This window comes from Glycine max, chromosome 11, assembly GCF_000004515.6.
Source record: "Glycine max cultivar Williams 82 chromosome 11, Glycine_max_v4.0, whole genome shotgun sequence".
NCBI classification, from domain to species: Eukaryota; Viridiplantae; Streptophyta; class Magnoliopsida; order Fabales; family Fabaceae; genus Glycine; species Glycine max.
In genome coordinates, this window is record NC_038247.2 from 33077446 (window position 1) to 33149534 (window position 72089).

Sequence of the window (72089 nt, forward strand, 5' to 3'; positions counted from 1 at the left end):
TTACCTGGGAAAGGATAGGTTGAAAGGATTGTACATCAATGAGAAATTTATAGTTCTCAAGCAACTTGTCCACATTTCGATGCTTCCTTATGACATGAGTTTATAACTGAACCACTAAATACATTTATATATAGTTGAAAAAAAATAATGTTTGACACAAGCAATCTAAATAATATGTAAATATAATTTAATAGTTGAATTAATAAAAATTATATGTTATATTAAATTATAAAAATAATATAATTATTAAAGTTACACCGATATTATATATATATATATAACAAATTAATGAGTAACCTATATAGTATTTAATTTGTACAAATTATGGTCAAACTTGCAAGCTTATAACTTATTATAATTCAACAAACTATATGTTTATTTGGTTCAGCCTTTTTTTTTTTACTTAAAAGTTATTTTTAAGTAAAAATGAAAAATTATATCTTAAAAAACAAGAATAATTTATTTGTTAAATTTATTTATTTTAGTTTAAAAGTTTCTTTTAAGCTAAAATTGTTTGAGAGAAAAATAAGTATAAGTCTCTCAGGGCTACACCAATTGAGACTTTTGTTTAGAAAATATGAGCAATATGAAATTGCACAGAATCGAAGGGTGCATGTGCGCGGAAAAAGCTCCGCATAAGCCAACCAAAAGTAGTTCTAAGGGCTTTTTTTTTTTCTCTAAAAGTTACTCTCCTTTTTTTTATATAAAATTTACATTATAAAATAAAGTCACTTAAACTTTAAGAACTTCGGTGTAAATATTGTTTGGCCCAGCTTCTTCTTATAAGAAGGAGAAAAACTGAAATTAAGTCGAGCTAAACACATTCTAAAAAGATATTTCAACTAATTTTTAATTTTTTTATTAATTAAAATTTTTGTTTGATTGTTTTGTAAGAAATTTTTTTTTAGTAGTTTTTAGTATTTTTTATATGTTATTTAGGATATGTTCGTCAAGATATTTTAGCAGATTTTTAAATAATTTTTACTCGTTGGAAAACTTATTTGATTGTTCTGTAAACAAATTTATTTAATAGTTTTTAATGTTTTTTTAAACGTCATTTGAAGTAGCTAGAAGCTAACTTTTATATTTTTCTTTTTTTAAAATTCTTAATATATTTATCAAATTTTCTTATTATACTTTTTAAATAAATCATGTCTTATTATTTTCTGTCTTTTTATATTTTTTTAACTACTTCAACAACTAGTTTTATCAAATACTTATAATTTAATAAGTTAATTTTTCACCTTTCAGCTAACTTTTCAGTTAGTTTCGTCGAACATAACCTTGGAATATCATTTATTTAAATGTTAACTTCTATCTTTTTTATGTTTATTCTCTTTTTATCCTTGGACATTTATTAGATTTCCTTTTAATATTTTTTTTATTTAAGATAAAATTTTGTGTTCAATTATGTAATTTTATATTTTCCAGCTACTTCAATAGATAATTTTGATTATGTTTGACAAGATATTTCAACTAGTTTCTAACTTTTTTAACTAGCGGAAAAGTTTATTTGACTGTTCGGTAAACTCATTTTTTTTAAGTAACTTCTAGCGTTTTTGGAAATGCTACTTGAAGTATTATTTTTTTGTAAACACTAGCTTCTAACTTATTGTATTTATTCCTTTTTTATCCTTAAAATATTTATTCAATTTTCTTATTATCCTTTTTAAATATGTTATTTATGTTATTTTACATTTCTTATCTTTTTCAACGGTTAGTTTTACCAAACACCTACTATTTAATAATCTAGCTTTCTAACTTTCCGCTAGTTTTTCAATTAGTTTTTTTAACATACTTTTTACCAACCACTTGTAATTCAATAAGATAGTTTTTGAGCTTTTAAGTTCCAACAATTTGAAGAAAAAACTACACATGCAATTATATACTAAAAATCACAACTAAATAAAATTTTGAACAATTTGCATCTTTTGAGATTGCACTGGATGCCCTTACTTTTTTAATCCCTATGGTAACCCTTAAATTTGTTTGAAATACATTATAGTGACATCCATGTTATCCTAAAACCACGTTTACACTGGGTATCTCTATAAAAAGGAAATTGTTGTAAACATTAAAAGGTAAGAGTATCCTATACAATCTTTTTTTTAGGATCAAATCATACACAATCCCAATAAAGCAAAGAGAAAATGGAAATATTATTTGCTCCAGAATTGTCCCCAAAGTAGTAACAACATAGAATTTAAACTATAAAAATGTTTTCTTGTACAATCTTAAATTATATATAACTTGACAAAGAAATAAATAGATAAAAAATAAATGATTGATTTGATTGATTATGTAGTGTGATAGAAAGAGAAATATAAAGAGAAAAATAAATTATTGACCGAATGTTTAAAATCTTTTATTATCAAAATATAATTATTCTTTTAACTACCACTACTAAAAAAAAGGTTTTCTACAATGGTAAAAAATAGTATACAAAGACAGTTGTCAACCGTCGTAAAAGCTAACGTTGTTGAAAGTAACTTTCAACGACGGGTAAGAACACACCGTCTTAGAAAACAACCACCTTTCGAAGATGGTGTTTACGTAGGCACCGTCTTAGAAAGCAACTTTTTAAGACGATGCTTACGTAGGCAATGTTGCGAGCTTTCGACTGTCTTAGTAAGCGAGTTTTTTAAGACGGTGCTTACATAGGCACCGTCCTAAAAAACTGTCTTTCTAAGACGGTGCGTACGTAAGCACCGTCGTCGTAGCTCCTTATCTGAAAGCCAACAAACATTAGTTACAACTACAATACAACTAATTTAAAAACCAATTTGAAAGACAACCGAAACATATAAAATTCTATTATCATTACCTGCACTGCAAGCAACCTTAAAAAGCATGGCTTGCCAAAAAGGTGAGCCAACACTAGGTGATTAGAATCTCCCTGCATAGAATCTTGGAATTAATTTATAGGAAAATAAAACCAACTACAACGATGAGAAATAAGTTGCTATAGGTGAATTGATATATACCTTTCCTTGATTGTAGTGGATTAAAATTGGGTGATTTCTCACATCTTAAACCACAAAAAATGAAGCAAGTTAAAAATAATATATGACAAACAAGAGATAACAGTTGAATAAGAATGTTATAATGATCAATTTTTTATATTATAATTGAAATTCATAAGAAATAAGTATTTTTAAATATATAAATCATATTTTAGATATATGATAATCAATTTATATTATAATATAAGATTATTTTTAATTATTGGTATTTTTATTACCTGCACTGCAAGCAACCCTAAAAAGCATGGCTTGTCAAAAAGGTGAGCCAACACTAGGTGATTAGAATCTCCCTGCATAGAAAAACATGACAACTTCAATTTCAAAGTGAAGTGTGCTATAATAATGAAAAGTATTACTGGTAAGCCAATTCTTGTAAAACCAATCAAAAATCTAGTGTAACTATTTGGTATACAATAGTTACTGGTAAGCCAATTCCAAAGTGAAGTGCACTCACAATCGCTGTTTAGAAATTATCAGGTGATTTGAAATTAGAACCAAATAAGGCTCATGAGATTATTAATCAAGCCTACTTCAGAAATCAAGTAATAAGGTTCATATATTGGTGTCCTTTGAATTTCAATGTTTAAACTTTATGATGATGTTGGGTGGCAGTTGTCAAATTTTAGGAAACAGTTTTAAAAGGAATTTTTGAAAGCTTGTTATGGGAGCAATATCTGATAAGTACTATAATAGGACATCATTCATTCCTCCAGTTTCTTCATTTAATGAACATCATACAGAGAAACAAACCAGTTAACTTACCATTATGTTTGTATAATCTATAAAGGACATCATTCATTCCTCCAGTTTCTTCATTCAGTGATTCATAGTGTCTATTTTGAGCTTGAGGGTTTCCAGCAAAAGTATGTTGATCCAAGAGGTCAGGCAAGATTTGCCAACAAAGCTGAATAGTTGAAATTCCACAACATAAGGTTGAAAGCACTTGCGTAATAAAAATCCACTTTTTGATTGTACCTTGTGAATGGTATAATAGGTAGCCCAACCCGGTTGAACAACTTGAAATCGATCAAAAAAATCATATGGAAATGCAGATAGATATCCGATTCCAATTTTGTCCTGACAGGCAGACAAACCAGCAACAAGAAATGACACTTTCTGCTTTAGGGTATGATTCTGTGTGCTGGTCCACATTACAGTTGATGCGCTCAAGTAATGCCCTTCACAGTGTCAAAAACAAACAATCATCAATTAACTTTGAAAAGTGAATTGCAGGGGCTTAAATTTGCAGGTAAGGATAGTGTGCTTGGTAAGATACAAGACCACCAAACATGCATTTGTGAGTCAAGTGCTAACATATCAATGTGTAAGGGGTATTTCTTAAAGTTAGGAACAAACCTCAAACCAAGTAAATAAAATCAATACTTGAAATACATGGAGTCCAAGGGATCCTTTAGAGTAAACATTACATATAGAGTAAACCAAGTACATAAAATCAGTACTTAACATGCCAAGATCATTTTTAATCCGGTGGAGATTAGAATGGAAAATTCCATAGTAGTGAACTTTAATGTAAACTTGCCCCTGGTGAAACGAGCTAGAGTTAGAATGGGTAAATCATCCACAGAGGCAAAACTCAATAGCATTTCTCAAGTTCAGGTTAAAAGTGGCGAGGAAGATATTACTGACTTACCACATCAGATAATCACATCCTCAAATTGTGAAAATGGCCTTGCTGAAGGAGGCCCATCAGTGTTCAACAATACTTTGGTTAATGTTTCTCCTTTTAACTTAATAGCCCCATGTTCTAAAAAAGGGTCTCATCAACTGTTTAATTAAAAAAGACCAAATGTTAGGCTGCTCTGTGGATGATGAAGTTGTTTTACCTCCATCTAAATGCATCCATCGTGATGGAAGCTTGCTTGTGGGGCTTCTATGGAGGCTAGATCTTTGAGCTTCAATGAGGTCCTTCAATGGTGATTTTCCACCATGGAGATGCAGTGGAAGGCAAAGGAGAAGAGGTGAGAGGAGGCATCATCCACTAGGGAATAAGCCATGGAAGAAGGAGTTTCACCACCAAGATGAACCTTGGATAAGAAGCTTGGAGAGGATGCTTCAATGGAGGAAAAGAAAGAGGGAGAGAAAGAGAGAGGGGGGAGCACGAAATTGAAGGAAGAAAAAAGGGAGAGAAGTTGAACTTTGAGTTGTGTCTCACAAGACTCTCATTCATCAAAGTTACAACAAGTGTTACACATGCTTCTATTTATAGACTAGGTAGCTTCCTTGAGAAGCTTTCTTGAGAAAACTTCCTTGAGAAGCTTCTTTGAGAAAACTTCCTTGAGAAGCTAGAGCTTAGCTACACACACCCCTCTCATAACTAAGCTCACCTCCTTGAGAAGTTTCCTTAAGAAGATTCCTAAAGAAGCTAGAGCTTAGCTTCACAAAATGAACGCACAATAAAATTAGGTATAATTGTTGATAAAAAAAACAAGTAATACTAATTATATGTAAAACACAAACAAACAATTAATCCAAAATTCAAATAATTGTAATAAAAATTGAACAACCAACTCACAATTTTATCAGATATTTCTTGTGCCGCCTGAAATGTCATCTGCTCATATCGCTTTGTGCGTGCCAACTTCCACTTAACATGTCTTTCAATGGGAGATAAAGGATCCTCAATGTGTGGTGTATTCTTAGTCATCATTGCGTCATGTTATCTTTTCTTCATTTTCTCGTCCAATAGCTTCTTTTCAAGCAAATCATATCCCCCACGAGAAAGTAAATGGGGGCAGTCATTGTATTTTTGGATTTCCTACATCTTTTTCTTGATTCCTTATCATGTAGCATATATTATTCGAATCAAACAAATCAAATTGCCTTTATAATGAGAAATACACACTAAAAATCAAACACATGAACATCTAACCTGCCAGTTAAGGGTTTTGCAGCTTGCGGCAAATTCCTCCCAAGTTTCTGCATCTAGGCCATGTTTTACCGAATGATCATGTTTATCTTGCCTCTCAGAGTCAGCATAGACAAATTTAGTGGTCATGGTTGATTTAAATTGCCTCCATCTAGTGGCCACGGTGGACATCACCTTTATCTTTGCATTCGCCGCTTCAGGGATATCAAATTTTGCCTACATAACAAATTGTTTTGTATTACTTGCATAATTTCAAAGCTTTCAATTTTTTTACCAGATAAAGAAAATACTACTCAATGTTAACGTCACTTACCAAAATGTTATCCCATACTAGGTCCTTTAGCGAGTCCGGTACATCTTTCCAACTATTATGTAGAATTGGAATTTTTTCTCTAACTACGACCCCTAGATAGTTGTGGAATTTCTCTGTATGGGCCCAATCCTCAGCCAGTTGCGACATCGATGTTTATAGTTGGTCTTGGCTGATCCAAGATTCGTAAAGTCAACCTCCTTGGCAGTGTGGATTGTCTAGTATTCCTAGACATAGCTTCTGACTGAACATCTGATTATGGAGGGGACGGTGGTGGTGTTCCCATGACCATGTGAAAATAAAACAAATAAGTTAAAAACAACGACGTACAAATTTTATGTACTTACGTAAATGGAAATATGAATTGTTGGATCAAGTGGCCTCAGAATAATTAAGAAGGGGGGTTGAATTAATTATTAGTGAACCTTTACTAATTAAAAATCTACCTTTCTTAGGCTTTTACTATGTTGTTAAGAAAGTAAAGAATAGAAAAAAAATTTAACCAAAAGTAAAAGCGATAAATAAAGTGCACAGTGGAAATTAAAAGAGTAGGGAAGAAGAAGACAAACACACAAGAGTTTTATACTGGTTCGGCAACAACCCGTGCCTACATCCAGTCCCCAAGCGACCTGCGGTCCTTGAAATTTCTTTTCAACCTTGTAAATTCCTTTACAAGCAAAGATCCACAAGGGATGTACCCTCCCTTGTTCTCTTTGAACAACCTAGTGGATGTACCTTCTACTAGAACTGATCCACAAGAGATGTACCCTCTCTTGTTCTCAGTCACAACAAGCTAAGTAGATGTACCCTCTACTTGTACCACAAAGGATGTACCCTCCAATGTGTTAAGACAAAGTTCTCAGGCAATTAGTCCTTTGAAACTTTGTGAAGGGGGAAACAAAAGAATTCTCAGGCGGTTAGTCCTTTGATAACTTTTGTTTATGGGAAAGAGAAGAATTAAAAGAACTCTCAAATTGTGTCGTTTTGAATTCTTTGACAAGGGAGAAAGGAGACACAAAAGAATTCAGGTAGTTAGTCCTTCGTTCTTTTGGAAAAGGGAGAAGAGAGACACAAAAAGAATTCAGGCGGTTAGTCCTTGGCGAATTCTTTTTGGCAAATGGAGAAGAGAATGAATAGATGAATATCACAAGTTTTTGAACAAAGAACTTTTCTTGGAAGAGAAAGTTTTGAACAAAAACTTTTAGAAAGATGAAGAGAAGATGAATCAGAAACAATCTGTTGAAAGACATGAAAGAAACTATTGAAAGAAAGATTGATTGAAAGAGATTATTAAGATCAATGATTTTGTTTCATGCCAAGGTCACATATTTATAATTTCTTGATGACTCAAGTCAAAACTTGTAACTCTTGACAATTCCTTTGAAACTAATTACTTAAAAAGTTATAACTTTTGAAAGAATCTTTAGAAACAAGCCACTTGAAGAATTGCGACTTTTGGAAATGAGTTTTTTGAAAACAGTCACTGGTAATCGATTACCATAAAGGTGTAATCGATTACGCATCAACAGATGTGACTCTTCATTTTGAATTTTGAAAATCTTAACGTTTTAAAACACTGGTAATCGATTACTAGAGAGTAAAACTCTTGGGTAATGATTTTGTGAAAACTTCTTGTGTTACTCAATGTTTTTGAAAAACTTTTTAATACTTATCTTGATTAAGTCTTCTCCTGATTCTTGAATCTTTGAGTCTTGAATCTTGATCTTGATTATTCTTGAAACTTGATTCTTGAAAACTTCATTCTTGAATCTTTGGAATTTGCTTGACTCTTGATTCTTTGGCATCATCAAAATAACCTTGGAAGACATTGCTTTCACAATCTCCCCCTTTTTTATGATGACAACCCTTAAATCAAGAAACACATACACATTCTTTTTCCTAGTCGATCACTCACTTAATTCTCCATATTCTCCCCCTTTGTTTTTGAATTTATGCTTAATTTGAAGTCTTGAAAAATATAATATCTTGATTTCTAAAATATTCATTTTTCTCTCCCCCTTTGGCATCAACAAAAAGCCAAAGTGCGTAAGAAATATAAAACCATACATAAATGACTAATCATACACGAAAATAGAAAACTTAGAACAATCGAACAAGATAATAACTTAACCATACAACAAGCTTAGAAAGACAATACTTCATTCATAACATCAAATAAACTGGAAAGTCATCCACAATATTCAAATAAAACATATATGAATAATTAAAAAAATATACATGAAACACAATACCAAATGTAAGTACATACCACTAGTCATATATCATTAAAGTAATTAAGTTTAAAACACATAATCATAAACTACCAAGAGCAAGTCAATATAATCATCATGTTTAGTCACACTAAGCAAGTATTAAAAGAAATACTAAGTATTCAGATGTCATAAAAACATAGCCAAATACAAGGCTTAAAAACAAAATATAATTATAATCTAAATCTATTATCAGAGAATCAAAACTTAATTCTAAGTAACAAAATTAGTTATGAACACATACATGGTAACTCATTACTTATCTCAATTATTTTAGCATATCAATATAATTTTGACAAAAATCCAATCATGTCAAATCATACATAAATGGATAAACATACAATAAATGTATTCATACAAGAGAGAAAAACTTATAAAAATCAAACAAGATAATAAATCATCCATAAATCATAATAAAAACATGTGTATCAAATAAGTCATAAGTCATCAAAAGTAACCAAGTAGAACCATAACACATAAAGCAACTAACAAGCTTTAAACTTTTAGAAAATAAAGTACTAATAAAGTTTTAAAACATAATTCACTAAGTACCAAATAAGTAAACAAGATAATCAAATTTAAACACATAACAGAAAGGCATTAAAACAAACTATTTTGCACTAAAAAAAAATACATATTCACTATCTTAATCAACATAACCTTTAAATATAATAAAAAAAATCATAATAACTCTCAAACACAATCAATCAACTAACTATGCACAATAATTTCTATTTCAAAAAATTTCAATTTTCAATTTTTTTTTAAATTTCAATTTCAAATTTCAACTTCCAACTTTCAATAACTTCCACTTTCAACTTCCATCTTCAACTTTCAACTTCTATTTTCAACTTTCAACTTCTAATAACTTCCAAATTTAAATTTTCAAACTTCCAATAACTTCCAAATTTTAATTTTCAAACTTTCAACTAGTTGGACACAATTACCAAAGACAAAAAATCAGTCATATATATTGAAATTATTTAAACTAAATATAGTTAATTAATTATAATAAATTTTAACATAATCAAATAATTTTGAACTTATCTTCAATTTAGAGAACTAAGTCTGTTCTACTGTAATCGATTACACATAGTGGTAATCGATTACCAGAGAATTAAACACTAAATTTTAAGTATCAAAAAACAATCATCAACACATATCATGGTAATTATTTACTTAATTGAATTATTCAATCATGTCAAAACAAACAAAACATAAGCAATTCAAGCATTAATCAATTAAAAAAAATTCAATTAATCATATATATTCAAAATTAAAACTAAATATAGTTAATTAAACATTGTAAACACAATCAAACAATTTCAACAATTATTTTCTATTAGCCACAAAAATAACTTAACTGAAAATACTAATCATACCTTAATTCATAGAGATGACTTAGATGTTACCTCTTTTGAGATTTTACTAATATTGTTGTCGCCGTATGTAACATGTCCACTTTTCTTGGGGGAAAAGGTTGTAAACTTGGATACATCTCCCGTCATATGCTTGGAACATCCACTGTCGATGTACCACTTATTCCTTACAGATTTTTCTTGGTTGTTTTCATGAGATTTTGTCATGAGACACAAGTTGGCTTGGTCTTCATCATAATCTTGAAATAATTTAAGATTTGACATGTTCCTGAAAATACTTTTGAGAAACAAATAATTTAAAGAGACCATAAATCTTGAAGTGGTTAAACTTTCTACAAGATACCTGCTCTGATACCACTTGTTGGATCAAGTGGCCTCGGAATAATTAAGAAGGATGGTTGAATTAATTATTAGTGAACCTTTACTAATTAAAAATCTACCCTTCTTAGGCTTTTATTATGTTGTTAAGTAAAGAATAAAAAAGAAAATTAACCAAAAGTAAAAACCATAAATAAAGTGCACAACGAAAATTAAAAGAGTAGGGAAGAAGAAGACAAACACATAAGAGTTTTATACTGGTTCGGCAACAACCCGTGCCTACATCCAGTCCCCAAGCGACCTGCGGTCCTTGAAATTTTCTTTTCAACCTTGTAAATTCCTTTACAAGAAAAGATCCACAAGGGATGTACCCTCCCTTGTTCTCTTTGAACAACCTAGTGGATGTACCCTCCACTAGAACTGATCCACAAGAGATGTACCCTCTCTTGTTCTCAGTCACAATAAACCAAGTAGATGTATCATCTACTTGTACCACAAAGGATATACCCTCCAATGTGTTAAGACAAAGTTCTCAGGCGATTAGTCCTTTGAAACTTTGTGAATGGGGAAACAAAAGAATTCTCAGGCGGTTAGTCCTTTGAAAACTTTTGTTTATGGGAAAGGGAAGAATCAAAAGAATTCTTAGATTGTCGTTTTGAATTCTTTGACAAGGGAGAAGGGAGACACAAAAGAATTTAGGCAGTTAATCCTTCGTTCTTTTGGAAAAGGTAGAAGAGAGATACAAAAAGAATTCAGGCGGTTAGTCCTTGACGAATTCTTTTTGGCAAAGGAAGAAGAGAATGAAAAGATGAATAGCACAAGTTTTTAAACAAAGAACTTTTCTTGGAAGAGAAAGCTTTGAACAAAAACTTTTAGAAAGATGAAGAGAAGATGAATCAGAAACAATCTGTTGAAAGAGATGAAAGAAACTATTGAAAGAAAGATTGATTGAAAGAGATGATTAAGATCAATGATTTTGTTTCATGCCAAGGTCACATATTTATAATTTCTTGATGACTCAAGTCAAAACTTGTAACTCTTGGCAATTCCTTTAAAACTAATTACTTAAAAAGTTATGACTTTTGAAAGAATCTTCAGAAACAAGCCACTTGAAGAATTGTGACTTTTGGAAATGAGTTTTTCGAAAATAGTCACTGGTAATCGATTACACATCAATAGATGTGACTCTTCATTTTGAATTTTGTAAATCTTAACGTTTTAAAGCACTGGTAATCGATTACTACATTCTGGTAATCGATTACTAGATAGTAAAACTCTTTGGTAATGATTTTGTGAAAACTTCTTGTGCTACTCAATGTTTTGAAAAACTTTTTAATACTTATCTTGATTAAGTCTTCTCCTGATTCTTGAATCTTTGAGTCTTGAATCTTGATCTTGATTATTCTTGAAACTTGATTCTTGAAAACTTCATTCTCGAATCTTTGGAATTTGCTTGACTCTTTATTCTTTGACATCATCAAAATAACCTTGGAAGACATTGCTTCCACATGAACATTAATAAATTACAAAACACAAAAGGAATAAGGTTTTTACATTACTTTCATAGGATTTAGTTACGTATCAATGTTCTCCCATAGTCCTTCATCATGATCATTACGATTTGCGTGTACATCATCAACGTAGTGTGACTCATTGATATTAGGCATTCTTGTTGAAAAAGGTGGGGTCTCACAAATGTCAAGCGTCGAACCATCATGTGTATCATTTAAACCACTTGGTCTTCCTTGTAGAACCACTGAATATCTTGAATCGCAAGGATCTTCGATGTAAAACACCTGTCTTGCTTGTTGGGCCATAATGAAAGGTTCATCCATGTAAGCCACCTTATTGAGGTTTACTAAGGTAAATCCCAATTCATCTTGGCGGACATCGGTATTGGCATTGGCTCACTTACACTTAAACACAAGCACTCTAAATTCAGTATAATCAAGCTCCCAGATTTGCTGAATCACTTCAAAGTAAGGCATGGATGCTCGAATCGAATTATTGTCTGATGCACTACAAAAGTGATCGGAATCGGCATCAACAACCACACCACTGTTCTGCATTGAGCTTTTGTCATCTTGGGACTTGGTGTAGAAGGAATAATTGTTTATATCATACCCTTTCCAAGTCGGTACATTCATATTTGGCCCAATAGCTAACAATCGTAATGTTTTGGAAGCACCGTCATCAACAAATATTGTTTCTCTAAACCAGTTAATGAAAGTTCTATTGTGCTCTTGCAAAACCCTCATCATGTTCATTTTGGGTTCATTGCTGTGATTTTTTTTTGTGAGCATCTATTTATGGAATGACATTTGTTGTATTGTTTAATATATATAGATGCGCTTGTGAGACCTTATGGCGAGTCATTGTGACATCATTGTATCCTTGTGTACCCTTATCCCCCGGTGTCCTACCATGATGAGTTTCAGGAAGTCCAACAGATTTACCACCTTCAATGTATTAGGAGCAAAACTCGATACATTCTTCAGCAACATACCTTTCAACAATCAAAGCTTCTGGTCGGTATTGATTCATGGTATACCCCTTTAACACCTTCATGTACCGCTCAATTGGATACATCCACCGTAAAAAAACAGGACCACACAACCGGATCTCCCTCACTAGATGAACAATTAACTGAACCATTATGTCAAAAAATGATCAAGGAAAGTACATCTCCATTTGACAAAGGACAATGGCAGCCTCATTCTCTAATTCATCCAATCTTCTAGGGTCAATGACTTTGCTACAGATAACATTAAAAAAAAGCATAGACGAGTTATGGAAACCCTAACTTTGTCAGGCAAGATTCCCCGAATCGCTACAGGCAATAATTGTTGCATTAATACATGACAATCATGAGATTTCAAGCCAACCAATTTCAGATCATTAATGGATACAAGGCTCTTGATATTTGAAGAGTATCCTTGTGGGACTTTGAGATTCCACAAACAATGACAAAAACTCCTATTCTTGTTTTTTTACATTGTGTGACATGCCGGGGGTAGATACGTTCGTGGACCTTGTGATATTGGATGCAACTACTCTTGTATACCCATCTCAACCAAGTCTTGATGACACTTCAAACCATCCTTTGTCTTGCCTTTAATGTTAAGAAGGGTTCCAATTGAACTATCACAAACATTTTTCTCCACATGCATCACGTCTATACAATGTCTAACATCAAGATCAGACCAGTAAGGAAGATCAAAGAATATGGACCTTTTCTTCCATATGTTTGTCTCAGTTGCAGATTTTTTTTGCGTCTTCCCAAAGATAGTTATGATGTCCTTCACACAATCATAAACTTCTTTTCCATGTAATGGTTTGGGCACAGTTTCATTTTCCTGAGATCCATTAAAAGCTTTCTTGAATTGTCGATATGGATGATAATGTTTGAGAAATCTTCGGTGCCTTGTGTATACTATTTTCTTTCCATGTTTTAGTTGGAAGAAACTCGATATTTCTCACATATAGGACATGCGTGATGGGCTTTGACACTATAACCACTTAAATTTCCATATGCTAGATAGTCATTAATGGTAGAAAAAACTATTGCATGCAACCTAAAGGTCTCCTGCAAATTCCCATCCCACACATCTACCCCGTGTTCCCACAATTTTGTTAGGTCTTTGATCAACAGAGTCAAATAGACATCAATATCATTCCCTGGCTGTCTTGGGCCCCCTATCATCATGCAAAGCATTATGTACTTTCGCTTCATGCATAACCAAGTAGGAAGGTTGTAAATCATTAGCAAAATAGACCATGAATTGTGATTGCTGCTTAAGTTACCAAATGGATTCATTCCATCCGAAGTAAGACCAAGCCTTAGATTTCTTGCCTTATTCCCAAAATCAGGATACAAAGAACCGAATGTCTTCCATTGCGGACTATCAGTCGGATGTCAGAGCAATCCATCAATTTTTTTGCCTTCAACATGCCACATCAACTGTTTTGCATCATGTCCATTAGTAAATAATCGCTTAAACCTTGGTATTATTGGAAGATACCAACAAACCGTTGTTGGACGAATATTCTCTATAGTTGCATCATCACTTGATTTGTGGTTGTTGACCTTGTAGCGTGATACACCACATGTTGGGCAACTGTGCATTTCTACAAATTGATTTCTATACAATATGTAATCATTTGGACATGCATGGATTTTCTAGTACTCCATTCCCACTAGACATAATATCTTCTTCGCCTCGTATTGATTCTTCGACAACATGTTATCTTTAGGAAGCAATTTCTTCAATAACCCAAGCAATTCAGTAAAGCTCTTGTCATTCCAGCCAAATCGTGCCTTCAAGTTGACCAAAGCTAACACTGCTGACAACCTTGTGAAAGCTGTGCACCCAGAATACAAAGGCTTCTTTGAATCATTCTCTATTTTCTCATACAAAGGTGCATGTGCTTGCTGAAAATCGTCCTACCCTAGGTCGCGAATCATGTCTTCTATACGACAACCCATGTCTACATCGACTGACTCAGTGTGAGAGACTGATGGCTTGTCTGGCAATTCCCATTGCCATATTCACTTTGTGTAATTTGGAATGATCTCGTGACATATTAGATGTGACCTTATGTCATTTATCGGCTGGTGTCTACCATTTCCACATTTCACACATGGACAGAAAAATTTCCCGCGCAAACATGGTGCATTCAGTTCAGTAAAATGGATGAATTCTTCAACCCCATTCCCATACTCATCACTAATGCTTGATGCTTTCATCCAAATTCGATCCATGTTTTCCCTTTGTTGTAAGACTTTATCAAGTTATCTAACATGCATGTAAACCTCATTTTTTTTCATTAAAGGTGTGACCCTATCCCATTCAGGAAGGCTTTTTTTATAGTAGATTCAATATTACAAATTAATTGTCTTTTCTAAATATTTTGAAATTTCGGAAGCATTTCGCCTAAGTCCCCAAGTACACGAGATGAAAGCGATGGCATATCATCATCCACCACATTCAAGTATGCGCTCGGAGAACAAAGTGAAATGAACTATACTGAAATGTTGACAAATTTAAGAAAAGGAGATTAACCTATACGTATTAATCTACTATAAAAAATGAGTCTTCCCAAACTGTCCAAACGGACAATTCAAGATTCAATACATCGATTAATGCAAACTTTTCGTATTAATCGTTGTATAGAATCTCAAACAGGAAACTAAGGTTCACTCATAATGTTCCTAATTCATTATATAATACATCACATCATATATAAAAAAACCATGTAATTATCATTGTTGTGAGTCAAAGAAATACATACCTCAAAAATACAGTCAATAACAACAGCTACGAGTGGGATTAGAGTAGTGGAAAACCAAACACAACAGTCTGGATTGAAGTCCTAAGTAGGTGGGACAAGAATTTACTTCAAAAGTTTTTGTGTCAAGGTAGTACCTACAACCAAAAAACACATTCTTAGAGATTCAAACACATTCTCAGTAATTCAACTTGGATTGAAGTTGTTTGAAAAAAAACATAAGAGTGGAAGCAACATAATTAATAACGGGCCTTAGGTTTCAAGAAATGAAGTATGCATAGTGCAATGCAATGAATGATACAGGCTGTGTCTATTCTTGGTACTTTTTTTGTGTTGTCTATTCACTAAAAAAACATCATTAGATTGCCAATAGTAAACCTTTGAATTAAATTTTAGAAGGGCATTAATATACACATAATGATTGAAAAACAACCATGGCATGTTCCTAGAAATAGGTGAGACAAAAGTAGAAGAAGTGTTATAGTACTCATGATCAAGGGTTTATAATTTCATCTTAAGCACTATCACACCGCCAAGTAACTATGTTAATGAGTGTTCTACCATACCAATAGGAATGCAGACAAAATAGTCACACTAAACAAGCAATAGATGAATTCAACGCTATAATGAAGCAGAAGTAAATAAAATAAATGTTTCTATAAGAGATTTAAAGCCCTCTTACATAGTTTTCAAAATCAAAACTTCACTAACCATTCCCTTTGAAATGTCACTTTTTCACCATCACCACTTAGACTCAAGACAAGAGGCATGGAAAAACACAAGGGATATAGCTAGGATTGACAGCTTCAAGTGTTTCCTTCTAGTCTTTGAGGACAAAACAAGTATATTGCAAGACAACAAATGCATCTATAATTGGTATAACTAAAAGCATATGTTTATTTAAACCTAAAATACTGACCAAAACCAATAGAATCATCTTTTCTCTTTTCCGGCCTTGGCTATATAACGTCCAATTCCGGCTAAGCACTTATAATTATCTTTTCTCGAGGCATATAGATGTTTTCTTATACACTCTTAGAACTCATTGCATTAGTAAATTATTTTTCATACTAGACTCTAAAGTGTGTACTAAATTTGGTTTGCTATAAGCCAATTTTAGTTGTCCTAATGACTTGAATTTTCTATAAAATTAGCATTACAACAATGAAAACAATGTCTGCAACTTGTTTCTTCCTTTCTAGTACCAAAGTTTATTAGTATTTGCAGGCATACAATTTCTATTCCCCTACCTTGTGTTGAATTATGATGTCTAGATAGTGGTTTTGGCCTTTGAACTGTTTTAAAAGTGAGGATTATCTATTAGCAAAATTGACTGAAGATTGCTTTCTTCCATCTTTATTCGTAGCATGCATTTTGAGATGGTCGCCTGGAGCAGGTAGTTTTGCGACATCTAGGGGCTACAAAGGGTGATACTGTAATTGCAAAAGACATTAGGTTGCCCTTTGCCTTCTCATTATCTCTGGCCTTAACCTTTCCTTCACTCTTTTTTCTTGTTCATTTCACTAACCTAAAAATTGATGCTTTTAGGTTGTCAGATTTCCTTTCTAACATGCATTTAAGATGAATGTTGTTGTGTGTATGTTCCAGTAAGTTTCAATCTTGTGTTTCCTTTGACCTAAATTGTGGGCAACTTTTGTATATGGATTAATCTATAATAATAATATTTCTTTTGTATCCTTTGCTTCATTATGGTGCTTTGGCTTGAAGAATCTTATGTTCATCTAAGGAACTCTCTGTTCTTAAACCAACAAAATTACTTAGGCCTTGTTTGAAGAAGTTTCTCCATAAACACTTATGAAATAGAAAATAAGAAGGAATAATGAAATAAGCTTCTCTCATTGACTAACATTAGCTTATGGTGGAAGCTTATTACATTATTCCTTCTTATATTCTTCTTCTATAAGTGCAATGGAGAAGCTTATCCAAACATGGCAATGTGATTTTGGATGTTCTGGATACATGATTTTACTTTCGTATTTGGTGCTTAATTTTTATTTTTTAATTAATTTCTATCTTTGAAGTCTCAGATATGATAGTTCTTTGGGAAGCATCACCATTTGTTCTATTGTTGATAAGCTGAGCCAAACTTTTATGGTATTTACCCAAGTTTGATGCTCCCGTGAATGGTGATTGGTTTTATAGGTATTTAGAAGCCACATCACATTATGTATTTTTAGTCTGCTCATATTATCATTGCATAAACATGTTCAATTTTAGATTTTATTTTGGGTTGGGGTTGAAGAAATGAATGTGTTTAGTGTGCTTCCATGTAGCCTTTTGATTTTGAATGTGAGAGTACATATGAGCCATATAACCAACTTTCTCCTTTTACATCTAGACATATGATATGGAATGGAACAGGTGAAGAAAGGAATCAACTAGAACTAGTATTTGGTTGATATTTAGTAAAGGATAATCACACTAGGTAGAAGGAAGCACCACTTCATTGGGGCCATTTTAAGCAATTTTAGGGCCTTCCAGAAAATGGGAGTGATGGACATTAAAAGCTTATGAACTTTGGCCTTAAATGATCAAAGAAAGAGAAGATCAAATGATTTTCTAAAATTGGTGAATGATTATGCAGGGTTTAGTTCTAATTATCTTTACTTTCCAACCATAGATACTGCCATCAAATGAATATTTCTTACAGAAGCGCAAAGAAAAATTTGTTTTCATCTTTCTTTAATTGGTCTTTCTTTGTTTTTTGGTTAAACTAACCATTTGGTCCCTATAGGTTACACTCATTTAGGAATTAGTTCATGTATGAAGAAGCTTATATATTAATCCCCATACACCTTTATTAGTAAACATTGGTCCCTGTTGTTATGTTTTAGTTCCAATATGCACCCTTATAGGGATTAAAGTTTAAGTTTTTTTGGGGGGATTGATTCCCTAACGAGTTTCACATATAAGTTTAACCTTGTTTTTCTACCTCATTTTTTATTCCCAAATATCTAGCCCTGACGCCTGCTTTATATATATATATATATAAGCATAATTGTTTGAATATAATTGTTGTTAAGCCTAGTGCCTTTATTTTTCTCTTATATCCCTAGTTGTTTTAATTGCTTCCTGCGTGTTATCTTTGCAGGATACTTGCTTAAAATGACAAGCTTCAATGTCAAAAGTTATTTTTATATTGCAAGTCTGCGATTGGTGCTTTTTAGTAAACCATATACACTTGATCACCCCAAAGTTTTCTGAAATTTAAGTTTTGTTGGTCTTGATTTTCAACTTGATTCTTTAAATTTGTCTACTATCTGAAGTTGATACTCAATATTATTTATTGCTTTCAATAATTTTCTATCATGTATGCATATATACACATTATTTTTGCATTATCATTGAGATTGTTTGTCTATAAGCAATACTTGATCCCATGGCCCACCACAGAAAGGAGTTACATTTCCCTGAAAAATCTCACAGCTTACATAATCCTTATTCGCCCAATATCATGTGGTTATACACATAGAAAAAGCTTGACAGAGAGATGCTCAATATCTGGTAAGCAACAATACTTATATTGTAACTATATTAGCAAATAGTATGTGAAAATGATACGTAAAGTAACATGTCTGTACGGTCCTTCTTATTAACAATGTTCTTGATTCCCTGATTGATATGATCAGCTTGTGTTTCCATTAATTGAACTTTTGAATAACACGAAAGAAGCAAGAGAACAAAATACAAAAGAAAATGAAAGGGAAAATAAAGAAAGAAAAATACGCATGAGTTATGACCATTGACCACAATGTTTGCATATATTCCAACATTTGAGCGGGTCATGGACGTAGCTTCTGCTTGACTTAGCCCTCAATTATTGTTACTACTTTTTTCTCTTATATACCCCCCTGACATATGCCGCACCTGGCTTGGCTATGACATATGTTTCTTTCTTTCTCAGATAAGGGTTATGCCCCGCAATGATTTTCATCTATCGTTTATCTTTTGACTTATTTTTCTTTTATGATTCCACTCTTTGGCTATGAGTTAAAAACAAAAACATTGTTCTAAATATATTCTTTTTTCTCCCATTTTGGTAAGATCTCTTACATGAACGTGGCTGGTAAAATCTCTAGAATGGGCAAGAAAAATCTATATGAACTTTGGACAGGTCCTAACTCTTAAGGAATGTACACAAACAAGATCTAATGAATTGGAGCTAGCTGTTACTTCCTAGTTGCTACTTTGCTAGACAAATCTATGTCTGTAGCATCCATGCAATAAAAAAAATGTTGAACACCACAAGTACTTCATGGTGCGAATATAGTCATGCAAAAAATCTTCAAATTTCAATGGCTAGATGCATGTAATGTGCTTTCCAGCACTAGTGTATTTGCATGTACGCATTATTCAATCTCACCCTCTCTCTAAAGTAGAAGAACAAACTTCCCTTGTTCTTAAAAGTTTAACTAAGGAAAGAGTTTCATGAATATTTTTGTGTGCTCTACATTGTAGTGTCCTAAATGGAATTGCAATATTGGAAACTATATGTGCTTGGCATGGTAGTTAAGGTCGCCAAGGTAATATATTTTACCAAAGATCATATAGTGAAATGTGAATAGAAAAATGGATACTTGGATCATAAGGTCCTATTTCTATCCCATGTTCGTTTTTATAAACATTTCAAAGTTCCCCAATTTTGAAGGTGTGTTTGGATGTTGGGAGGGGAAGATACCAAATCAAATAAGCTAAACATAGAGCTTCAAAACCCACGGCCATGCTATTTACCTTCATGGTTCTAATAGTGACAGCCTACTTATTTAGAATGATATCTATATTTTACCATGCTTTTTTGGGATATCAGACAAATGTATATAGGCTGAACCTCTCCTATTGTTGTATTCCTTGCATACTTGAAGTGTTGGAAATAGGAATATTAAATGAATGTGTGGCCATGCAAGAAAAGATAGGGCACAAAATGATTGTATATGAGAAGATATTAGTGTGACACTTATTGAGAAAAAGATAAAAAAAAATCAGTTAAAGTGATTTGGACATGAGCATAGAAAGCCATTGAAGGTACTGGTGAGGAGAGTATATAGCAGGGTTTTTAGCTTTGTGAAAACTAAAAGGGATAGTGAGAAGCTAAAATGAACATTGGAGGAAATTATTATAAGGAATCTTACAATGAATAATATCCATCAGAATTTGGTTCTTAATCAATGGTGCTATGTGATCCATGAGAATTCATATAGTATGCAACCTGTAATACTCTAGTTTAGAGAATTCATACAGTAGAAGCTAGAGAAAGGAGACACATTAGAAGAGACTAGACTAAGAAAATGGATTAGTCTTAGTAGACTTTATTTTGCACTAATATTGGAAGAGACAAGATTAACAAAATGAGCACTCACCAAACTAGTCACACATTGACACACAGCGTAACTAATACACAATCAAACCCTTCAGATTTTAAATGATAGCTTTTAGTCCAACAAATCCAAATCCTGAACACTAAGCTATAGACTTCGATTAGGCAACCAGATCAGTGATGAATTTGTTCTGAATTCCTAAACCTGGATAAAAACTCCTTCCATTTCATGTGATTTTCTTTTATGCGCTTCCCAGGCTCTTCATCATCCTCCACCATGATAGTTTTTACTGCCTTTAGTATATCCTCTTGCTTAAAGTCCCCATCTTCACTCATATTCACCTCAATCTCTGCCTCCAAATCCTTGCAGGCTATGAGCTTAGCATTAAAAGTTGGTCAGCCATGAAAAGCAACAACGCCAGTTCATAGTCACTAGGCAAAGCTTCAATCACAGAATTAAAGCCACCATGGCCTAAATGGCATCCTACACTAGAGTGTTTCAACATAATAAATGGCCTAAATGGCATCCTACACAGAATTAAATCTCCTAGTCTCAAACAAATTAAGTGTAGCAGAGGTGCCTTTTGTTCTGTTCTATTTACAATTCTTATTATCCCACAACAAACCATAAATCCTAATTCATCAAAAAACTCCTTTTCAGTTTAAATAACGCAATCACACACCCTCATCCTCTCTGTTTCTCTTTCTCTATGCCGCTACTTATTTTATTTTATCTATGTCTTGGTGCGAAAATCCACTCAAATCCATATATGAAACCATTCATGTCCACCGTGAACAACAAGAACAACAACCTCAAACATTCAGAAAAATTCCACCACTCTTCATGTACCATAGCAAAACTAATGACATTCTTCTTCCTCTTAATCTCCATCTCCTACCTCTTCTACACCCTCGGATTCATCTCCTTCTTCCTCTTTGAGTTTAGAGCTATACTTTAGTTAACTGTAACCGTTGCCCTAAACACGGAACTAGGTTTTCTTCAGACCATTTTAAAGACCCACCATACCTAAACTAGGTTTGCTCGTCAAACTATTTTCAATTTTACTAAACTGCTAACTACGTTCTACAAGGAAAACACAAAGCCACACAAATAGGCGGACATGGGTAGCAAATGCATTACTAAACGCTGCGTTAAGCATTGTTCAATCATGGAAGGAAAACAAAATTTGACGGACAAGGGTTACTTACCTTTGACGGAGACTTCACATATCAACTTCTCAGGCGTTGCTTCGTAGAGATTGAAGAGATGCAGGGCCCAGTCAAAGCTTGACTTCAAGGGTCATTGTAAACACAAAATAAGCACAAAATCCATGAGAATGAGAGAATTAAACTCCAAGACAAACAGAAAAGTAACGGGGTATTGAGGGAGCACACAAATACCTTGGACAACGATGAAGGGAAGAATCACAGAACAACCTAGGTTACGCGTGCGCGTTCGAGACGAAAGTAGCTACGAAATTAGTAGCCAGTCCGCGAAATTTTTTAAAAGATCATTCAAAGACGGTCAATATGAAAAAACCGTATTTGTATAACCACAATAACTTTGACAGTCTTTGTCAACCCGTCATTATACTCCTTAAACTCACTATTGAAGGCGGTTATTAAATAACCATCATTGTATGCTTTTGCGAAAGTTACCATAATGCCACCACATATCCTTCAACGATGTTTTCTTTTTAACCGTCGTAGTTAATATGTTATAAAAAAAAAAATTTAGTAGTGTACACGTGTTGGATATATGGAAATCCATTACCATTCTCTTTTTTTAGTAATGAAGTTAGATTAGATTAGACATGCAATTCTCTGGCCATGATAAGATAAACGGAAAAGCAAACTCATTATCACTAATGGTATGTTTGGTACGTAGTGCGTTTTGTGCCACTAATCGTGGATATGTGAAGCGACTATTAGTTGCTTTCACGTTATTTTGGACGTGAATCCTAAACAATAAAGTAAACAAGCATTCATAAACACAGGCTTGGTGTTAAAATACTTTGATCACATAACGATTGAAGTTTAGTCAAACATTGCAATTTTAATTAAGAAAAAATATACTTGAACACTCTAAATGCTAAATTGGTGATGTGATATGATAGAAAGAAGAAAAGTAGGAATTAGGAAGAGATGAGAGCTGTTTATAAAGTGTTCATCAGAATAAAAGAATGTCTAAATATCATTATTTTAATTAGAAAAAAAATGTTAGATGGACATCCATTATGCCATTTAACACCTAGAGAGATAGAGGAAAAAAAGAAAAATAAATAAGAGATGTTAGAGAGGTGTTTAAAATAATTAAAAGTTTGTAGATCATTACTCATTTAATTAAGTTGAAAGCATTTGTGTATATTATCACAAGAAAAATATTTTGTGGACACCCAATTTCATTTACACCTAGCTAGAAAGAGATAGAAATAGAAAAAATAGTGATATAATATGCGGTGCTGACCTTGGACGTCGTCCAGGGCTGCGACGACGACCCATGCCCATTGCCTAGAAGGACCTAAAATTTTAACAAATAAATAAATGTATAATTATGTAGAAATATTTTGTATTATTTTATGTTATTTTTATAAAGAGATTGAAATTATTACCTAATTTTGTGTCTTCTTAATCAAATTAAATATGATATATGCGATTAAAAAATATAAGAGATTTAGTTTTTTTTCCATGTGTTATATTAATAAATTCATCTTAAATGAATTTTCAAGTAGAAAAGTGTTAGGAGCTAAGATACTTTCTAGTTTCTAACACACTTTTTAAACACACTCTTTGACTATAACATCATATAATTAACCTATTATAATAATTCAAAGTATTTTTTTTTATAAAATTAGAAACACAAACAACAACTTAAATTATAAAGAAATTTAAACTAAAATTTAATATATTAAATTGTGTCATTTTTAATAAAATTACGTGTTTATTTTTTATGTAAAATATATTTGTAATTCTAAATACTTGCGTATTAGATCTCCTTATTTATTATTTTGCCTACCGCTCATAAAATGCCAAGACGGCCTAGTAATATGACAATAAGAAATTTAACAAAATAAAAATGACAATAAAAGAGATAAAAAAAATAAAAAAAATGAAAGATTTCTAATAAATGTTTACAATTTAAGTTATTATTCATATATAGGGGTGGAAATGAGTCGAACTCGAAGGCCTTTGGCTCGGTCTATGTAAGGCTCGACTCGGCTCGTTTACTATAAAGACCAAACTCAAACTTTTTAAAAAGTCTTTTTAAATAAAAACACCAAGCTCAAACTATAAAAAAAGCTTGTTAAGCTTGACAAACCGGCTTGTTTAACTAACAATATTAATAATAATAATAATAATAATAATAATAATAATAATAATAATTTTATTATATCAAATCTTATCTTATCCAGATTTTATTCTATCTAGATTTTATTTTATCCAGATTTTATTTCATCTAAATTTTATTTCATCCAGATTTTATTTCATCCAATCTTATCTTATCTTGTCCAGATTTTATTTTATTTTGTTTATGGGTTTGAACTTAAAATAGATTTGTGAGCTTTGAGGCTGAGGACTTATATAACAACACCAAGGTTTTAGTTTAGGGAGTTTTTTTTCGGAGAGGAGAATAATTCTACAATTTTAGAATTTCAGTTTTTATTACTGTTCATGTACACTTTTCACGTAGAATAAAATTCATTTTCTGCCATTTCGTTTCGGCTTCAATCTACATTTTCGTTTCTACTGATTAATGGAAGACTAAGTCTCCAGCATTGTTTTTTCTTGAGGATCAAACACAGTTCTCTTTGAGGTTTTGTTATTACTATTGAATACTGATAAGTTTTTTCTCTTCACCAATTACTTTGTATTTGTTGCTATTAATCCATGCATGCTTAGTGCTTGATTAATTGTCTCTGCGCTTAATTTACGTTCATGTTTAATGATCAGTTTCGTTCATGATTAATCGGTGTATGTGTTGTTTAATCACATAATGACAGTCTTATCTTAATTTTCGCTTAGTAATTTAATTTAGGGTTGGATTAAGTGGCTGAACTGATTAAGGATAAATTTTTGTAACCTAAGATAAGAGAGACTTGCTTGTGAATTAAGGGGAAACATATCTTAATTCTGTTATTTTCTAATTCAAATTTGTTTGTTGTTTAATTTACAAAAACAAACAACCCCCCAATTCGTTACTATTTTATTATTATCTAGTATGAACGTTTGGTTGACCATTGTTCGTCGGGAGACGACCTAGGATCACTTCCTAGATACTGTATTTTTAATGTTTATTTGATTCAGATACGGCCTCGATCAATAGTATATAAGATATGGCTTGAGTAGACTAAGATGAAATTATTGTAGATATATATTTTTTAAAAATATTTAATATACTTATATATTCAAAAATTGGATTAAAAATTGTTAATTTAACTAATAATAATTTTTGTTTGGCTATATTAGTGTAAATCATCTCTAATCCATACATTTTTTAATATTATGTTCTTTTTATTTTCTTTTGATATACTTTGTGCTTTAATGACTTGAATTCAATATGATTTTGTTTATCAATTATTTTTGGATTTGTACATTACTTATACGAAATTTTATAAGTTTATTTTTTTAGTTAGTATTTCACTAAGTTTTAAAATAATTAATTAATCAAACACGTCTTTAAACAAGCTTTTAAATAGGCTCGTGGGCCAAGTCAAACTTTTATGTATTCAACTCAAGCCGAGCTTGGCTCGGCTCATTTCCACCCTATCCATATATGAACATTATCATTCCAAGTATCATTCGACATTTTTAAAGGAAAATATTGAAACTCAATGACATTTTATTATAAGGATATCTTTTTAAAAAAAAATAATATATTGTAATTTTTTTTGTACATGATATAATATATATATTTTGAATTGAATATTAGTGATTTAGCATTTTTTTATTTATTCATTAATCTCTTTCTTTCATTCCTCATACTACAAGTATAATAAAAAGTGTATAAAGTGGCTGCAAAAGTTTTTTTCCTTAATAACATATACACAGTGTATTAAACAATTAATTTACACACTATGATGAGAAGTTCGCAAGAATCAGAACAGAACCCAGTATCATGAACATTGGCATGATTCATGATCACTAACAAACGCACGTAGCCTGAAAACTATAAGAATTCTGCACATACACGACACAAATTGCAAACACAAAAAAAATAAAAAAGAAGAAGAAAGAAACCGTGATGAACCTCGCATAATTAATATGCTCATAATTTAATTCAATTCAAATTTCGTCTAAGACACAGAGAACCTTCTCCTTCGGGGCTTGGTCAAATCCACGTTCCCATCTTCCAAATGGGTCGTATCCTTCGACCCGTTTCTAAACGGGTTCAACTTCCCCAGCGTTTTCGACACGGAAGAGAAGAACGTGGCCTTCTTAGGGTTAGGGTTCGCAGCAGACGACGTCGTTCCATGCCCCTGAGGGTTCGCGCCATTATTAGTGTTCTTATTCTGCTGCAAATCCGAAATGTACATCTTCATCTTCATTAGTTCAGTTCTCAACTCCTCGTTCTCCCTCACCAAGGTCACGTCCATCTGAAGCTGATTCTTCTCCGTCGCCACTTCACGCTCCTCCGCCCCGCTCCTCAGCCGTAGCTGGTCGTAGTAAAGCGCGTGCAGCACAATCTGCACCGGCAATCGCTTGTTCTGCGACGCGTGCACACGCGCCTCGTATGAAAGCTTCAACGGATCCATCACGCTGCACACCTTCTCTCTCTCTATCTCATCCAACTGTGGATGCGCCTGCAAAAAACAAACACGGTAAACCGTTAAACGCCGTCGTTTTCTCCATAAGCAGTTTTCATTTAGTAGAAGCTAGCTGAATGGTAATAATAATAATATCGTATTACGTAACGTACCTTGAGATAGATATCAACGGCGCGGTAAAGATCGTCGTCGATCTTACGCGCGCTTTTAGGAATAAGAGTAGCGATGCCGTTGAACTTCGAGATGCTGAGATCGCCGTATGCGGCGATCTCAGAGAGGTAGGCATCGACGGTTTTCACGACGCGCTGCATCGCAGCGGAGCAAGGCTCTTTGAACTCGGCCGTGGTGAAAACCGCGTTGCCATTTTCTTTCTCCACGAATCCTGATATTATTCTTCTCACGCTTTCGAGATCGTAGAGTCTCTCGCCGTCGTAGGTGAAGGAGAGGACCAGGAGGTTGTCGACGGTGACGTGCTCGAGGATCGCTGAAATTCGCTTCTCGAGCTCGGTTTTGCAGGCGGCGGAGGCACGGAGGTAGATCGCGCAGCGGAGGAGGCAGCAGAGGAAGTGGATCGGAAACGCGGCTTTCTCCGAGGGGAACTGATCCACGATTGCTTCCAGAAGCTTCCGCTGTTTGGATCTGGAATCGGAATCGCCGGGATCTGAGGACCGGATTCCGTTGCCGGTGTGGTCACGGACGAGATCTCGTAGGGCGCGCTCCGTGTAGGTGATGAGCGCAGCGGCGACGGTAAGAGCCTTCGCGCTGCGCTGCTTCATGGCGTCGATGACTCTGGCGAAGAAATCGATATCGAGGAGGGCGAGCTCCTCCGTCCACCAGTTCGGCGGCGAGCGGCTGGGGAAATTGGCCTCGCTGCAGGCCTTGGCGCTGACGGCTTCGACGCAGCGTTTCACGACGTTGATATCGTCAGCATAGGGGAGGAGATGGCGGCAGGACTTGAGCACCGTGACGGCGCCGGTAAGCGTGAAGAACGCGACCTGCGTGAGAAACTCCTCTGTCCGGCCTGCAAGGTTGTTCTCGCAGTACTGATCCGTCATCTGGAGGAACTCCGCGGCGCATCGCAAAACGGCGACGTTGTGGACCGTTATCTCGAAGTTGACGCCGTAACAGAATTTCGCGGTTTTCTCGAAGATTGAAGGGCCTCCTGGTATGTCAGAGAGGTCGATTCTGGTGAGTTCGCTCTCATCTGATTCCAATATCAGTTTTCTTATGTAGTTGCTTTTTGCCACTAGCATGAACTACACAAAACGTATCCTTTTTCAGTCACATGCATGAACAAACAATCACATATTAATTAACAATCATTCACAAAATTCACAATACTAACCTTGTGCAGAGAGAAAGTTGTTTCTCCAACTTCCACTATAACATCAGTTGGTATGTCTTGAGAGAAAACCCTGCAAAAAATCCCAAGAAATTGGTTATTATATAGATTGATTAGAGAGTATAATATGGTAAGCAAGTGCATGCATGGTGCATGGGTTTGAAAATGGAGTTAGTTGAGTGTGTTGATGTGTACCATTGCCCAGTTCTCTCCATGGCAAGAGAGAGTCTGTTATTGGGAGTTGCCATGAACTTGTGTGGCTTGTTTTGGTTTTGGAAATTGGACAGAATTGAAACTAGGCAGGCAAAGAGAATGGAATTGTTGATATTGGGATAAACAATAGGTTCCATGTTGGGGGCTATTATAAAGGGATTTTGAACACTGTAGCATTATGATTTAATCTTCATGGGATGGACTTGAGAGTTGTTTGTGATTTGTGGTCCAAGTTTGTGATGTTAATCGATCCGCGGTATCTTACTTTTGTTATCTTTTCTGTGATAAGGCGGTTCCTTTTTACAAGTCATTTTCACCTGCGTGTTGTCCTTTTTAATCTGCTTGCAATAGTGCAGACAACAAGTTTTCCATTGGCTCAATTCCAACAACAAGAATGATGTGGCCTTAATTTACATGCATGTACACGAGCTCTACCTTTTTCTCTAAGTAGAGACATTAAAATTAAAAAGCTACTCTTATATCCTATTTTGTATCTTATCTTTTCTCCCTCATCTTCATTGGTTTTCTGGTATAGTACATATGTATGCATACGCATGTTTTGGGGAGGTATGTTTTTTCGTTTACTGTGAGTGACAACCGTATCCATTACTTGAAGAATTGTCTTTTTCAGCTGTTCTGAATTTGTTTGGTGACCGTATCACTTTATATCCCTTGAATTAATGCTTATTAATTAGCAATTAATATATCTCTTCATAGATGTGTTAATTAAGTGTCAGGACAAAGAGGGACACAATTTCTCCCCATTCAAGTTTAGCATGAGAGTGTTCATTGAATTCAGCTCATCCATTTATGATTTTTAAACTATTTTTTAATATTTTTTTATAAAATAATTTTACTAATTAAGACCATAGCATTAGAGAGGATTTGAACTAGAGGTGAGAATAGATCAAGTCAGGCTAGACTTTAAAAAGTCTACGATGAATTTTTTAAGGTCTGAGTTTGGCCTATAGCCTATCAAAAACTTTTATTTTTCCTCGGTCTAACCTTTTTAAAAGCCTAGTCTGATCTGATAACCTTTTTAAAAGTTTTCTTCACATTAAACCTAGTATTCCTTTGATAGTTGTTTTTACCAAAAAAAAAATAACACCTTCTTCGAAGATGGAGCAATAGTGAAAAACTTAAAGAAAGAGCAATGACAAGAGACTTTGAAGAAGGACTAGTCACACAAGGTTTCAAAAAAGAGGAGGAGAAGCACTACTAGGCCGGCTTTCACCACGAAGAAAGGATATATGCATGGAAAAGAGAAGGTAAAAAGAAGATGAAAGAAAAACTGTTGAAGGAATAAGAAGATGCAAGAAAAATTGGCAAGGTTTTGAAGTTTTATCTCTATCAAAGCTTGAAGTGAAAAAGATATGATTTTTGTTTGCTTGGAATAGAAACGTAATAGGAAATGTTAAAAGGAAACGAAAACCTAAAGGGACACATGACTCACATCTAAATTGTAATTAAAGTCTTACTTGATTATAGGAATGAGAGTTATGAAGCAGTAATATGTTAATCAAAGTCTACTAGTTTTAAAAAAATATTAATTGTACCCAAAAAATAATATAAGTATATATATATATATATATATATATAGGTCGGCCTATCATTAGGCTTATAAGACTTTTTAATAAGCTATTTAATTTAATAGGCTTTTAAAAAAGTCTGAACCTAACCTTTTAATTAAATGGGTCAGTCTAGACAAGACTTTATGTAGACTAGGTCGTAGGTCTCTGTAGGCCAACCTGATTTATTCACACCCTTAATCTAAACTCAAATAAAAAATATTCAGAATGGGGAGAATTTGTGTGTAAATATGAATGTGAAAAAGATTAAATTAACTATAATAAAAGGGATTAAAAGTAATTCCCAAAAAAAGGATTAAAAGTTACAAAATTTATGAAGTAGGATAATATATATGTGTAAATATGGCTCACTAAGACTATTCAAACAAAAAAGGTTGATTATGTTATGAATAATCTATTGTTATTTATATTTTTTTATATCTTTTATAATTTATATTTATATTTTTATTTACCTTTTGTATTTTTGCAAATATCTTTTTTATTTATATATATGCTACTTTTCTTGAAAATAATATACATAATTATTATTTTCTCTTGGAAAAAAATAATAATAACTAATTATTATTCTGCATGTTATATTTTATTTAACAAATTAGGATTATTAATTAGTTATGCCGGAAAAAATTAATTAGCTGTAACATCTTACATATTTGTGATGTTATTTATAATTAAAATTATAATTTAATTTTCATAATTCAAGAAAAAAAATCACAGCTGCATAGCATAATAAAATCTTGATTTTAATTGAAACACAGGCAAAAACAATTAAGATGCTTGTTTTTAAATTTGAGAAGAAAAAAATCATAAATAGTACAGTTTCTTAAATATTTTTTTATACTACTTTCTAATTAAAATTAAAATTTCTCAATAATCTATGTTAATCTGTAATGAAAATCTTTAACATATTACCACTATGGAAATAAAAGTCTAATTTGTCTGTAAATATTTGTTCATAAGTTTTGTCGTTCTTGCATTCATGCAAGTTGCAAGCGTGTAAGGGTAACTACTAATCAGTGAGCGGAAAGAGGACAGAATTAGGTGGGGGAGGGGACGTGTAGTGTATGGGAGAGGATGAGACATGAGAGTGAGTGGCTGAAACAGCGTCAGACAGCGAGTTGGGTAACGGTAGACCTCACAGCTTAACTAGGTCTAAGATCCGCCACGTGGTCACTCACATTCCCAGCTCCTGGGTTCCACCACACCGTACAGGATTAAATCCTAGATCACCCAATCGTAACTTGCCACGTCCCCCATTCTTTCTTATCGTCTAATCGCCTTCAAGGAATACATGTTTTAAATAGAAATTTGATTTCTTTGTTATCCCTTTTCAGGTTTCTTTCCTCCTTTAAAATTATATAATTTTTATGATTTTTAAAATTAAATATCACAATTAAATATTAATATATAATGTTAATTTAATAAGATAACATAAAAACAACATGAAAAAATACAACAGAAAAACCAAATCCGTGTTTTAGCTAGCATCCACATGCCAATTAAATAACATCACATTTTGTCTAAGCATTTAGCATTGTACTTATTGTGGATTTGTGCGTCCTAAAGTACTGTATAGTAAACATTTCATATAACCACTGGATAATTTTTGTAAGAAGTACATATAGGGCCGATTGGACAGATAATGTTTTGAGATTTCTTATTTGAATAACATTCGTTTAATTATACATTTTAACATCCAATTATCTTCATTTTGTAATTCTATTTATCAATTTTTTTTTGCAAATTTTATAGATTTGTTAGATGTGTAAGAAAGAGCTAACGCATCCCTGATGGACGTCGTTTGGTCACTGTTTTGTGAAAAAGTATGGTTTTGGTATCAACATAATAATAAAATGTATAAAAATTAAAAATCATCATAATAAAATATACGGAAAAAATTTATAAAATAATGATTTGAAAATAGTAAAATGTACAATAAAACCTATAATACTTTATCATTTTTTCACGTCAATTATTGTTACTCTGTATTTTAGTTTTTGCCATAGAAACTACTACATAGTTATAAAAGTATCAATAATTGAAGTGCTTGCATTGTAAATGACAATAAAAAAAACTGTTAAGTTCTTCACTAATGTTTCATGGATTTTTATATAAATATATTTTTATAGATTTATACATATTTATTATAAAAATATAATTTTCAATATATCTGTAATGACTTGTTTTATCGTTATGATATCACTAATTCTAAAATGTGACATATATATTTTTTCGCGATATACATTTATCAAACAACACACAAAATACTTAAATGAATACACATATATAAATATATACAATATATCATGGTACATCATTCACATGACAAAAAGTGATTTAGTATACACATGTATCTAAGCCTAAAATTTACATGTCCAAATAAAATAAAAAAAAAGAATCAAAGAACCAATTTTGGAAGAGTTGATAACAAAACACAACTATTTCTCAAAATAATTTCAACGTCATCATGTCGGCTTAACGACTTCAACAAAAGAATTTCTATCCACATCATCTACTACTATTCATCTGCTCCCACAAACGAAAGTTTGCGATCATCACATCTACCAACCGCACAGTATAAAATTTACAAGGGTGAATTTATTGTAAAAGAAATCAACAAGCATCGGATGACAATAATTAACAAGAAAACTATAACAATAACCATAATCATACTCAATAATCCATTAGTTCAACATATACTTAACAATTAGTCATCATCTTTTCCACAATTCAAATTAATCATGCTCAGAATGATGCTTGCACCTGACACCAACTCTCAAGTGCAATGTGGTATCATTCGTCGGGAAATAGCCTAAGCGTATCCACGTGACACTCTCACTTAGGAAAACTAGATAACAAGTGTTGAGGTCACCCTATCACAAGCAACTTCCCCTCATGGTGATTAGCTTTAGTCTCAAGGAAGTTCCAAACTGAGTGACATGTCCCTAAGTACAAATATTTTTCCTTATAAAAAACTACAAGTACTTACTGACAAAGTTTATATTGTTTCCATGCAGTATGAAATATGAAACATGAACACCATCAGTGCACTGATCATGGATAATTAAATATTCTAAGCCACTCCTTCTCTCTCCAAGGATGTTTAAAACTCTCTAACCACTCTATTTCCCCCTCTAGGGATATCCATTATGGTCACTGCACACCCCTCATGTGTATACACAACATACATCATCACAATGACATCATCAACATCAACATCATCTCATTCCAATGTCATTATCAAAATCAACATCGTCTCATCTCAATATCATCATCAACATCATCTCATATTAACATTATCGCCAACATTAACATTATCTCATCTCAATATCATCATCAGCGTCAACATCATCTCATATCAATATTATCATCAACATTAACATAATCTCATATCAACATTATCACCAACATTAACATCATCTCATATCAATATTATCATCAACATTAACATCATCTCATATCAACATTATCACCAACATTAACATCATCTCATATCAATATCATCATCAACATCAACATCATCTCATATCAATATTATCATCAACATCAACATCATCTCATCTCAATATGATCATCAACATCAACATCATCTCATATCAATATTATCGTAAACACTAACATCATCAGTAATCATATTCCACATGTATACATATAATTTCATGCCTGAGATTCACATTCTGCAAGTCTTCATACAACATAAGTCTCATAAAATAACAATATCATTCATCAATAACAAATATATCGCATCCCATTAGTCAAAAACATAATTTTCTTGAAAACCAGAATGCACAAGAACAAACATACATTCCCATAATTAGGTCCCCTGACCCTAATTATGGTATTAAAGCCGTAAACCAAATAATAAACTCCCCTCCCCTATTGATATCTCTTTGTCAATTCCTCTCTACGTCACTCGGAGGTCTTTCACGTTCACGTTCATTAGTCCAAACATAATGCTCTATATACCAAATCGAAAACAATTTAACATAAATTTTAAAAACAAGGTTAATATCAACATCTGGGGTCAAATACCCTTGTCAAATTAAAAGAGACTAAGGGGTGTTTTGGGGTCTACATCAATGAGACGTCATTTTGAAATTCTGATCATGTCAATGTGACCAGGGTTCAACGAAGGTCACAAAAACAACATCAATTTTATAAAATGGTAACTTTTACAGTGTCTCATTTTCAAGGGTTTTTCAAAGAAAGTGTAAAAACATTCTATTATGGCACCTTAATCGCAAGAGATACTAAGAGAAGCTTAAACTAGCTAGGAGAAGACAAAGGAATCATGGTTACCTCGAAGAAACCATGAAACAAGGGATGAGAGCTTTGTTTTTCTACCAAATCCTAGAGGTAGATTTTGAAGATTCTGTTTCGATTAAAGTGTTCCTCTTTGTGCGGTGGTCTAGTGGCAAGCAACGACGACTCGTGGTGGCCACCAGTGGTCATGGGTGGTGCAAGAAAAGGTGTTACTATTTTTAGTCGTGAGTAGAAAGAAATAGATGAAAATCAAATTTTTTATGCTGAAGAACATATTTATAATCTGCAAATCTCGCTTAACGAGCTTGTCTCTCTAAGCAAAATTACACTTTTGGCGTTGAGCACGACCTCTCGCTATGAGCGAATTACCTTCTTGGATTGGAATTGCGCTTAGCACACTTGATAAGAGAACACTTAGGATCATCTTAAAAACTAGTATAAAAAGAAAGCAACTTGACCCTAACCGCGACCTGCCGATAGAATCAATGTTATCACAAGGAGTATGACCCTAATCGTGGTTTGTTGGTGGAACCAACACTATCAAGTTCTTAACCCAAGAACAAAGGAAAAACTCTCACAATAGAGAAAATCTCAAATTTCATTAACCTTCAAATTCTACCTTTGGAAAGTACAAGAGTTTCCTATTTATAGGCTAATTTTGAAATGCTATAATAAATTCCCACTAATATGCATTTACCAAATGCATTGATTATTGCATGCCACTAAATGAAAATAAATGACAATAAGCATGAAAATAAATTCTCACTAGCCACTAAATGACATGGAGAATTCTAGAAAGCATTTAGTAAGGTTAAGAGAAAATGAAAGTCACCAGAAAATTCAGCCCAAAAAGTAGTACGGAAATTACAAATAAAATAACAAAAATTGGACTTAGTTATTATCTAATTAGCCCAATATTAATAGTCTACCAAAACTCATCAACTTAACCCATGGATACTTCTTCTCTTGTAAATTGAATTTTCCAAAGTGATTCTTCAAGTTGACATCAAAGCGTCTTCATCAATTTGTAGGAAAGTAACCCAATTAAGTGTAGCTCTTAATTCACATTGGTTTTCTTTCTCTTTGATTTTTAGATTTAGGCCTTGCAATGCTTGCTTCATCCTCTTAGTCTTGAACCTTATCATAGGACCTCCAATCTCATGTAAAGGATCATTAGATGGGCTCGTTGCACCTCTATCAGCGTTGGTCTTGCTAAGAAAATTTCCTCTTAGATGGGAAGTTATGCTTAGTGTGCTTGTCTCGCTAAGCGAATTTTCCACTTGGGTTGAGAATTGTGCTTAGCACGCTTGTCTCGCTAAGTGACTTTCCCTCTCGGATTGGGGATTGCGCTTAGCGCGCTTGTCTCACTAAGAGAGCCATTTAAAAATGTTATTTGGAAAATCCCAACGATCAACACATGCAAACATGAATCACAAACCCACACTTGAAGTTTGAAGGCGATCAAACGATTAATAGGCCTGAGATCATGATTTTACTGAAATAATTTTTTGGGTCAAACTTGACATCTCACAAACCAACACAGGTCAAACAAACTCCACATAATCTAATCATTTACACCAAGCAATCACACACAAATAGTTCACAACCACCTCAACTAACCCAAATTAATCAAACAAATGCAAGAATTACATGAAACATATATTTTCAATTATCGAGATTTGAGGACGTTATAATATCAATATATAATAAATTTAATGTTCATGTACTCACTATATATATAATTTATATAGTCCTTCAATCATAGATTATTATTGGTATGATTTTTAAGATAGATATAATAAAAATCAACAAACTTAATATGTAAGATAGTTTATGATTGAATAATATTATAAAATTATTTTAAATGTTATATTCACATATATCCAATAATATTTTTTTAAAAAAATAAACCAAACAAGAAAAGTGTTAACTTTAAATAAATAAATTATGATTAGTCTTAGTACATTTTCACCATAATTACCTTATTAATCTAAGTACATTAATTTTAATAGATGATAAAATCAATAAACTTATTATATATTTATTAATGATCCTCTCAATTATGAAGCAACCATAATCTAGTGATGGTATATTTAATACTTATGGATGATGTCCAATTTTTAAATTATTCCATCATAGAGTATTATAATACATAATTACTTAAATAAATTGTTTGACATATTTTATCATATTTTTTTATTCTTATCCTAAAAAGTAATTTTTATTGATAAAAATAGTTAAAAAATATTAATAATTATATAAGCAACAATACTTATATAAGAACGTGACATCAAATACTTTAATGATAATTTTTATCAAGCAACTCTCATAAATAATCATATTGTAGATATTCTTATATGAATAGGGAAAAAGCGTATCATAAATCTGAAATAAAAACTTAGACATCTAAGACATGAATAGTGTTAGAAATATATAAGAATATATTAGAAACTAATTATCTTTTTCCCCCAAAATTGAAATATAAGTCATATAATTAACACTTTTTTTTTAATATTCTCATCTTATCATATCATATCGATATATCATATTGTTCTGTTTGATATTTATCTTTCTCACTCGATGTCAAATATAAAGTTGTTGAGTATATATATATATATATATATATATCACTTCTCTCTTCAATTTCTTCAATTCTCAAAGGTGTTGATAGGACACGAGCTTCCACCAAACATTACTAATTCTAATTGTGCAAGTGCATTGTTTACCATGGTTGATCCCTACCCTACATTGACCTATGCTCTGTGGGTATATAAAGATCAGGAACCTGTGCACATGATGATAATCTCATTCGCACAGGGAAGGTACCTATCATTGTTCAAATGACTGAGAAAAGTATAAAAGACAATATAGTCATGGGGAAATTCTGGTGCCCAGAGTGAAAAAAAATTAGTACTATATAATAAAATATGAGCTATATTATTTATACAAGATATTTATACATCACTCGTTTTATCTCAAGTTTTACTGTAAAAAATATTTTCTTAATACAAAAATGGTAGTAGAGACGACATGGACGTGAGATAGAAATTGTTAATGTGTTGAGTTTTTCTCATGAGAGCAAGTAGGTAGGCTTATACAAGATATATTAATTGTATCTATTAACCGTAGCAACCAATAGTCCATAAAGATTTTTTTTTACTACTGATATAAAATATTCATCAATCTCAACAAAAATTAATTATCCTTAATGAAATTCTTTCCTCCTAATTAAGTTTTTCCCTATACAAAACTAAGACCCAAAATCTTATTTAAGATAACGGAATTTATTATCACCCAGAACCAATAATTTGTTGATATCTTAAAAGATATTTTGATCTCAAATAAGAAAGTTACACGTTTTAGTATACACGTGAAACAATTCAGATGCCCATAAAAAACATCTGCTGTCTTAAATTGAGTTCACAAAAATAAAGACCCAAAACTAGAAGTTTTTAAGACCTAGTGATCTACTACAGTGCACTTGTGTACCATTGTATGCTAGACTATTATAAAAGTGTGTTTATTTACATTTTTTCGCTGCAGTTTTTTTTCATGGATCCCAATCATGTGAAATGAAGGGGATCCAAATTTCCGCGCTGCTTGCCTTGAAAGAAAATCAAACAAGCATATGTATGTTAAAGATTCGAGATGCATAAAAAAAATGTTAAAGATTCGAGTGCGCATGCATTGGCAACGTGGAGTTGCCCGATTTTGGTAATAAGTTGTTTTTAAGAAATATTTTTTATTTCTCTCAAAAAAGTAAAAAATTGATGAACAAAAACAAGCGATTATTTTCCTAAAATAAATTGAATCAATTACCAAACACAATACTATTAAATAAAATAAACGTCGGAATTCTGAGTTTAAAACACGCAAGGGCCAGCAAAGTTTTAAAACATGATGTAATTAATAAGGTAGGGATATGATAGACTTATAAGACTTACTGAGAGCTATAAAGAGTTGGTAAAGAGGCGCATCATATGTAACTAAGTGGATATATTATACTACTACAACATACTAAATTGTAAACAAAGTTGGAGAAAAACACAAGATAATAAACACAATTCTAATCAACAATGAGTGAGTGATATTAAATTTGGCCTCCTTAAATAATATTTTATGTTTAAGTCTTACAAAGAAAAAAATGAAATTAAAATAAATTTTTTATTAAAAATGATTAATTAAATTTTACAACATAAATTAATTCATCAATAAAGTTAATAAATATTTTTATGTTTACGCTAGCTAATATTAGGGTAAAAAGAAAAACACAACAATAAAAAATGATTATTTCAGTTTTATTTTCAATGATTTATTTATCACTATAAAAATTGCATAAATCAGCCTTTTTTCTTATCTGTTTTATTTGATTACAACATGTTGCAAACACCCCACCTTGGGATGCAGATTGCAAAGAGGTCATGAAGGGAGAAATATGATGTGAAATGAGTGAATTTTTTCACGTGGAAGCCGGGTAATGTAAAATTGTGGGGTACCTACTGCCTTAGATTAGGAAGAAATTAGCTTGGTCCTCCACCTCAATGGTCCCTCCCTGCCCTTCTTCTTAGTTCCAGGTAGAGGGGTCGTCTTGTGGACTAAATCACTGACACTGACTCAAATTTAACTCCAAAGGCATGCACCACGCTATTTTGCTGGTCAAACTCGCATTAATTGTGTGGACACCCTTGCTCTGAGTATAGTAACTATATATATATAGTGATATTTGTAGGTACTTTATAACATACGCGTATTGAATTGTCTCAAAGAAAATTATTAGTGTGTACAGGTTGTAGCATTAAGATAAGGAGTAACCCCCTGAGAAGCGGCTTCTGGATTGATCTCATTGGTTGAGAGCAATCTATAATTGCGAAAACATGCACATACAAAGAATGATAACAGTTCAATGCCTTGAATTAGGCTTATATCCAAAGAATGTATTAAAACATTAAGACAGAAAAGTACGTATTGGGTGGGGTTGATGTGTCTGATAATGTAGGACACTGTGTTCGAATATGAGTTCAAAGTTGGATAATTTTCTTTTATCCTTTATTTGACTGAAAAAAAAAGAAAGCCTCCCAACCCAACTAGCAAGTTATAGGCTGATTTTAACAAGGAAATGAGTGGCTCCTAATTTTTTTGCCTCACTTTATACTTGCATATAGTTTTTATATAATTAGAACAAAAGAATGAGAATATGGCAAAAAAATCAAGTTGGTTTAAAATTACTTTCTATAGTCATACTGTACCAGATGCAATGAAGAGATGTATGGCATATGTATGGATTTATATTAAGTTCAGGGTAGGTCCGTAGGTTTTGGCACAAAAACCACTAATTATTTCAAAAAATATTTTGAACGTCAATTTTTAACTGATGTTTGAAACCAATCATGTTGAAAGTGAGAAACTTTTAACATTAATTTTAAAACTGGTGTCAAAATAATATTTCATCGATATAGAAGGTATGTAAAAAAATATAAATCTATCAAACTTATTGCATCGGTTAAAACCGATGTATAGTAAGTCTACTGTATATATTGATTAACTAAGTAAAGCAAGGTATTAAATCCTAAAATCTGAGGCCTCTTAACTTTAAAATCATATAACTGGTTATATCTAAAACTGTATACTACTCAGCTAAATAATGAGTAAGCGTCTGTTTGGTAGTTAAGTTAGTTTTATCTTATTTTAATTAGTTATTTGATTCACTGCTGATAGAAATTAAAAGGACTAGTCTATCCTACTATTACCTATCTTATATTAAGTCAGTGTAATATTTACCTCACGAGGAGAGTTGGGGTTAGGAATTAGGAAATATAGATACTCAAAACTATAAATCATTAGTTTTCGATGAATATTATAGTACCTATTCGAAGAGATTTTATTTATTTATATTTAAAAATAACGAGGCTTGCAGATCAGATTCCTAAACAAGAGATCTAGAGTTTCTTGACATATTCTTAACGTGAATAATAACATTGGTCATCTCTCGATACCAAGTAACTGAGTGAGTGGATTGTTTCTATGTCTTCTGTATATATAAATGCTGAACCGATAATTCAGTATTGAGAATAAATTTTGCAATATAATTTACCCAGTCTAAAAACCTTTCCAATTGTATCTTTATCCGTAATTTTCATTGAGAAAAATTTCAGCAAACTTTATTGTTCCTCTTGGTTGGGGACTATGGTTCATTTATAGACTTTATATGCTAAAAATCTTACCTTGGTTTATAATAATTAGCTTTTGTTATATACATTTGAATTTAAATCATTGTAAATAAATTTATGAATTCACTAATATACTGGATGATATGTGTCCAATCTAGATGTCTTTCAAGATTTAGTGTACACGTGTCAATTACATGATTTAGATAACATTCATGTGTCGTTATATAATATTTCGTAAATATTTTATTCAATTACATATTATAATTATCACCTGTGAATTAATTGGACATAAGATTTTTTTAGCTTAATTAGAGATTTTAAGTTTCAATTTTAAATATGTAATAGAAAATATTTGCCTCAAACAAAATTATTTCTAATAGAAAATATTTTTATATAAAAAAATATTCTAATTACAGTTGGTTGATTTGTATAGGTGTTACTTTTGTGTAAATTATATTTATTTCATCAAAACCTGTTATAGGGTAGATATATCTTATAATTGTTTCTATGCCAAAAGGTATTATGATTTTTTGAATGGAATTGATCTCTCATAATAAATATATTTTCATACGCATAAATTAATAATTAATTTTTTTAACCACATGGGAATAAGATTATGTGTCACACCATCTTGATAAAAAGATTTCATCTTTAAATTTTGTTTTTGATTTCACCTATTTTTTGTTGATAACTAATTGACAATAATTTCATTTTTCTAGATCGTTCACTTTGTTAATGGATTTGAAATGGGTTCTCTATTTGAGCAACAACTGTTTTTTTTATGCTCACCACCAGGAAACATGGAAGCGAAGTTACGAAGAATGTTGAAATTCTTCAAGACATGGGTGGAGGAGTGATGGTGAGAAAGAGAAAGCCTCATCGAGCTTGAAAATGTTAAAGAGGAAATGATATTAGGCGCGAGAATGTTCGAAGAAAAAGACGTGAGCAATGGTTATTAGAATGTTGTAGAAGAATTATTTTTTTAATGAGATTAAACAAAAAGACGAGTTGTTATGTTTTTCTTGTTTTAAAACTAAAAACAGTATATAAAAATATTTGTTGCTAAACATTAACTCCTTAAATCAATTTGGTACTTTAAGAAATTAATCGTTGAACCTCAACTAGGAATATTCACAAAAAATAGTTGTTTATTTTAAAAATTACTTATCACTAATTATCTTTATTAATGAAGTTTTTTAATATTTTAAAAACAAAAAACTAGAAGTATTTTATAGAAGAAAAAAACAAACAAGCCCTTAAATTTCTATTACTATTAAAAAAATATTAAGTAAAAGGCATGAAATCAAAATGGACTGATATTAATTATCATCTAATTAATAATCATTTCGGAGTCCCAAATGTCACTAGAGTTAGACTGATTTTGTTCCTACCCTCTTAGCTTCATTTGTTTTAAATATTGTTAAATTTAATTTAAATAAAACTAATTTTAAATTGTTGGATGTGACTAAGATATGTATTTAAATTCATTTTAATTGAATTTAATAGTCATAACGATGTAAATCTATTTTATATTGTTATCTAATCACAAATTATAACTGATTTAACTTTTAAGATAATTTTTAAAAGTCAACAAATTTATCATATATAATAAGTTTATAAATGAATGATGATATCAAACTATTTTACATTATTAATAATATTTTTTTATTTTATTTTAATTATAATTTTTAGATTTTAATATTTATACATTAATAATATAAAACACTTTTAAATTATCGTTCAATCACACATTACTGTTAATATGATTTTTAAAATAATTATTATAAAAGTTAATAAACTTATCGTATGATGAAATATGATTGAATGAAGGCATAAAACTTTTTATATTAGTGTATAACCCTGTTCTCTGATATTTATATTAAAATTTGTGGACATTATAAGAAAATAATTCCCAATATAATCTTCATCAAGAGCATTTTTTGTGGTGTTCCGCAAGTTCCAATACATATTTGTTTATTGGCATCGTAATTGGGTCCATTCTTAATTTCCAAGCCCAGCATTTAAATCGATGGATAGAGAGAGGATATAAAACTATGTGGTCCTCGCTATCTAAATCTAACAGCTAGGTGACGTTGGGCTATGTTGATAAAAAAGAAAAAAAAAAAAAAAGACCAGAAGGAAATGCCCTAATTCATTTTTTGACTTTTTTTTTTCCTGAGTTACATCCTCTTTGATAATGATGTTAGTTTTGGCTGGGCTATCTCTTTTATTGAATCCTCTTTGATACTGATGTTAGTTTCGGCTGGGCTATCTCTTTTATTGAATATAATTGAGCATTTTATTGAATAAAATGATTTAAAATTTCAATAAATTGGTGATTCAATTGCATAAACTCATAGTATGTGAGGTTAGAGATCTCATATGTGATTTTCTACATTTAATGCAAAGTTAGTAGTTATAATTTCTATATCCTAGACATGATTTCTTATTTTCTAACGAGTTTCCAGGTCTTTTAAAAAAAATTAGTTTCCAGATACTCGTTTAAATATTTTAAACGTGAGCTTGATATTGACTAATAACTTATTTTCTACATTTACTGCATAGTTAGTAGTTATAATTTCTATATCCTATACATGATTTCTTATTTTCTAATGAGTTTCCAAATAATCATTTAAATATTTTAAACGTGAGTATGATATTAACGAATGTTTGATTTGATTATTTATCAACCCACTTTTATTTCTCACCGTATTGTTTTAGAGGATTTCTTAGCTCTCACCTTGTTTAGTTACTTAGAGTGAGTTTATTTTAAAGTTGGATAAAATTAATTTTGATATAAAAAGTATTTTTTAATTGTTGAACATATTTAAAATAATTTTAATAATAAATTTTACATTTAAACACAGGTTATGGTAAGAAAAATTGATCATAAAATAATAGTCAAATGTATGCTTATTCTGTTATTCATGTACTAATCCTGATCTATTTGTGGATAAGTCATATAGCTTTTATTTGTTAGAAAGTTAGTTAATTAGTTAGTAGTTTGTTGCTGAAAAATAGAGTAAGGTGTTGAGTTGTAATTTTCAGTTTTATCATTTCATTCTTTAACAATGATGTATAAATACAATTGATCATTCAATAAGATTGTTGAATGAGTTCATACATATCAAGAAAAGTATAGATTTGCATATCAAAAACTCTCTCTCTCCTACCTCGTACATTTCTCTCTTTTCCTACAAGTGTGTGTCAAGGAACTCATATGTTCTTGACACTAACAGTGGTATCTAGAGCAAGGTTCGATCAAGAAGGGATCTTTAAGCACAACCATGGCTTCCAATGACCATTTTCTAGCAAATCTCCCAGTTCTCACTGGCAAGAACATTAGCAGGTGGCAAGTTCAGATGAAAGCCTTGTTTAGCTTCCAAGATTTAACCGATATTGTTGAGAATGGTGTAGAAGTTCCAAGAGACAATGCTCCTATTGCACAAAAGGTTGGATTCAAAGAATTAAAGAAGCAGGATTGCAAAGCATTGGTGATTCTTCATCAGTGTGTTGATGATACCCACTTTGAGAAGATTGAAGGTGCAACTACTGCGAAAGAAGCCTGGGACATGTTGAACAAAGCTTATGCTAGTGCAGAAAAAGTCAAGAAAGTGCGCTTACAAACCTTGAAGAGACAGTTTGAACTACTGCAGATGGAAGAGAGTGAAGGTATTGGAGATTTTTTCGGTAGATTACAAGTTCTTGCTAATTCAATGAAAGGTTGTGGTGAGAAATTCACTGATCTAATGTTGATTGAAAAAGTATTAAGATCATTGAATCCAAAATTCGACCACATTGTGGTTGCTATTGAGGAATCAAAGGATTTGGAATCCATGAGCATTGATGAATTACAAGGTTCCTTCGAAGCCCATGAGCAAAGATTGCAAGAAAGGAATAATTGTATTGAAACAACTATTCAGGCTCAACAAAACCTAAAGAAATCTGGAAATGAATCATCCAGAGGAAAGGGAGGCAGATTCAAGAACTCAAGAGGAAGAGGGAACTATGGATCAAGAGAGCGCTCAGATCAGAAAAACAATGGCAACCAAAGTTCCAATAGAGGAAGACATACTGGAAATCGAAGGAGAGGAGGAAAAAATGTAGATGCAAATGCCTTTGGTGTTTTGATGATGATCATGATGAAGAAAAGCAAATGATGCAAATGATTCAAGAATACAAGCCACAACATCAAGATGATCACTAGTACATTAGGAAGGAAATTCCTAATTGATATAGCAAAAGGTTTGGCCAAGTAATGCATGTTAAAAAGTGTTTTTCAAGAGATTTACTCTCTGGTAATCAATTACCAGAGGATGTAATCGATTACCAGTGGCCAAAAATGCTTTACAACAGCTACTAAATATTTGAATTCAAATTTTAGACTGTGTAATCGATTACACCATATTGGTAATCGATTACCAGCAGTTAATAAACGTTTTAATTCAAATATTAAAGCCTGTAATCGATTACACAACTATTGTAATCGATTACCAGAGAAGATTTTCAAAAAATAACTTTCAAGAGTCACATCTATTCAAATGGTTTATGAATGGCCATCAAAGGTCTATTTATATGTGACTTGGAAACACGAATTGGGAGAGAGTTTTTGATTGCCCAAAAAGTTTTATCCTCTCAATAGATTAAGAGAGTTTTTCTAAATTGAAATGTCTTATCCTCTCAAAGATTCCTTGGTCAAACGCTTGCATATTCAAATAATGAATTGTGATTGATCTTCATTGTACAATCTGTCTCTTTCAAGAGAGATTTCTTCTTCTTTTCTTTTTACTTCTGAAAAGGGGTTAAGAGACCGAGGGTCTCTTGTTGTAAAGGATTCCTGAACACAAGGGAAGGGTTGTCCCTGTGTGATTCAGACTTTGTAAAAGGATTTTACAAAGAGAGTGGAAAATCTCAAGTGGGTTGCTTGAGGACTGGACGTAGGCACAGGAAGTGACCGAACCAGTATAAATCAAGTTTGCATTTCTCTCTTCCCATAAACTTCTTTTATTTATTGCTATTTATCTTTTGCCTTTAAAGAAGTTTATTCTGAATTATCTTTTGAGTAATTCATATTAAGGGTGCATTGTTAATCTAAAGAGAGAGAGCAAAATTTAAATTGGGGAATAGTTCTTGTTATCTTAATTCAACCCCCCCTTCTTAAGATAACTGAGGCCATTTGTTTAACAAAAAAGACCTGGGACAAGAAGAATGTAGATTGTTACAACTGTGGAAAGAAGGGACACTATGTTGTTGATTGCTGGTACAAGGATAAAAATCCTACTGATGAGGCTCAACTTGCAGAAGGAGCAGATTCAGTTTCTAAACCTGTCTTGTTGATGGTAACAAACAAGACACCTCATGATGACAAGGGTCAATGGTACTTAGACACAGGATGCTGTACACACATGACTGGTCACAAAGACTGGTTCATGTGTCTAGATGAAAGGATGAAAAGCAAAGTGAGATTTACAGATGACAACACCATGCTTGATGAAGGAATTAGAAATGCCCTGATTTAGAGGAAAGATGGTAGAGAAACTTGCATTGAGGATGTACTTTATGTTCCAGGCATAAGCAACAATCTTCTATGTCTTGGTCAGTTACTTCAGAAAGGCTTTAAGATAACTATGGAGGACATGATGATGCTGGTATATGACAAAACCAGAAATCTAATCATAAAAACACCATTGACAAAAAATAGAACTTTCAAAGTTGGAATGCAAGCATTTGAGCACGAATGTCTTAGTGTTGTAAGTAACAAAGAAGAATGGCTTTGGCGCTATAGGCTTGGACACCTGAATTTCAGAGATCTTGCTCAAATGCACAAGTTGGCACAAGGAATTCCTCAACTACAACAACCACAGGAGAAATGCAGGGAGTGCTTGGAATGAAAGCAGACAAAGAAGCCATTCAAGAAGTTTATCCCAGTAAAATCAACTCAGAAGCTTGAAATCATCTATTCAGATGTTTGTGGCCCTATACAAGTTGAGTCCCTTGGAGGAAACAAGTGTTTTGTAACCTTTATAGATGATTTCACTAGAAAGACCTAGATTTATATGATCAAAAGTAAGATTAATTTGTTTAATATCTTTAAGAAGTACAAAGCTTATATTGAAAATCAAAGTTCTAGGAAGATTAAAGTGTTGAGAATTGATGGAGGTGGTGAATACACCTCAAGAGAATTCCTAGAATTTTGTGATGAAGCAAGAATTGTACATGAGTTCACACCACCCTACACTCCACAACACAATGGGGCAGCAGAAAGGAAGAATAGAACAATTATGAACATGGTCAGGAGCATGCTCAAATGCAAGGATCTGCCACAAAACTTGTGGAGTGAAGATACTTCCACTGTTGTGTATGTGCTGAATAGAAGTCCTTCAAAAAGATTAAATTGTGTGACTCCAGAAGAAGCATGGCAGTCATCAAACCCAATGTGAAGCATCTGAGAATTTTTGGTGCTATCTGCTACAAACACATTCCTGACCAATTGAGACTGAAACTGGATGACAAAGGTGAACTGATGGTATTTCTTGGATACCATGAGACAGGAGGCTACAGGCTATTTGATCCAAGGACCAAGAAAATTGCAATTAGCAGGGGTGAAGAATTTGATGAGTTTAAAACTGGAGGTTGGAACCCGAGTCTACAAGTAAGAATGCAAGATTCCTGATTGAAGTAGATTATAGTGGTAATAATGTTATTGTAACATCAGCCACACCTGACCAAGGAAATCTGAGAAAGTCAACAAGAGTGACACAAGTTCCCTAGAATTTGAGAGATTATGAAGTTTATAAAGATGATTAAATCATTAAAGGTGGTGACCTAGTGCATTTAACCTTATATGCTGGTGATGAGCCAATAGATGTAGAGGAAGCATTGCAAAAACCTCAATGGATTCAAGCAATGAAGGAGGAATTGAGCTCAATTAAGAAGAACAACACATGGGATCTTGTGAATCTCCCAAAAGGGAAAAGACCTATTGCAGTTAAGTGGGTCTTTAAAGTGAAGAAGAATCCCAAAGGAGAGGTGGTTAATCATAAGACAAAACTAGTAGCAAAGGGTTTCCTGCAAAGAGAAGGTGTGGACTATGGTGAAATTTTTGCTCCAGCAGCAAGGATTGAGACAATAAGACTAGTAGTTGCACTTGCAAGTCTAAGAAGGTGGTCAATGCATCAATTGGATGTCAAGTCTATTTTTCTAAATGGTCCTCTTAAAGATGTGTTTGTTGATCAGCCTCCAGGTTTTCAAGTTGATGGCCAGGAGGACAAAGTGTACAAATTAAAAAAAGGCCATGTATGGCTTAAAACAAGCTCCAAGAGCTTGGAACAAGAAGATTGATGGTGTGCTCAACCAGATTGGGTTTGAGAAATGTATTTTTGAACATGGTGTCTATATTAAAGGAGAGACTACTACAGATTTAATTCTAGTGTGCCTCTATGTGGATGATCTATTGATCACTGGGAGCAACATGTCAGAAATCAACAAAGTCAAGCAGCTGTTGATGAAGCAATTTGAAATGATTAACCTGGGCTAACTATCCTATTTCCTTGTCATTGAATTCAAGGAAATTGAAGCAGGTGTGGTGATGCATCAAAGTAAATACGCAACTGATTTGCTTGTGAAGTTTCAGATGAACAATTGCAATCCAGTTGCAACTCTAGCTGAAACTGAACTATTGATGAGCTTGAATGATGAAGGAGAACTAGCAAATGCTACCTTGTACAGACAAATAGTTAGCTCACTCAGGTATTTGTGTAATATAAGACCTGACATAGCTTACAATGTTGGCACTATAAGCAGGTTTATGAAGGCACCTAAGATTTCTCACATGATGGCTACATAAGGATCTTAAGGTATGTGAATGGCACAACTGATTATGGAGTGTTGCTACCTTTTGGACAGAATGAATCAAATCAAGATTTGCTTGGATATACTGACTCAGATTGGAGGAGGGACAAGGATGACAGGAAGAGCACTGCAGCCTATGTGTTCATGTATGGTGGAGCTCTAATCTCCTAGAGCTCGAAGAAAGAAGATCCAATAACATTATCTACTTGTGAAGCTGAGTATATAGCAGCTTCCCTTGGAAAATGTCAAGGTCTGTGGTTGAGAAAAATGTTGAAAGAAATGAAGATTAAAAAAAAAGGAACCAGTTTTCCTGCTGATTGATAATAAGTTAGTAATCAATCTTGCTAAGAACCCAGTAGATCATGGGAACAACAAGCACATTGAAACTAGGTATCATTTTATCAGGGACAAAGTTAACAAAGGAAAGATCAAGCTCATCTACTGTAAATAAAAAGATAATCTTGCTGATTTACTGACAAAACCATTGAAGAAAGCCAAGTTTGAAGAATTGAGAAGTAAATTTATGATTAAAGCTAATTGAGGATCAAAATTAAAGGATGGTGTTGTGGATTATTCAGATAGCTTTCATTTGTTTAGAAAGTTAGTTACTTAGTTAGTAGTTTGTTGTTGAAAAATAGAGTAAGGTGTTGAGTTGTAATTTTCAATTTTATCATTTCAGTCTTTAACAATGATGTATAAATACAATTGATCATTCAATAAGATTGTTGAATGAGTTCATACATATCAAGAAAAGTATAGATTTGCAGATCAAAAACTCTCTCTCTCCTACCTCATACATTTCTCTCTTTTCCTACAAGTGTGTGTCAAGGAACTCATATGTTCTTGACACTAACAATTCATCAGTTAGCTTTACATTCAGTTTTTATTTGATTTAATTAATTATTAAAACTACATTATCTTTAGGTAGTCCTTGTATTTCAATGCAATTAATTGAAGTTTAGTAACCACTCCTTGTCATTTTATGTAAAATGCAATTCTACGTTTTTTTTTTGCAGATTATGGTTGTCATCAATGCCATGGAGATTGCTTATTCTAATAATTGATCTCACTTGTGGTTGGAAACTGATTCTAGCTTACTGGTTAAAGCTGCGAATGATCCTCAGTTGATTTCTTGGCCTCTACATAATTGATGGTTAAACTGTTTTATCTCTATCTGCTAGAAATTTTAGAATTTCTCATATTTACTGAATTGTCGTGAAGATAACACTGCGGACATATTAGCCGCTTTTGGTGCACATAATTTTGGGTATATTTGGTGGGATTCGCCACCTTCTTTCATTTTTTGGGATCTTCTTAGGTATAGACATAGATTACCTGTTAGGATAAATATATATGTTTATGATTTAATTCATCATGTTATCAATTTTAGTAAAAAAATTATTCTTTATTTTATTATTTTATTAAATTGTTAATTTGACAAATCTTTGATTAAAATTAGAGACATGTTATTATGATAGAGATTATATAATGAGAAACAAGTGATTTGTAATTTTAATTTAAATTGTTCTTGATCGTAGGATTATTGTGAATAAGATATCAATAATCTAGATAGATTAATATACATGTAATGGTCTTTATTAGATAAAGATTAATAAATCTCATTTACTAAGTTGCATGTACGAATGATGTATACATGGATGTCCTCATTAAACTGACTCAATTGAGAATGATTAATTGTTAATATTACCTTAAGTTATCAATAGGAAGTTCTCAAGAAAAAATATAATAGTTTTCTTTGATATGAGATTATCATAGTAATTAATAAGTTATTAATTATATTTTAATTTTGAACACCTAATGTATTAGGGCACTAGTTGAATGAATATTGGATATAATTAAATACTTGTAAAATTAATGATTAATAATGAAGGAATCCATCAACTCTAAGTAATGAGTTTGAGCTCTACGATGAAATTAAGACCTTGATCAGGACAATTGAATGAAAGAATAAAAGAGTTTCTTAAGTCATTCATTGATTAAATATAATGTGTTAACTGATTAGAATTTGACATTAATACTATACTCTAGAATTAACCTTAAGTTGTAAATAATGAAAGTAAATATTACATTATTTTTCTATTAGTTCTTGAAAGTAAAAAAAAGTTATTTCATGTTATCTGGATGTTGATGAGTGTTGCTAGACGCCTACCTTGATTAGTAAATTAATTATGATTATTTTATTATCAGTTTGATATTGAACCAACGGGGTCACACACAAATGAGCGTTTCAATCTTTGCAAAAAAAAAAAAATACTTTATTTGATAAAGTTGTCCATAAAATAAAAATAAAAATAAGATTCTATTGCTATATATTAGGATCAGATCATGTGATTAATTATCATAATTAGTCATGTGATTATTTAAGAAATTTCTTTGCCTTATACTAGGAAGCTTCTTAAGATAAAAAGATATGAGATAGTTTTTATTGATAGCAGATACTGGTCTCGATGTGGATGTGTTTTCACACTATTGAAGAAACTTTTTGTTAATTCAAGAACGCGCGTTCATGTACACATATATTTTTCTCTATTTAATATTTTTGAATGCAAAATACATTGTTTTTGCACTAGCTAGGTCTCAAACTAGCTACCTACAACTTAGTTAACGTTGCATGAGCAACTGAACCATTCAAGGTTCTTTGATATTTTTTCCCTATATCGTATATGTTTATGATTTTTTGTTCAATTTTGCAATTTGTGCAATTTTGATTTATCTTATGCATGAATCTATTCTTCGATATTTTTTTCCCTATATCTTATATGTTTATGCTTTTCTGTTTACTTTTGCAATTTGTGCAATTTTAATTTATCTTATGCATGAATATATTCTGGAAAAGTTTATTATGTGCATATATGTGTGTGTGAAATTAAATGCATAATGTTATGTTTCAATTATGCAATTATATATGAGAATTTTATTCATCATTGTATTATATCTTGATCTTGAAGTGCATAATATTATTTATTTTCATATGATTAAGTTTTATGTCTAAGTGATCTTTATAATTTTGATTAATTATGGATTAGCCACAACATCTATAATTTGATTAAAATTATATATTAAGTCGTTTAAAGATCATATAAGGAATTACACATAATATTGTGATTAATTGTACTTTATATAATGAATTTTATCCCATAGGAATTTTTATTATATTTGTTTAATTAATTAGGAAAAATTGTCATATTATTTTTCATGGTTTACCCACAAGGATCATGAGGTGATGCATAATTTGACAGAATGACAGTTTTATCATAAAGTAAATATTTGCGATAGAAAATCAAATTATTTTCATGTTGTACCCATAAAGCATGAATTTGAGTATGTAATTTGATTATTCTATCATAAAGTTTAATTATATCTTATTGAATAAAAGATTTAGCCCACAGACAAGTTTTATGTCACAAGATTCATTTTTTTGGTATGTTTACATTGGTAAAATATACAATTAAGATTAATATGTCTCAAATTTTGACATAAGCCTTTGGATTTATGTAGCTCCTCAAATTATTAGTTTTTCTGATATTCAATATGATGTTCCTGAACTCAAAGGAGATAACTATAAGATATGGAATGAGAGAATTCTTCTATAATTGGGGTGGGTGGATGGACATAGACTATGCTATAAGGAAAGACGAACCACTTGCAATCATTGATGAAAGTAACCTAGCTGCTGTTACGCTATATGAGCGGTGGGAGTGATCCAACCAACTCAACGTGATGTTCATTAAAATCAAAATCTCGGCTGGGATACATAGTTCTATCGCCCAACATGAAAAAATCCGAGACTTGCTTAAAGCTATTGATGACCAGTTCATCACTTCATATAAGGCTTTAGCAAGCACCCTGGTCATGAAGTTCTCCTCTCTCCGACTCACCAGTGTGAAAGGTGTGCGTGAGTACATAATGCAAATGCAAGATATTTCATCTCAACTTAAGAAACTAGAGATTGATATGTCTGAGTCCTTCTTGGTGCACTTCATTCTAAACACCCTTCCACTAGAATATGGGTCATTTAAGATTTCCTACAACACACGTAAGGACAAATGGTCTATCAATGAATTAATGACCATGTGTGTTTAGGAAGAAGAAAGGCTTGTAATGGAGATGAGTGAGAGTGCATTGCTGACAACTGCTTGTGGGAGGAGTGTTGATTCTGAAAATCAACATCGAGGTACATTTCCATGATGGCTGGTGGAGCTATTTCATGGAGGAGTACTAAGCAGACTTTAGCTGTTATTTCTACCATGGAAGCTGAGTTTGTCTCTTGCTTTGAGGCTATGTCACATGGTGTATGACTTAAGAGTTTTATTTCTGAGCTAAAGATAGTTGATACTATTTCATGGCCTTTGAGAATTTTTTACGATAATTCAGTTGTTGTCTTTATGGCTAAGAATAACAAAAGTGGAAGTCGAAGTAAGCACATCGACATTAAGTACTTAGCCATTAGAGAAAGAGTAAAAGACAAGAAAGTGGTTATTGAGCATATGAGCACTGAGTTGACGATCGTTGATCCTTTGACGAAGGGCATGCCACCGTTTAAATTCAAGGATCATGGAGAGAGAATGAGACTTGGTTCCACTTTATGATTGTATACATACAAGTTAGAGTTGGAACTTTTATATTGTGATATTTTCTCATATTCAGGTGCATATTGATTTATTTGAGAAAAATTTTGTTTTGGACCAAGAATAAACATTGAGTTTATTCATTAAGTTTTATTACCACATTGAGTATATTACTTGAGAAATTGAACATTTTGTAATACATGAATGATATTACTTGTTGTAAGAGGATTTATCGCTATGATTTGTATGTTCATTTCTTAAGAAGATTGAGCATTGACTTATTTTAATTAATGAGTCAAAAGTTTAGATCAAGTGGGAGAATGTAATAATTTTGTTAAGATTGGTTTGTATGTTTTGGAAGGTCAAGTGCTCCATCAATTTTGGAGTTGAAAAGTCAAATATTAAATGACTACTAATGGTGGTAATGACTACTAATGGGTGGTAATGACTATTAATTGATGATAACGACTACTAAATGCACCCTTGCACCCTTGATAGTAGAATACCTATATATAGTACATGTGTTTGGTCCCCCCGAGCTTGCATCTTCTTCTATTTTCGTCTGATACACCATCTATAGGGAGTTTGAAAGAACCAAAATAAACTAACTCTTTCATGACAATGACTGAATGTATATTTTAATTTTATTTTCCACATTTGTTAATGACCCTTGTTTTGTTTTGTTATTTGTAATATCACATATTTGATATTTTAGTCTTATAGTGACATTATACAACAAAATATAAAATATTATTAAAAAATAAAAGAATTTTTTTGATGAGTTTATTGGTTGGAGATGATCTCATTTTCATTTTTTACATTTTATGTGATTGTTACTCATCTCTACTGACTATAGTCTAAATATGTAAAAATATTTATTTATTATTTATAGTAATCTTATACTACTTGAGAAAGAAGATTTCTCCAAGAAGATAAAGATATATGATGGCGGCTTTACATCAAATAACTTCAGTGCAAGCTGACTTTACATCATAACAAATTTTTCAATTAATTTAATTTAATTTTTTTTGTCCATCAAAATCTGTTCTATAAATCCTAAAATAACATTCCATTTAGAATGGCGGCTAGGCTTAGTTAAGCCAAGACACAAGCCAGGCCCATCCACAAATCTTTTCGATTTCGTATTCGTGTTATCCACTAATTTTTCTTGGCTTATGATGGGATCGAATAGAAAGGGAAAGCAAAACCTATTTACTTTGTGACAGGTAACCATTGCTTCTTAACGGTGACTGTTGCAAGGGACCACCATATATTTGAGTATAATGAGTATATTTCCATAACACAATCATATGAACGAAATTGGAGACAGTTGCATGTATTTGGCTGCATTCGCGTTTGAAATTAATGCACACATTTAAAAGCAGTTCTTTTTGTTGTTAAATTCAAACCGTGCCATCAGTCTAATTGTGACTTGTAACCGATCGGGGTACCATAAATTTTGCGAATAGAATAATTTAAAATTATTTTTCATTCTGGTTCAATATTGGTACTAAGAATAAAGACCATTAATCTATTCTTTCAAAATTATTGGATATAAGTTTTTTTCTCAGCTAGCTTTTAATGTGATATTCATGTGGGGAGTGTTGAATTTTCTGGATCAGCCGGCTATGAGCAGGTTTATTGTAAGTATTATTGATGGCAACTAATAACATATAATTTAATTCTTTTTGGTGAAGTAGTACTAGTACAGTGTAGAAATCCAGATTATAATTTTTTATTGTACATCATATAGGTCATAGATGTGTATTTAATATGTGGGCCTATATATATTATTTATAGTGTACTATAAATTATTTGTAAAGAATTATCCTTTTGGAAGTGGTTTTATATATAAAGATTAATTTATTGAGATGGATGACATCTAATTTAATATAGATTTTGAAATGTGCAAATACTAAATATTTTATTTATATTTTTTATGATAGACCAAAATATATAAAAATAAAGAAACTTCAGAAGTTTTTTTTTTCATGAAAACTTTAGAAGTTATTACTCTTTATGAACAAGTATAAAGTTTAAAAAGTCATTAATTAGATTAATAATTATATACTGGTCATTAAAAAAATAATTATATACTAAGTTTTATACTGTGCCAATCAATTATAAATTGGTAGAACTTCTAACATAATTATTATAAATGTTAGCAAATATGGGTAATTAATTAAGTTGAAACCTAACTTGATGCAACAGTTGGATATTTGTGAATTCAAACATTGGATATTTATCAAAGAGAAGTATCTTCTACACATTCATGATATTTTCTTCGATAGAATTTGACTTTTGTGCTTCATGAGATGGGCTCTTCTTCAGTGCCCACTGCCAAATATCCTCATTTTAACTACACTTTGACTTGTCCTGCCAGCCAGTCATAATTGAGTTGAGCTGAGTTAGTTTGTTCAAGAGACGTGAGCTAACAAATGTAGCTAGAAAAAAAAAACTTGTAATATACATTAGAAATAGTATGTAATAATGTAATATCTTAAAAATTAAAATTAAAAATAAAATATAATACGAGAAATTATCTGTCATCATGCAATTAGTTATAGGAAAATTTCATGAAATTGTCTGTAATATATTTTTTTTCAAAATCTTATTGGATTCATATTAATATTTTAATCATTACTTGATTTCAGTAATTATTTAAATATAGTAAAAATTATTTAAATGTGATCTTAACTGCATGTACACATGTTAGAAACCAAAATGACAATAAATTATATATATTAAGTTTAGTGAAGTAGATAAAAATAACTAAAAATCTTAACGATTAATTTATTTAATTTTTTTTAATTTTAGAGACTAATATAAAAACGCATCACACTCTCCATAACTAAAATGATGATATACTCAGTTTAATTTTAGCTATGAATCAAGCATTTCAAACTTCAAAGGTTACCCGAACTTGAGACAAATCGATTAGACTCATTCATGGTACGATATTATATATTTTACATAAATTTCTTTACAAGTAATCCATTTGAAAATAGGTAGGACAACAACACAATTACCCAATCCAAGACCAAGGCAAATAAAGGTTTCCAGAAACAAGTTTTTATATGCTTTAATCTCTATTTTTTCTTTTCTTGGATTATATTAACTTTACCCGATAATCATTGAAGTTGAACTATTAACTTTTGTGGACGAAGACTAACCAAGATTGGCTATGCCTATTAGAGTGGTATTTGGTGTACTTTCTCTTTCTGCAATCGCACACGTTTAACGAAACTGAAAATTTCACGCATAAAAGACATTAAAAAAGAGAGGTTAATTAAGCCCAATTTAATTACTATTAAATCATGTAACTCCGTATTGTGGTTAGTTATAGACTTATAGTTCCTTCCAACACAAGTAGTAGATTCATTTTAGATTTGCGTAATTTCATGCTATTGGTTCACCTAATTGACTTTATTTTCTTTTTAGACTATAGCCTTTTTTTTTTTTTTACAGATCTTTAGACTATAACCTATTCCATAGGTTTAGGTCGTAATCAAAAGTGTGAAACAATATGAACACTTTCAACCAGGAATCTGGAAAGTTAACTCGATTATTCCTGTGTGTGACCGCAGCCTTGTGCTTTGATAAATTACTCTTCACGAAATGAAGGTGATTTTTTTTAGTAATTTTAAAATATTTATAAAAAATTAACGTGTGACACTAAAATTGAATTTATATAATTAAATTTTACTTTTTGACCAATATGTAGTACCTTTTCTTTTTTCTTTTGTTACGACAAAAGTTGGGTTATACCGATAATAGTAGTCAATATTTTCATGTTATACTGCAGGTACACGGAAATGCAGGTCAAATATTAAAATATTTAATTGTAAAAATTTACGAGAATATTAATTTAATTAATACATATTTTGTATAAAAATATAAAGTGTACGCTTAAATTCTTTAATTTAAAAAATTTAGAATTTATTTAATGGATAACAAATGTTTTGTTTGTAATTTATACATATCTCATCAATGTCAATCTAAGAAATTTTAGCATTAATCAAATAAATTAATTAAAAAAATAAATATATTTTTTAATTGAAAATGAAATTTGGCCTAAAAACTTATATAAGATGTGTGAGAACACAGATTGACATGTGATTATATATATAAAAAGCGGTATAATGTGTTTTTGTTGTTGATGTTTTTCACTTTTAGTTTCCAAGAGAAGTTTGATTGGTTTTTTAGTATTAAGTAATAACATGACATTTACATTGATACTCGTATGAATTGTAGTATGACATATAAGGATAAAAAAAGTTAAATCATTTGACAGTTATTATAATCTAACCTATGTCATGCTCAAGTCAAGTCACACTTTTTTAAAAAAATAAAATAAATCAGCTGAATATTTTTATTAATGTTTATTTAAATTAAAAAGTAAGATTCATCAGTAAAAAAGTCTTTTAAGTCTAACAAATCAACCTATTCAAATAAATATAAATAAATATTTGTTGTTAGTATTATTATACCAAATTTTTTATTAGGATAAAAAATATTAAATTTGTTACAATGTATTAAAATTTTATATTTACTCACCTTTTTAAATGTTAAAGCATGTTGAATTACATAAAATTCAAACTTAAGCTTATATTATATTGAAAGAAAATTTTATTTCCTATACATATATGCCTTATTATAAAATATATTTTTAAATTAGTTATAATGAATGACAAAATTTTAAAATATGCCTATATTGTATAAACAAATTAAACTCAATTCTTATAAAAGTTAACATACCTATTTTTTTTTATCTCTATTATAATGTTAAATTATCACAAACTACAACTTTAAAACAAATTTATAGGTCAGATTAAACTTTTATATAAGTCAATTAGGTCTTTAAAAAAATGCCTATATCAAGTAAACAAGTTATAAGACCGAGAGCCATATATTTTTAAGTAAAATTAACCTCAGGCCTAACAAAATTTATAATGTGTGTGGATTGATAGGATAAAACTATAATGAGTGTAAAATCATACTAAGTTCATTATAAAACCAATTATTAATTGCTTCTAAAATCAGTGAGTATAACTCAACCAATTCAAACACACATTTATACTGTTTTATTCAATTTATACCTCTATTAGTCTAATTTTACCCCTATTAGCATGACAATGATTTTAAACTATTTCATGCTAAAAGTCACTATAATATTTCTTGCAAAACTGTTAGATGCTATTATTTGAATTATTCTATACTTAGTAATTAATTTTTACATAACTTATATTATTATTTTACATTATAATTTATTTTTATTACATGTTCACATAATTGCTGTATTAATCAGTTAATTAATAAATTAATATTTTACCCAAAATAAATCATGTTATTATTTTTTTTATTTTTGGTTATCAGAATATTTACAACAACTTTCAATCAACTAAATTAAATCCTCTTGACTCATATTATTATTATTTAAATAGTAATAATAATTTCTCCCTCCCTCTCTTTCACTCTCCAGCACGGTGGTAGTTGGACGTTATTCAAATTGGCCCACCTATTTGAGAGCTTCTTTATTTTGTTTTTTACTTCTACCATTTTTTTTAATGCATTTTTTGGTTCAAACCCAGAGTTTCTGAAAGAGATGGAATTCCAACATCATCAACACCTACATTTTGTGCTGCATTTTATTGTGGCGACCTGGTCAATTGGTCACACAGACAAGACAAGACAACACCCTCTGCTGTTTCATTTTCACGTTGGTACTTAACCTGTGTCACACACCCATGTGCTACTTTCTGATTTGTTCTTAGTCTTTGTTTCAAAGTTTGAGCCTTTTTGCATTTTGGCTTCAGGTTTACTTCTCTTTCTCAGGTATTATTCTCTAGTTTCAAAGGGTCGTTTCTGAATTTGGTTTCTGCTTTAGTTTAATATAGCTGCTGGGATTGTTTTTGGACTTGAGAGTTAGAGATGCATGCATGAGGTTGTTTTTGGATTCATTTCAATGAATGTTTCTTTTTGTTTTTATGATAGGCAAATGTTAGTTTGTTAGAATGTTAGTTTTTGTTTGCAGAAGTGATCAAATCCATGACCTTTCTCTTTCTCTCCTTCTCCCTTAACCATCCAATCCACCTTATATCTCCATGAATGTTTCTTACTTGGAATGAGATAATATTATCAGCATGATTTCAGCACAAATATGCCTTGATTGCCTGCATCATCGTGAAGCAAATTTGTAGGAATCTGTTTGGACTTAGGAGCTGATTGACAAGAATCTTTTTGTATATATCAATGAAGGGTAGAGATTTCTCTCGAGTTTTCACAACTTGGTTTTTGTTGTTATCAGGGAGTGAAAAGTACACCGCTTAGTTCATGAGAGATATTTGAGTGTTCTAGTGATTTTTTGCATTCCTGGGATGCATCTTTCAAAGAGTTTCAAGCATGGAGTTGTTTTCCTCTTGTGGTTCTGCTGCTATTTGCTGCATGCTGCTGGGCAGAATAACATCACTGATCCCGTTGAAGGTATGTTTTTCTCCTTTTTTTTTGGTATTCCCTTATTGCTTGGCTTCTATTAGGCATGTACTCAATATTAAAAACCATTTGTGTATCAACTTAAGTTTTTGGTTAGTTGGTTCATGACATGATATAAGAGTCTCTATAACTAAATTGTTTAGTTTAGAGTTTGATTCTTGTCTTCCCTATTCCTCTAAGTACAATAGAATTAAAAGGTTGAATTTAAGCATAGGGTAGGTGGACTTGTGCATTAACCATGCTTTAAGCTCAAAGAACCCTTGTGTGATGGGCAAGTTAGGGATGTACTATTTAAAGACATTCATTTCACCCATCGACTTAAGCTTTTGAGATACTTGGTTCATATTGCTAGCTTCTCTTTATGGTATACACGCGTTTGTGGAAGTGGTAGCTCTTCTCTTGGGGAGCACTTTCTTTAATATGCCATGGCATATATTAATAAAAGTTTCCAGCATATTAATAATTTCTCCGTGTATAATTATCATCTAAAAGATCACTAGTAAAATTACTAAAAGTACAAAATCTGCAGATACAATATTCATGTGTCCCTTACAAGTTACAACAATAATATCCATTATCCAGATTTATTACAAAATTTGAGAAATGAAAATAGAGAACCCATTGCTACAATAAAAGGAAAAAAAAAATGGGCACAAGCTGTAAACTATTGCTTATAATGTGTATTGTTTTTTTTTTATCCGCAAAAATAATATTATATATTAGATGAGTTTCAGTACAAGACTGTGATTTTTACAATCACCAATGAAGTCTCCCATGTGGAGGTTTGGTTCTCTAATGATGATATGATGTTCTTCTCATTTGAATTAACATGCAGTTGACGCATTGAGAGCCATTAAGAGGCGTTTGATTGATCCTAATGGAAATTTGAGCAATTGGGAAGATAGAGACCCGTGTACATCAAGGTGGAAAGGAGTTTTGTGCTTCAATGAAACAAAAGAGGATGGCTATCTGCATGTTGAAGAATTGTATGAATTCTATCTTCTACTCCACATTTCTATTTCATAAATGACATAATAACATTTTCAGGCTTCCATTTCCTTTGTCTATCTTTTATTAATCTCTTCTTTTATGTTGCAAATAGATTAACAGTCTTATGTTGTGGGTCAAGCACTTCCTTGCTCGATAGTTTATGCTCAGTATAGTAGAAATAAATATAATCACCTAAGCAGGATGAGAATTGTGGGCCAAGTGTACTTCTTTATGATGATCTTTTCAGCATAATTTGATGAGTTTACATGTCTTGATCAATCTAGTTCATCAATTGCCTTTAATTCAATGCTATACTATTTAATGCAGAGCTATCAATCTCTGTTTGAGAATTGAGAGCTTTCTTTTTTCACTGCTACTCCCTTATTAAGTTTGTTTTTTTTCTTGTCTGTAGGCAATTACTGAGATTGAACTTGTTCGGAACTTTGGCACCAGATCTTGGCAAATTAACTTATATGAAAAGATTGTAAGACAGTATTTGCTTTGATTTTAGAAATGGCAAATATTCTGAACAATTTTCAGTTTAGCATTATTAGATGCCATTTTCGCTTGTGTAGTAGATTTCACTCATTTGAGTGTTTTCTCCCTTTTGCAACTTTTAATTACCTTCTTCCTCTGATCCATGCTTTCTAAAGGAACTTTATGTGGAACAACATAAGTGGGAGTATTCCAAAGGAAGTTGGCAATATCACATCTTTGGAACTCTTGTAAGTTGAGCCTTCCTGTTAGGCATGTATGTTAGTCTTCATATGATTAAATACGTCAGTTGTTATTACCTTGGTATATTTTTTTTAAAACCATTTTTAGACTTATTAATGCACAAACATCCTTGTCATTGCTATAATTCAGAATTGATCTTATAAATAATTGAATTAAACACTGTTTCCTATAGGGTAGAAAGATAAATTTAAATGGTTCTACAAGTAAAAGAGTGGTGATTTAACAAGAAGAGTTACATCATCTCTGCATTCTTTCTCATCAAATATATTTTTTCACAGGCTTCTGAATGGAAATAACTTAACAGGATCACTACCAGAGGAGATTGGCTATCTTCCAAACCTGGATAGAATACAAATTGATCAGAACCAAATATCCGGACCTATACCTACGTCATTTGCAAACCTGAACAAGACAAAGCACTTGTAAGGTTCTTAACAATGAAAAAGTAGTTAAAGAATGACCACTCTTGTTCTTTTTACACGAACTCTTTTATTTCTCAACATTTTTGTTATGACCAAAAAAATGGAAAGAAAATAATGTTTATCTTTTTCACCTCCAATGGAGCAGCCACATGAACAATAATTCACTTAGTGGACAAATCCCACCGGAGCTTTCCCGATTACCAAAGCTTGTTCACCTGTAAGTTGGTTATTAGTAATCATTGACATAACTGCAGCTACTAACATATTTTCAGTGTTTTTTTAATCCTTAATTATCATGCCTATATCTTGTTCACAAGATGCATCTCTGGCCCTGCAGTCTTCTCGACAACAACAACTTATCTGGATATCTTCCCCGTGAGCTGGCTGATATGCCAAGCTTACTTATCATGTAGGTTTCCTATTCTTTATGTAATATATGAGTGTCAGCGCATATAGTTTTATTTTATTTTGGATGAAAAAACACATAGAGCTAGTTTGGAGAGACATCTCAACAAGAACTTGCAGGAGTGGTGAAAATAAAATGAATAATTTTTTTATGGTGTTCTGCTTAGTACTACCTCTGCCCCTAAATGTAAGACCCATTTAACTAATTCACAATTATCAAGAAAGTTAGTTGATTTAGTTAGTAGCATTAAATTTGTTAACAATTTGTAATATTTTTTTTTTAAATTACTCTTAAAATTATTGGACCCCTAATTAATTAATGTGTACTAGACTGCTAGTCATCTTTTTCAATCTTCATAGACACATAGAAGGAAATAAGGATTTATCTAACTTCGAATATATGAATATATCTCAGAATAATTTAGAGTATCTTAGATTATCTTTAGGATTGATTTCCTCGTTTAATTAAGATTAGATAAGGTTTAGTACTTTATGTTTTGCATGCTGTGACACATATAGCACACCATATTAAGTTAATATCAATTTTGGAGTGTTTAGTCTCTACTCTCTACTTTTGCTCTCTATACACGTAAAACCCCTATAACTTCAACAACAATTGTGTTACTATATGTTTAGAATATATACTGATCGGAGAAGTTGCAAAGCTATGGATTTTCCTTCAATGCTGTTGGAAAACCACCCTATTGTGGTCACCTCTAGCTTGCCGTAATTACGGTCTCTTTGGAACACCTTCATTCCCTAGCTCCGAGGAGGTGTGCTTAGTCCCACATTGACTATAGATATTGCTAATATAATCCATATGAAGTTTGTGTTATATTCACTATAGATGTTGGTTTTGTGGTACAGGTAGACCCTAAGCCTAAATTCTAATATGGTATGTATCAAAGATTCTCCTAGATCCATTGTTGGGCCACTCACATTGCCATCTTTAGACCCATAGCCTTGGGCGTGAGGGTGTGTGTTTAGTCTCACATCCACAAGAGATATGGCCAATGTAGCCCTTCATAAATCATGGACAATCCCTCTCTTTATAAGTTGATTTTGTGGGGTTGAGTTAGGCCTTATGCCTAAATTCTAAGAAATGTCATTTGATAGTTAGTTCTAGATCAATCTTTGGTTGTGAGAAGTGAAATTTCTAGGCAAGTGGTGGAAAATGTAGGACAGGAACACTGAGTGCTTTGCCAGCTATGTAATCTATCATAGATTTTTGATACATCAATATTAAAAAATTGATACTTTCGTCATTGTAGAACTTTTTAATCCTTTTTTTACATTTACTGCTTTTAAATTGTTGTCTGTTTCAACAAATATTCCTTGTCGTGTAATTGGGTTTTTGAAGTGTTTCTTTATCTTCTTGTTCTTGCAGTCAACTTGATAACAATAACTTTGAGGGAAATAGCATTCCTGATACATATGCCAACATGTCAAAGTTGTTGAAGATGTAAGTGAATTCTATTATTCCTTCTCTTTAAGTAGGTTTTGCAAATGCAATGAGTGAAGTTGAGGTTCCTGAGGCTTTATTTTAAATTTTAGGTGTGATGTAGCAATTTGAGATACTATAACTTTTGTGATTGATTTCTTATATGTAGGAGAAGCAATCATACAAGAGAAAATGTTGGCCAAGATATATAAACAGGAAAAAAATGTTTTAAAAAAATGCTTGTGGAAATCATGAGAATACAGTTGACTACATGGTAGAACACCATATATTGTCATGCACATAGTCATAAACTCCATGTTTGTCATGGATGAATGCTAAGCTTATGGAAGAAGCTTGCAGAGTTGCAGTGAAAGAAAATAATAAAGGAAGCAAGTGAATAGCATAGAATGATGACTTGCAGAAATTGGTTATTACAACAGATTATATAGTAGTTATAAGAATAACTAACCCCACTAATTGTAGTTACATGAGATTAACCAATTAACCAACTCTAGTTACAATGTTCTATGCCAAGACCCCCCCTCAAGCTAGGAATGGATGTTAGACACTCCTAGCTTGGAATACAAAAACTGAAATGCACCAGGCATGATAGCCTTAGTGTAAATGTGTGACACCCTCTATCCCGACATATAAAAAAAAATAAAACATATAAAAATATTGATCAACAAATTCACGTGGGTAAAAGGTTCATATTCACTTCACTATCATCAAATAAGACTTATTAAAAACATATTCGGCTCAAAACAAGGCCGTCAAAATTTACAAAAAAATGTTTTATTAAATCAGTGAGGTAAAATAAAATAAAATAATGTCATGCAATTGAAGTAAAAACACATTCCCAATGTCACATTCTATTAGAACATTGTGTCCCAACGTCCTTCAACACAAGATTCTTTAAAGTTATCCACCTAGTCATCTGCTCCCACGAACATAAGGTTCGAGATCATCATAGGATCCAAACACAAATAGCACACAGGGAGTGAGTTATCACAAAAAAAATAACAAAACAAATAAACAAGACGTAATCAAAATAAATTATGGAAATATTTATAACATAACTCAACTTAATACAACCCACGTCACTTCACCACTTTATCTTTAAAATTAGTTTTTCAATCACTAATTACATTACACATGAATCACACACTCGAGTCAAGATGCAATAACACTAATTAACTTCATAATAAACAATTAGCAAGCGTTATGCAACAATTATACTAAGACTCAAGCTTACATGCAATGTGATACCATGTTAGTGAAAAACCTCCCTGGGGCGCTTAGGAGTACATAACAAGACACACCACACAATGAGTATGTCAGGTCACTCTCACTAAGTAAAATTATAAGGTGACCAGTCAGGGTCATTCCATTTTGCGAGAATGAGCTAACCATATGAGATCAACATAAGTTTAAATGACCACTCAAACCGAGTGTCTTTACTCCCAAGGCCTAAACTCCGAAGAATCCGTTAGGGCCTCACCTTCCTGATTCAAGTTCAACTCCTAAAACAGTTTTTTTTTTGCAAGCAGACACTGCTCATGAATTATATAATACCCATGACCTCACACTCGTGTTTCAAATACATTTAACATATAGTGCTACAATTTAACACGGTTCCTAACTAGGAACTTACACTTTCTCTTTAACACTGTGCATAAATACTTTTTTCAATATAAACACTGATCGGGTTATTGTATAATTCACAGCTCACAACACAATTATTGTCACATCCAATGTTAAATACACACACTTATTCACAACCAAATATCATGCCCATAATTTAACATCTCATAATGTCACAATCCACCATCACAAGTTTACATGTATCTCAGAAATTAACACATGTTCAACTTTGTACTTATACTCAATTTCAACAATAATATTATAAGTAGGTACTACTCATGAATTATACAATACTCATGATCTCACACTCGTGTTTCAAACACGTTTAACACATTGCGCTACAATTTAACACTAGTTCCTAACTAGGAAACCTACATTTTTCCTTTAACATTGTGCATCAACATTTTTCTTAAGATAAACACTTGTCGAGTTATTGTATAATTCACCGCTCACAACACAAGTAATGTTACATCAAGTGTTAACCACACACTTATTCACAACTAAAACTCATGTTCACAACTTCACATCTCATTATGTCACAATCAACCATCTCATGTCTACGTGTATCTCGCAATTTAACAATTCAACTTTGCACTTATATTCAATCTCCATAACAATATTATAATCTCAAAGTAATATATTATTCTACAATTCATCATATATTCAATTTATCACTTATATACAATTTCAATCACAATTTCATAATCCCAATATAACTATTTATTATGCTAATCTTATTCAAAACACAAACAAATTATACAAAAAATATTTCTCAATTTACGGGGAGTAAAACCCCTCAAACAATTTCACATAATCATACAAGAAGAATTTTAATACAATAAGCATCCCAAAATAAATCTCAATTTGATCCTTTAAGAACCCTTACACATGTTCATTCTAACCTCAATTGCGATAAACTCATCCCTTACCTCCAAGCAGGCTCACGTGTGTATTGTGACAACAATAGTGGCATCTCTAGCGGTTTCCTGAGATTCCTCAAGTTTTTCCTCTAACTACTCTGATGGGGTTCTCAAACGTTAGAGAGAAGAAAAAGGGATTGAAGTCTTCATTTCACTGTCTAGGTGTGATGAGTATTTCTCCCTCCACAGACGTTATTTTTCAAATACCAATGGTGAAGATTTGAGGAAATAAATCTTGAACCACATATCAAAATTTCACGACAATTCAACGGTTGACGAGTCCGGGGTTGTAGTTTTACTGAGACAGTTTTGGGTTTTTGCGGGAAAAGAAAAAGTTACGATGAAAAGGGTATTTCTTTGAGATCTGACATGTTTTCGTAATTCCCAACGGTGAGAATGTTCAAAAATGAGTTTCAAACTTTGTACTCAAATTTCACGACGATCCAATAGTGAATGAGTCTGAGATCGTCGTTTTTCTGAGAGATTTAGTGGTATGCGGGAAAAAGAGAGAGTTTTGGGAGGAGGAGAAGGGAAAACGAAATTGAGAGGGAGAGGAGGCGTAGAGAGTATCATCAGAAAACTGACCTAAGATGCATCTATTTATAGCTAGGGTACTCACAACCTATTATTTACTCTATTTTTTCTTTGTTTATTATTTTATAAACAAATACTCTATTTTATTTTCTATCAAATGAATAAATCAAATATCTTTTTCTTTTTTTTTTTCCTTCAAACCATTATTTTAATTAATAACATCATTTCTCCTTATTTATTTAATTATAAAAATCTTACCATTTTCTAAAACTCTATTTTTTTTTACTAAAAAACCTCTTAAATTTATTTACGAAAAATGAGAAGTTACAAAATGTTTGCTAGTTGATTTGCAGAAGAAATAGGAAGAAGCTTCACAAGACCATTCAACACTTTCTCATGAACAATATGGCAGTCAATCTCAATGTGTTTGGTCCTCTCACGAAAAACAAGATTAGCTGCTATATGAAGAGCATATTTGTTATCACAGTATAGGACAACAGGGTTATGAAATTTGATCTTAAATTCTTTGAGCAAGTAAGTAAGCCATTGTAGCTCATAAGTAGCACTTGCTAAAGCCTGATATTCAGTCTTAGAGGAGCTTCTAGAAATAGTAGCTTGTTTCTTAGACTTCCATGAAATTAATGAATCACCAATGTAGAAAGCATAGCCAGTGATAGATCGTATAGTATCAATGCAACCGACCCAATCTGAATCACTAGCAGCAGACATAAAAATCCCTGCACCTGGAGTCCCCTTGAGGTATTTGAGTATTTGAAAAGCAGCTTGCTTATGATTAGAAGTGGGATTAGTAACAAATTGACATAGATGCTGCACTGCATAAGGGATATCTGGCCTAGCATTTGTCAAATAAATCAATCTCCCAATTAATCTCCTATAAGAATAGGCTTCCTCTGTTGAAAGTAGAAGTCCTGAGTGTTGGTGTAGTTTAGATATGTAATCAGGAGTAGACATTGGCTTAGATCCAAGCATGCTAGAATCATTAAGAATGTCCAGTGCATACTTCCTTTGACAAAGATTGATACCATTAGAACTTCTGGCTACCTCAAAGCTCGGGAAATACCTTAAATCTCCCAAATCCTTTATTCTGAAAGTATCATCCAACAAATGGGTAACCCTTTGAATCTCAGATAAGTTATTGCCTGATAAGACAATGCCATCAACATAGACTAACAAGACATCAATTCTGTGAGAACCATGTCTAATAAACAAAGAGTGATCAGAAGCACATTGTTTGTATCCATGTGAAACTAGAAAGGATGAGAGTCTGGCATACCATTGTCTACTGGCTTGCTTCAAACCATATAAGGACCTTTGAAGCTTGCAGACCTGTTCGGGTCTAGCCACTTTCATACCCTGAGGAATGTCCATGTACACTTCTCCATGCAAATGAACATGTAAAAAGGCATTGCTCACATCCAAGTGCTTGAGATACCATTGATTGATTGCAGCTAAAGCCAGTAAAAGTCTCACTGTGGTCAGTTTAGCCACTGGAGAGAAAGTGTCTAGATAGTCATGTCCTTTTACTTGAGTGTATCCCTTGGCCACCAATTTGGCTTTATACCTCTCTATTGAACTATCAGATCTATGCTTGACTTTATACACCCATCTATAACCAATTGCTGATTTGTGCTTAGGAAGATCAGTAAGAACCCAAGCATTATTGAGTTCTAGTGCTTTGATCTCTACATTCATGGCCTCAATCCAATCAGGATCTCGAGATGCTTCACTGTATGACTGTGGTTCAACACTGTGTGATAGAGGAAACAATACTGATAGGAGGGAGATAATATGAACTGAATGTTTAAAGATTGATCTTGCAGTGATGAATTGTCTATCATGATGAAGGAATCAAAAGGAAGTCAAAGAAGAAACGAAATCAGAGAGTTGTGCAGTAGAGCTCTTCAATGGAAGAGCTCTGATACCATCATAAACTCCATGTCTGCCGTGGATGAATGCTAAGCTTATGGAAGAAGCTTGCAGAGAAAGAAAACGATAAAGGAAGCAAGTGAATAGCATTGAATGAATTGGCTAACAGAAATTGGTTATTACAACAGATTATATAATTAGTTATAAGAATAACTAACTCCACTAACTATAGTTACATGAGATTAACCAATTAACCAACTCTAGTTACAATGTTCTATGCTAAGACATAGAGTATTAGTATTTTGACTCAATTAGTTTGAATCAGTTTTGTGGCAAAAACCTATCTGATTTAATCATAAAAGAAAACTTGCAACTTGGTTTGGATAAGTTTTGGAATAGTATCAAATCTATACTTACCCATCCAATCTTCATCATTTGGATTGGGTCAGATATTTTTTTAAATAAATAAATTAAGAAGACTATTTTTTGATGAGCAACCAAATGAAATTTCATAAACTATAGTAAGAGTAGAGTCCCAAACCAATACATGAATTCTAGTGGCTACTTTTTCACTAATGGGACAACACTTATTAGATAAAAATCAAATACATAATAAAATTCTTATAAAAATCTCTGTCAAAGTAGTATATCTCATCATAAATCATAACTTAGTCTATATTACAAATCACAAGTCAAAATAATTTCAAGTTTATTTGAGAGTAAAATATGAAAGCTAATAAGTTTAGTATGTTTGTGGTTCGGTTTTGAACATGACAACTGAAAACCGAACTTAATTTAATAATAAAATATGGTTTCTTCAGTTATTCAGTTAAGGGTTTGTTCTTGAATACCGCTAGCTGGATGATGGCACACTATCACTCTGCATACTCTTCTCCTATCCTCTGCCTAATAAAATTTCTCAACAAAGAAAATTTAATTTGGTCGAGGAGAAGGGTTTGGTGTCAAGGTTGACTGTCTAAATCACTAAATGTTGTTATTGGTTTCTTGGTATTATCAGGAGCCTTAGGAATTGCAATTTGCGAGGACCACTTCCTGATTTAAGAAGGATACCTCACCTTCTTTATCTGTAAGTTCAGTTATCTGTATTTGATTGTTCCTGAGAAATGTAAATATTGTATTGTATATGTCTGGAAAAGAAAAAGTCTAGTGCAGCTTGTAACTGTGTTTACTGACTACTATTTGTGAAATTCCAGTGACCTCAGTTTCAACCAGTTGAATGGATCGATTCCTCCGAATAAGCTTTCTGAAAATATCACAACCATGTGAGAATCTCAATCATTTAATCTTTCATTGATTGATTTTACATTTAATTTTTTGAATTCTACATGTCAATATGTCAATATTTTCCTTGTATGTTTGTTGGCCAAAGCAAATTTATAGAATGTGATAATATGATTAGTTTTTTACCTCATGGGATATGTGCAGTGATTTATCAAACAACCTCCTTACTGGAAATATTCCATCCTACTTTGCTGATCTTCCACGTCTTCAGAAATTGTAAGTTGTTTCTTGTTTTAACCTATTTTCTTCTACGTAAAGCTATATTACATACTATAAGCCAAACAAGAGTTACTACTATCTATCACCTTATCTCACTTGCAGATCATGTATTGAATTACTTATGATATGTTTTATATTGAATTATCAAACTTTTATATTTCCTATTTAATCAATCATGTTATAAATAAATGGTTTTTACTAATATCATCTATGGGGCAGGTCACTTGCAAACAATTCATTGGATGGCACTGTTTCTTCCTCCATTTGGCAGAATAAGACTTTAAATGGAACAGAAAAATTTTTCTTGTAAGATCTGAAGTGATAAATTGCATAATTGTGGGAATTTTACTATGCTAATATCATTGATTCATCTGTATTTCCCTCTGCAGTAGATGCTACTCAGTACTGGGTTTTTGTATTTTAGTTTGCTGAGCATGAGTTTCTAATCTTGCAGGGAGTTGGAAAATAATAATCTTACAACCATATCAGGCAGTATTGATCTTCCTCCAAATGTCACAGTTGGGTACGGTTCTAAATTTACTAGCTATTGTGCAGTTTGTTCTGAAATCATTGTAGTTGAGACTGAAGATTTTCATGTATTTTTTCTCCTTGTTATGCATGTTCAAAAGATTAGTGTCATTTTGCTGAAGGTCAAGAATTTAACATTAGATTAAGCATATATTCCATCATTTTTAAAGAGCTTCACATGTTATTATTTGAAAATTACTGTATTTCAGGCTTAATGGAAATCCCCTTTGCTCAAATATAACCCTGATTCAGTTCTGTGGATCTGAAGCTGCTACTGTAACAAATGGCTCATTAACAACAAATTTCAGTTCCTGTCCCCCTCAAGGATGCCCTCCTCCTTTTGAATACACTGTGGATTGTTTCTGTGCGCTTCCATTGATTGTTTTCTATCGGTTGAAAAGTCCTGGATTTACAAACTTTCTTCCATATTTGAATGGATTTAAGGACTACATGACTCATGGTCTTGAAATATCTTTTGATCAGCTAGAATATGATTTTTATTGGCAAGTAGGACCTCGACTGAAAATGGATTTGAAGTTTTTTCCTCCATATCTTAATAACACTAGTAATCATACTTTCAATGAAAGCGAGCTCCTACGGATCAAAAGCAAGTTCACAGGATGGCTAATTCCAGACAATGATACGTTTGGGCCTTATGAACTGATTGGCTTCAATCTTTTGGGTTCTTACCAGGATGGTAAGTCTCTGAAACTTCTCCACATTTTCTTTAGCTCGATAAACATGGGTCAGAATATTATAGTAAGAAAAACAATGCCGACACAAATTTTTTATCTACTGATCTGTATCAATAGAATATAAGATTAGACATGAGACAATCAGGAAATAGATAGTGCAGATGCGCTGACCCCCTTCAAGTCTCATCTCTATTAATTTAGTTGTTCATATATGGTTGCACTTGATTTTCTTAAAAAATGAAGGACTAGAGAGCACAAAAATACTTGTTCCATGTTTGACTTTAAAAATTGTCATGTGAGAGAACAAAACATAAGATGAAACACAAGAGAAAAGTTACTTAAGGAACCAAAGGACAACTCCCAATCTTTTCTTCTCCTTGAGTCTCCCCTTCTCTTCTTCAATCCTCCTGCTCCATACTTTCTTGCCTTCTACATAGTGGCCTTTTCTGCTTCCCCTTGTTTTCCAATTGAATATCTCTGTTACTCTTACAACCAAAACCCTAATATCCATGGATAGCCTACAAGCCATATACAAAGACTAAGAAGATGAAGGGTCACTTACAACCAAAACACTAATGCATCATTTGTGCTATCCCCTGACAGCTTCCACATTGCCTTTCTGTTTTAGGTATTGAACCATTAGATTTTTATCAAAAGGAGAGGATCTTGCATCATGCAGATTTTGTCCACTTTCTCCAGTTTTCCATGTTTGGGAAATTCCTCTTTTTCAACCTCCATCTGTGTCCTAATTAGGCTTCTTATGCTGCATTCAGTTGCTATAGCTTTTGTGGTGATAAATAATATTAAAGTGTGAAAATAATTGAATGATAAAAATGTCAAAATTTTGTGCCTTTTCTTAGTGCAAACCAAACGTTAACTGCACAAAAAGCATTGTAGTAAATTTTTAATTGTTTTGTCTAGAACTTGTGTACCATTATCAATCAGTAGAACAAAAAGTTGTGTTCTCACTCAACTACTTGTACTATGATGTTATGCTTCCCCCCCCCCCCCCCCCCAAAAAAAAAAAGAAGATATTGCAAATGTTAAGCTAATAATTTTCAATCTTCCTATTATCAAATTAGCTTTTTCTCCATATGCATGCTTCGCATGTCAAAGTTTGCATAAATAACAGATTTTGCTTTATGTAAGTGAGCCCTCTAACTGACATCTATCTGATTATTCCTCAATAGATATTCTGATTTCCTCATCCTAATGATTTGGAGATGCTTTAGCAAAAATGAAACAACTATAAATTGCATGATTCAGATGCAGTGTTGAGTTCAAG

General features: G+C 32.1%; 3 protein-coding genes and 1 long non-coding RNA gene across 9 annotated transcripts in view; 2 read left to right on the forward strand and 2 right to left on the reverse strand.

The window, feature by feature from the left end:
• Positions 1-2368: 2368 nt before the first annotated feature.
• Positions 2369-22408, reverse strand: LOC100798309 (uncharacterized). 5 transcript variants are annotated; one of them, XR_001383587.3, is made up of 13 exons: positions 22213-22372; positions 22021-22102; positions 15480-15613; positions 9903-10146; positions 6224-6472; positions 5914-6126; positions 5557-5805; positions 3999-4201; positions 3786-3927; positions 3242-3313; positions 2985-3028; positions 2825-2896; positions 2369-2728 (listed from the first exon to the last, which is right to left on the reverse strand). It is a non-coding gene; the product is annotated as an uncharacterized lncRNA (long non-coding RNA). The 5 variants fall into 5 exon arrangements; XR_001383585.3 differs by having other exon boundaries at positions 5557-5819; XR_003263459.2 differs by lacking the exon at positions 15480-15613 and having other exon boundaries at positions 5557-6126; positions 9903-10137; positions 22213-22408.
• Positions 22409-25864: 3456 nt separating this feature from the next.
• On the reverse strand, positions 25865-28343 carry LOC100798837 (root phototropism protein 2). The gene is made up of 4 exons (XM_041006798.1): positions 28114-28343; positions 27922-27991; positions 26729-27832; positions 25865-26612 (listed from the first exon to the last, which is right to left on the reverse strand). The coding sequence occupies exons 1-4, from the start codon at positions 28266-28268 to the stop codon at positions 26106-26108; spliced, it is 1836 nt and encodes a 611-aa protein (XP_040862732.1). The 5' UTR covers positions 28269-28343; the 3' UTR covers positions 25865-26105.
• Positions 28344-43434: 15091 nt separating this feature from the next.
• Positions 43435-45666, forward strand: LOC102667264 (uncharacterized). The gene is made up of 2 exons (XM_006591677.1): positions 43435-44250; positions 45310-45666. Exons 1-2 carry the CDS (start codon positions 43435-43437, stop codon positions 45664-45666), a joined length of 1173 nt encoding a protein of 390 aa, XP_006591740.1.
• Positions 45667-58170: 12504 nt separating this feature from the next.
• The window catches only part of LOC100799888 (probable LRR receptor-like serine/threonine-protein kinase At1g06840), an 18544-nt gene continuing 4625 nt past the window's right edge, over positions 58171-72089 (forward strand). The window contains exons 1-15 of one of the 2 annotated variants that reach the window (XM_006591207.4): positions 58171-58422; positions 58895-59070; positions 59915-60065; positions 60482-60553; positions 60723-60794; positions 61086-61229; positions 61375-61446; positions 61567-61638; positions 63022-63096; positions 69079-69147; positions 69275-69343; positions 69507-69578; positions 69801-69887; positions 70036-70104; positions 70319-70806. In XM_006591207.4, the coding sequence (XP_006591270.1) occupies positions 58965-59070; positions 59915-60065; positions 60482-60553; positions 60723-60794; positions 61086-61229; positions 61375-61446; positions 61567-61638; positions 63022-63096; positions 69079-69147; positions 69275-69343; positions 69507-69578; positions 69801-69887; positions 70036-70104; positions 70319-70806 (1618 nt within the window). In that variant the 5' untranslated portion in view covers positions 58171-58422; positions 58895-58964. Of the gene's footprint in view, positions 58532-58894; positions 59071-59914; positions 60066-60481; positions 60554-60722; positions 60795-61085; positions 61230-61374; positions 61447-61566; positions 61639-63021; positions 63097-69078; positions 69148-69274; positions 69344-69506; positions 69579-69800; positions 69888-70035; positions 70105-70318; positions 70807-72089 lie in introns of both variants that reach the window. The other variant, XM_003537323.5, reaches the window with a different exon arrangement.

Bases quoted from the DNA above. Each gene is read 5' to 3' on its own strand.
- LOC100798837 (XM_041006798.1), bottom strand. From the start codon at position 28,268: ATGGAACCTATTGTTTATCCCAATATCAACAATTCCATTCTCTTTGCC. The intron at 27,833-27,921 runs GTTAGTATTGTG...CGTTTTGTGTAG, and splicing joins CAACTTTCTCTCTGCACAAG to TTCATGCTAGTGGCAAAAAG. The intron at 26,613-26,728 runs GTACGTTACGTA...TGTTTTTTGCAG, and splicing joins CCGTTGATATCTATCTCAAG to GCGCATCCACAGTTGGATGA.
- LOC102667264 (XM_006591677.1), top strand. From the start codon at position 43,435: ATGGCTTCCAATGACCATTTTCTAGCAAATCTCCCAGTTCTCACTGGC. The intron at 44,251-45,309 runs GTAGATGCAAAT...CCCCTTCTTAAG, and splicing joins GAAGGAGAGGAGGAAAAAAT to ATAACTGAGGCCATTTGTTT.